General features: G+C 39.9%; 3 protein-coding genes across 3 annotated transcripts; all 3 read left to right on the top strand.

The window, feature by feature from the left end:
- The first annotated feature begins 308 nt into the window (after positions 1–308).
- Positions 309–14,692, top strand: LOC111230923 (excitatory amino acid transporter 1-like). Its single transcript, XM_022757817.1, has 10 exons — positions 309–496; positions 1,026–1,364; positions 2,322–2,459; positions 8,646–8,850; positions 9,080–9,122; positions 9,792–10,060; positions 10,162–10,395; positions 10,669–10,863; positions 11,353–11,487; positions 12,714–14,692. Exons 2-10 carry the CDS (start codon positions 1,181–1,183, stop codon positions 12,919–12,921), a joined length of 1,611 nt encoding a protein of 536 aa, XP_022613538.1. The 5' UTR covers positions 309–496; positions 1,026–1,180; the 3' UTR covers positions 12,922–14,692.
- Positions 14,693–19,813: 5,121 nt separating this feature from the next.
- On the top strand, positions 19,814–45,213 carry nipbl (NIPBL, cohesin loading factor). Its single transcript, XM_022757815.1, has 47 exons — positions 19,814–19,877; positions 20,168–20,333; positions 21,351–21,451; positions 21,558–21,669; positions 21,964–22,127; positions 23,680–23,828; positions 24,675–24,765; positions 25,081–25,302; positions 25,511–25,768; positions 25,884–26,635; positions 28,583–28,796; positions 28,949–29,125; positions 29,307–29,480; positions 29,803–29,964; positions 30,091–30,194; positions 30,295–30,381; positions 30,637–30,868; positions 32,077–32,228; positions 32,343–32,423; positions 32,648–32,748; positions 32,947–33,076; positions 33,191–33,273; positions 33,822–33,954; positions 34,412–34,555; positions 34,750–34,836; positions 35,207–35,427; positions 35,634–35,736; positions 35,933–36,031; positions 36,263–36,409; positions 37,458–37,592; positions 37,769–37,867; positions 38,001–38,054; positions 38,150–38,258; positions 38,428–38,558; positions 38,845–38,985; positions 39,110–39,203; positions 39,474–39,628; positions 39,910–40,000; positions 40,278–40,451; positions 40,721–40,911; positions 41,279–41,386; positions 41,664–41,864; positions 42,160–42,306; positions 42,453–42,838; positions 42,992–43,166; positions 43,631–43,828; positions 43,926–45,213. Exons 1-47 carry the CDS (start codon positions 19,814–19,816, stop codon positions 44,286–44,288), a joined length of 7,662 nt encoding a protein of 2,553 aa, XP_022613536.1. The 3' UTR covers positions 44,289–45,213.
- Positions 45,214–46,018: 805 nt separating this feature from the next.
- ndc80 (NDC80, kinetochore complex component) lies at positions 46,019–54,470 on the top strand. Its single transcript, XM_022757778.1, has 17 exons — positions 46,019–46,089; positions 46,574–46,666; positions 47,332–47,412; positions 47,990–48,116; positions 48,512–48,684; positions 49,053–49,155; positions 49,344–49,433; positions 49,720–49,813; positions 49,998–50,098; positions 50,322–50,466; positions 50,731–50,936; positions 51,240–51,389; positions 51,609–51,698; positions 52,281–52,373; positions 52,951–53,081; positions 53,339–53,441; positions 53,941–54,470. The coding sequence occupies exons 1-17, from the start codon at positions 46,082–46,084 to the stop codon at positions 54,067–54,069; spliced, it is 1,917 nt and encodes a 638-aa protein (XP_022613499.1). The 5' UTR covers positions 46,019–46,081; the 3' UTR covers positions 54,070–54,470.
- Positions 54,471–60,678: the final 6,208 nt, after the last annotated feature.

The raw sequence follows: 60,678 nt of genomic DNA, 5'->3' as shown, positions 1-60,678 counted from the left end.
GGCTGAACTTATCAAGCGTGGAAATCCATTTGAAAGGAAGGCTGAGAGAGACAGAAGAAAACAAGAAGGTCCTTTCTCTTTTTCCTGCTTGGAAAGCTCATTATTCCTCAAGCTCCCCTCTGTCTGAAAAGCACCCCCACCCCCGCCCCTCTCTCCTACCTTACTTCACTTTTTTAGTCTCCGCCTCACCTCCCCACAAGCCCACACTGTTTGAGTGACTAACACTAGTTTTTCTTCTACTATAGCACCGCCTCCATTCTCTCACTGGCTCTTTTATTCCCTCATCCCCGTCGCAGCTCCTTCCTTTCCTTTCTCCTCCCCTCTCCTCTTTTCCTACGCTTTCTCTTCATTGCTGGTTGCTCACACCAACCAGCTCACACCCAAAGAGCTCCTCTGTCCCTCTCACACCGAACGTGTTTTAAACCAGAGCTTTCCCCAGAAAAAAAAAAAAAGAGAGAGACATTACTCCAAAGGAAGTTATTGCTCAAGTCTGAAGGTACAGGAACAACTTCTTTCTTAGTATTTTACCATTTATCATGTCTACCATTTGAGTGTTTCTACATGTGTCTGCATGTGTGTGAGTGTATCAGTATCAGTATTGCCATTAGATCCAAACTGTACACGTGTGTTGTAGTTACTCAAGTGTATGTTTGAGGAAATCTGCATGCATTCACAGTTGTGGGTGCAACACATGTGTTCTTCACTCACTGAATGCAGCATGTCTTTGACAGAAAACCTATTCATTAAGTATTTTAGTTCTTGTAATGCACGTTTGGATGAATTTGCATGATTATTACTGTATATCTTCTACATATGAGGGACGATATCTGCCTAAGAGGTTGCAGTAAGACATTTATGATTTAATCCACTTTGTTTGTGCTGTGTATTTTTACAGCGGTTATAGGTGATAGTTCAGTGTAGCAGAGTAATGACACAGCGTTTAGCAGAGGTGGTTGTCTACCTCTCAAATATTGTTTTCAGTGCTCAGACGTCTAATGTTAGCTTTTACTGTATGTCTCAATCAGGCAACTTGTAAGCCTCAAACCAAAGGAGAGGTGTTACAGAGAGGAAGAAGGACAACAGGTAACAAGTGATTTAGCAGGACCATTGAAGCGTCTCCATCACAGTTTAGTGGAGTTCCTGCACATTTACAACAGATCTGAAGATTCCAGCGGCAGCTATGACTCAGAGCAACGGGGAGAACCCACAGAGGACCCGCGGTGGTCTCCACCAGATCCGGGCTGGGATCCAGTCCCGATCACTGCTGGCTAAGAAGAGAGTGGAGAACATCACAAAGGATGATGTGAAGGGATTCTTCATCAGAAATGCCTTTGTGATCTTAACCGTCGCAGCTGTCATTATTGGTAAGTAAGAAAATTATTATAGAGGGTTGTTTTTTACTGTAGACACTGTTTAGACACTGCACTCTGTTGGTAATTTAGCTGGTAGTTTAGTTAGTTTAGCTGACTTAAAACTGGATATAACAGGAAGAGACCATCTCTCACCACATTACCCCTCCTCTATTCAAACTTGTAAAGAAGAAGGCAACAGATTTTCTGCTTCACCCCAATAATCCATCAATCTGCCATGACAAACACCCCTGTAGCAGGACGGAAGAGGGAAAAGAATAGAAAGAAACTCACCAGATGAGAGAATAGGGGGAACTCAGATGAACCTAGTGGGCTGGCCTTTATCCGACCCTGCATCCGACCTTTGCCCTGTTGCCATTAACCTCTGAGTCTTGCTCAGTAGGAAGTGAGCCAGGCTGACACAGAGCCAGCACATCTGCAGCACTGCTAGAATTACACCGTGCCATGGCAAGCTCATTTGATGGATTGTTAAATTCAGGATATCCTTCACTTCAGGCTTAAGGGTCAGCCACCTGGGCCTGTTGGTGGTTTAGTGCTGATCTGAAGTCCGAAGTCTCTAAACTGCTGATTTAAAGTCTGAAGTCTACGCACTGCACCTATGTCTTTCTTCTGTCAAAATGTTGACAAATGTGTTTTGTCAACATTTTGAGAAATGAAAAAGTGTTTCCAGCAATGATCATGACTTAATTGTATTTTATTTGTGTAACTTTAAGTGAAAACTACACATTTTCTTACTTAGGAAGCTGCAAGGTCCAGAGTTATTTTAAAAACAGATTGGTATTACTGTAGTATTTATATTCACTCATAAACATGCTACGTTTGCTTTAATATGATTAGATTCAACAGCAGGAGTCAAATCTGGGGCTCTTTTGAGGTTCTAGTCATGACATAAAATTTTGAAACATTCTAATAAAGTTTTGACTTTTCTTCCACACCTGATCCTCACTGCAGGTATAATCCTGGGATTTGCTCTGCGGCCTTATAAAATGTCGTACCGTGAAGTGAAGTTCTTCTCTTTCCCTGGAGAGCTGCTGATGAGAATGCTTCAGATGCTGGTGCTGCCCCTGCTGGTTTCCAGTCTCATCACTGGTATGGACACTAAAAATGTACAGCCCTGTACTCTTTCATTTAGCTGAAGATTCTTCAAGTTACAAATGTTATTTTTGTATCAACTTTTTGTTAAATGTGTGTAATTTGCAAGAATCTAATAGAGATTTATTTATTTATTACTTGTATCACCTAATTACAGTGACAATGTTGTACACACAAGGTGGTAAACGTACGGTAAATGAAGTGTTCAGTTGTCACTAGCTTTTTTTCTGAGTCAAAATGAACCTTAGATATCTAAAATTAGCGCACTTACAGTTCAAGCCTGTGTGACATTGGTTTGTTCTAAATTTATATCAAATGCCTCAGTCATCGCACACACAGCACGGCAATGTGTCTCCTGAAGTCACAAAAACTCACTTGCGTTTTCTCTTGTGCGCCTGTGTGCTCAGCATGACTCCACAGAGTTTTTACATATGGCAGCCACTGTAGACACAGCCCCCAACCAGACAAAAACCCATCCACCCTTTAATCCCTCATACTGTATCTATACCAGCCTGAAGTGAAGGTACAGCACAACATCAGTTTTCACGTGTGGAAAAAGTGGGACCTGATTCTGTTTGTACGAAATTTAAGTAACATGTTTTGCAGGTAGCGTGTATAAGGTTTATATCAGTGACAGGGCTGTTTGTTGTTTTGTGGCTCCACTGACCAACATGTACCTCATGAGTGGCAGAGTGAGCCAGTTGTTTGTTCAGCCGATGCTTTGTTGGTTTTGGGCCGAGTGGTGGACGGGGGTTAGGATGACCTCATGAGCGAGAGAAAGGCAAAGAGAGAATGAGAGAGATATGTTTTGAACTTACACTACTGGTCTCAATCAAATGCTTGGACCATGTTGATACAACATGACCAAAGCAGTTTTAACTTCATGTGTTTTAATTAAACAAGCATTTCAGGGTTTGAGGCCTTGATTACTTTATGGTAACAGTACATTTTGTACCCTCTGTAACTCGCATGTATTTGGGCCTGTGCTTCAGAAAAACACAGACATATGACACTGAGGTTTTCAGTTCTAATCCAGGGATGTAGCGAGTTCATTCGTCACTGGTGACACGGTTCATAAACCCGGTTAGACACACAGGGATGTTCACTTCCAGATGCAAAGGCCTGTGGGTTTGTTATTGAGCAGGGCCTCTTCTTGTTATGGAAGTAAAGCTACAGATTTATAGAGTCATAAAACACTATCCAAAAACACTGGAGCAGTGACTGACAAATATAAGCGGCACATAGTGAGGCCAAAATGTCCAGTCGCTGAGCAGTGATTGACAGGGCAAGAGCCCGGACTCCTGAGGGGATGATAGAGACTCATTGTACGATAATAACCTGCTTTGTGCTGCAGCGGGGCGTAACATCAGCATCCTCTGACATCATGTCACATGACCGCAGCTACATGTGGAAATCAACAAAGAGATTCTGTAGCCAAGCCGTCCAGCACACAGCTCCTCTCTCGTGTGTGTACGTGTGTGTGTATGTGCGCGTGCCCTTATCCAAGTCATCAGAAGCAATGTTGCCAGCTACGAAGTTATCATTATTATCATTATCATTATCACTACAACTAGAAAAAGTCTCATGATATTCATCTATAAAGCTTTAACATCTCACAATGAGACTTCTTCTTAAATAAATGATAATAATAAAGTATGTGCCAGTTCAGTATCTGGATTTTGCTGATTTGGCAGATGAAACCAATCAATAACACTATGCAGGTCAATAGTAAAGCGTTATAATGTTATATACTAATAAGGTTTGACTCCTGCCAGTTTCACAGCTTGTGCTGGTGGTTAGACATGATCTGGTTACACCCTGCAAAAATGTACTGAATGCAACATCTCATCTCATACATGATATGAGATGATAGAATTATTGCAACACTGAAATTACAAATTATTGCAGAGTTCCCACTGAGCTGTCATCAGTAGTTTGTTGGAAATTTAGTGGAGTAGATTGAAGTCAGAAGTCAACAAAAAAACACACACACATACACGAACCTGCACATTGTCTGGACAATACACACACGCGCGCACACACACACACACACACACACACACACACACACACACACACACACACACACACACACACACACACACACTGACACGCTACAGCTCACTGTCTTAAAGGAATTTTGACTTCCAAAACAACAAAACAGGAGAATCAGAAAATCATTAGATTATTAGGTTTATCTGTTTTTTTTTACTCACATGGGAAAGACAGTTAAAAGTTTTTGGGCCAATTTGTCACCTGACATCATTTTTGAACATATCCAACGCAGCTGTAGTCCTCTAGTTTATGAAAAGTTTGACATTTCTTATGTTTTTGAAAATTCCTTTTTTTTCTTTCACAGTTTTTCAGATTTCTGCTGAAACTATGACCTCAGTTGAAAAGTAATAAAACTGACCTGAGGTTACTTTGGACTGAAGAGAACTCCTTCTCCTGATCTCGAGTGTTTTGACAGACTTGGGTGTATGTTTGTCTGTGTTTCTACCCCATAGCGTAGGCTTGATTTACCAGCTTTCCTAGAAGAACCAGCCTAGATGTAACTGCACTAAGCTCTATTTTAGAGAAGTGATTGCTTACATGGATTTGAGAATAACATATTTTAGAGGATATGAGAATCAGAGTTAAACTCCTATGACTTCTTTTCAGCAAACACTTGGCCACTGTGCAAACTGACTGTCACAGTCCCAGGACTGAATTGTGCCACTGTGTGAAATGGGTTGTCCCAGCTGAAAGGAAGAGTGAGGCTGAATCTGGAATCAAAAAAGTTTGTGCAGAGTCCAGAGGGGCCCTGGAAGGTAGGAAATGAAGGAAAGCCATGCAGACAGGCAGGAGAACTGAAGATCAAGGACTATGAGAAATGGTCTTGTGTGTTTCAACGGGAGAGTGAGAAAGAGAAAGAGCAGTTAATTGCAGGGTTCTCATTTATCTTTTTCAGAACCACATCCCTTTCATATGTACTCATTCACTCACCCACTTCAAACATGTGTTTTCAGAAGAATCCACATTGTCTTCAGGCATTTCTTTATTAGAGTCCACCACAGAGTATTTATAGAAGCCAAGAAGGGGCTTGACAGGGAGAGGGGATGAGGGTAGTAAGAAGAGGAAAAGGAGGATGATTACAGTGGAGGTCATTGGAAGGGGAGGTTGAATGTAGGAGGGGGAGGGAGTTAAGGGGAAGACCAGGAACACAGAGTAAAACATGTAAAGGAGGATGAAGGCGGTGTTATAGTAAATAACTGGACATATTCCTGTGTATATCCCTAAATGTCATGAATTCAAAATTTTACTGACAAGATGTAAAAGTGTGTAAGATCCTGGTAGTAAAATGTAAAGAACAAGTTCTCCTTCAGTAGAATGGCGCTAAATTACTGCACAAGTCACATTATTAATGGAGGTGGTCCAGGTGGCATGGGGTGCTGTGCACCATCAGGACAACAATATATATCACCAAGTGAAAAAGGATGATTGCATTTGTTGAGCTGTTGTCATGTGTCACTGTGATTGGCACAGCTGTTTCAGAGCTATGATGTAACTGGCTGAGAGACGTATATTACAGGCCAGCCCTTTTGCACTTTGCATTGCTGCACTTAAATGAACCAAAACAACAGGTGTGAAATGTAAAATGTCAGAAAACCATACAAACAAATGCAGATCACAGCATCTTGGACCCCAAAAGTGAGATATTCAAATTGGTTGTCTGGTCCAACCAGCACTCCAAAATCCAATGACATGTAGTTTAATGTATACAACAAAGGAAATCAGTAAAATGAGCACATTTGAGAGGCTGTAACCAATGAAAATGAATTATCAAAATACATTCATTTTCTGTAAAATTGTTTAAAGTCCATAAACTGGCGTGTGGAGATATTTTCTGGCTGTAGGCCGTCAGGTAATGTCTTGCAGACATGTGGGTCAATCTTTGCCCAGCGTCAGTTAATTGCCCTCGGGACTGACCTCTTGCAGTTGCTACTATGTCCTGCGCTTCAACTCCCCCCTAAAGTAGGCCTACTTTTGTGTTTGATGAACATTCCCCATATGAGAGAGAAAGTCATTCTTCCTGCTCTCCTTTCTTTCATTCTTTTGAAAGGATGGAATTGGTGAGGCTGCGTCCGTTGTTGCCTGGACAACAGGCTTCGGATCATTGTGTGCGTGTGTACGGGGCTGACTAAGTCAACAAGTTTTCCCAGGGCTGTCAAAAAGGGAATAGGAGGAGAGCAGGAGAAAGGGGGGTTGGGAGGAAAAGGGTGGCAATGAATGAAGATTGCAGCAATAAGATCAGCGTGCAAGAAAGAGAGTGCAGGGAGGCAAGATGTGGGGGTGGGAGAGGAGGAAGAGCAGGGCAGGGATAATAGAGGGCACCCTGAAACAAGAGGCAGTAGAGAGAGGAGGTGAAGAATTTGGGGGAGGAGAATGAGGGAGGGAAGGATGGGGAGGGTGAAGAGGATAAAGAAAAACAGGATAAAAGTCCTGGGCTTGTTGAGACAAGAGGAACAGAAAGAGGGGCAAAAGCTGGGCCAGTAGGTACACCCACACACACACCCACACACACACACACACAAACCCACACACACACACACACAAACCCACACACACACGTAGTGTCAAAGTGTCATACAGCTCCCATCACACAAAGCCTGCTTTGCCTTGTACAGCGCTGAATGAAGAAAATAGCCATAACAGGACCTGACACTGTGAAAATACAGCGCCACTGTCATGCCTATTGAGGCAACTTGTCTGTTTCCAAATCCAAAATGGCTTTTTTTCCCTTTTTACCACCATTACCCCTGCAAAGTCTGTTTAATGCTATTATAGCTGTCGAGGACAGTTCCAGGCTCCCTCAAACTTCTTTCTGGTTCATAACAATCTTTTGTCTTTCTCCCCCTTTCAGTCAACTATTCAACTATTTCTCATGCAACATGAATTTGATTTGCGGCTTCTGAGGGGGACTGTCAAATTCAAACTATTTTAGGATATGTATAATATGATGGCATCTAGTCTTCCTTGCAGGAAGGCAAAGGTTACCAGCCATAGCAGGAACCAAAGAATTTATTTGTAATTTGATCGTGATCTGTTTTTTCTGAATCGTGCTTCATCACATTTTTTCTGTGTAAAACATCGCTCTCTGTTGTATTTTCTCAGCTACTTTGGCCTTGGCTTGATATACATTGCAGCGCATATAGTTTTCATATCAGACGACAGATACTGTGCATCTTTCTTGTGTCTTCTTCTCTGTGACAGAGATACTCATTTGAGGTCAGGCTGTTAATCTGTAACTGACATCTCTACTTGCTCTCTGTGTTCACAACAAACTAATGTCACACTTGGGAACATATGGTTCTGTTGTATGATCAAATAAAAAAAGACAGTTGATTTGAAGGATGGAAAAGCACAAAATCGCCACCAGGTTTCACAGCATTTCTCTGCAGCTGTAATTTAGAATATATTACCTATATATGACTGGACGGTATATGTAAACAGATTTTGTATATGAGATCTGCCCCTGGGTGCTGTACAGTAGGTGTTGCTTTTCCACCAGTAAATGTCAGAGTCAGATTATGTTTCTCGCCGCTTTTTGTTGTCACAGATAGTGAGTCAGATAATACCAAATGGGTGTATTCCACCTGTAATTGCAACACGTTTTCACAGGCTGGCTGTACGCTCACTGGGACAAGAGTTAGTGACATATTTATGCAAACTTTAAGGTCATGGGGCAACATGGCTGAAGAAGATTTTTTCCATATCCAGAAACAACAACACAAATAGATACACATTTTTTGATTAACTTTGTCATTCCCTCACTCTCTAGATGTTATAAGGCAACATTTGAGTTTTTGATTATTTTCTTTCTAACACATGTCAGTAAAAACATGTGTAACTGTAAAGCAAATATATACAATTATTAATATGAAATTAATGACTGAAAGAAAGAATTAAAGAATTAATACATCCATAGGCTACCCAGTGACTGGTAATGTGGCCAATTTACATGTTGCCACATGGAGCTGCTTATGGCACTACTGTCTTATAGTACTGTTGCTGCACTGCTGCTCCCTCTGCAGGAACTGTTGAAAGGTTGCCTATGGTGATATGAGGAAGAATGCAAGTACAAATTGGTAAACATACTGATATACTGATATACATTGGTTTATATGATATGTTCTTTTCCAGGTATGGCTGCTCTGGACAGCCGTGCCTCTGGTAAAATGGGTATGAGGGCAGTGGTCTACTACACCACCACCACCGTCATTGCTGTGTTCATCGGTATCGTCATGGTGCTCATTATTCACCCTGGAAAAGGCTCAAAGGATGAGTTCACCAAGCAGCAGCAGATAGAGCAGGTCAGCCCTGCTGATGCCTTCCTGGACCTTATCAGGTGCCCACACACACACATTTATGCACCTTGAATGATCAAACAAACTCACACAAACGCTCCAGTCCAATTTTGCCAAAAAAAGGCTGTAGAATGCAAATCAATATCAGACTATAGCACTTACATTTTATACATTGCATGTTTGTCTTTGTTTTTTTGTGCAGTGCATTTGTAATTTGTAAGAAATGTATTAACCCTAACAAAAATGTAACTCTTTTGTTTGGTTTTCCAGAAACATGTTCCCTCCTAACCTTGTGGAAGCTTGCACCACACAGGTGACTCTCTCTCTCCACATCCTCTCTCTTCCCTTTTCCTGTAGTTACATAAAATGCTTTATTCCTTAACTGTCTCACTTCAGCATTTCACCATCAGTGCTTGAATGCTTGTTTAGCATCGCTCAAAGCTTCTCCAATACAGGCTTTCTATTTAATGTCTGTATATCTATACTGCCATCGTCATTCCTGTGGACTTTCAGCTACTTATTAGAGATCTCTGTTCCACTCGAAATTAATTTCATATTATAAACATAAAAATTGCAAAAAGCAGGTTTACAGTCATCATTTCAGACAGGGATGGGACCTTTTTCATGGGAACCTAACGATCTGACCTTTCTGCCCATGCTTACACCTGACACATCTGTGTTGTTCACTGACGCCCTTGTTTCAGTGCCACTTCCTCATTCCAACACAATTTAGGCATATAGTGGTATTCTGGTGGGAGTGTGATATTTTGTGTGCCATATGGGAAAGCACAAACAAATAACTGCATTTATTGAGGTTTTTTTATTATAAAGAATACACATTTAACATGTTCATATTTTCATATTCAACAGGCCAAATACATTTGTTAGAATGACCATGAATCTCAAATAGAATCCTTGAATAAAAGCATTTATAAAATGCTATCCTCCCAGTGATTAATCACTATTTAACCCCTCCATCCAGTTCAAGACACAGTATGCCAAGAGAGTTGTCCATGTGAAGATGACAGTGAATGACACAATATTCACACTAAATGGCAGCCAGGGTATAGCCCGGGAGGAGATGATCCCAGTACCAGGGGCGGTTAATGGAATCAATGCTCTCGGCCTGGTGGTGTTCTCCATGTGCTTCGGTCTGATCATTGGGAGCATGAGGGAACAGGGACAGCCCCTCAAGGACTTCTTCGACTGTCTCAATGAAGCCATCATGAGGCTGGTTGCTATAATCATGTGGTAAGTGCGAGGAGGGATGGATGTGTGCGTGAATAGAGATAATGCTGAATGAATTATTGGATGAATTGCATAAATTCACAATAACACCCATAAATCCCCAGGTACGCCCCCATTGGTATCTTGTTCCTGATTGCCGGTAAAATCGTGGAGATGGATGACATTTCAGCCATGGGTGGCCAGCTGGGAATGTACACAGTGACAGTCATTTGTGGGCTGCTAATCCACGCCATCTTTGTCCTGCCAACACTCTACTTCGTCATCACCCGGAAGAACCCCTTCGTTTTCATCGCTGGGCTGTTGCAGGCACTCATCACTGCCCTGGGAACATCCTCCAGGTATGTGATTGGGCCAAAAGTTATACAGTTCAACTCAGAATCAGACTGACAAGAAAGGTCAAGGTCAAGGAAGAATTTATTGATTTTATTTATTCTCTCATATACAATAGTCAGTGTACAGGGGAACAAAAATGATGTTGGTATGTCAGATGGTCAGGCTTGATAAGCATGATTTATATTTGCTTTCTCTAATTGATTGGTCAGTATTTCCTCATGTTTCTCACTCACACACTTTCTGTCCGTCATTCTCCTTCTCCCTCTCTCCTTTCACAGTTCTGCCACTTTGCCCATCACTTTTAAATGCCTTGAGGAAAACAACAAAGTGGACAAGCGTGTAACCCGTTTCGTGCTCCCTGTCGGCGCCACAATAAACATGGATGGCACAGCTCTATATGAAGCCCTGGCAGCCATCTTCATTGCGCAGGTCAATGATTATGACCTCAACTTCGGACAGATTCTCACCATCAGGTATGAGACGTGAAAAGCATTCACCCTACAAGTTTTGCTCTTTAACCATTCAATAATAATGCCAAACATTCAGCAGTGTATATAATATCATTAAACATGTTCCCCGACAGGATTTGAGTCAGTAAATGTTGCCTGTTCTGAGAGTTTTTGGATATTTCTATGACATTTGTCTTTCATTATGGCATGAAATACTACTTAACTCAAGTGAAGTATCTCCAAGTCTCAAAACCACAAGTTCCAGCTTTATAAAAGACTTTCTAACCAACGGTCTGGCTTTTTGACTATAGGGATAGATGAGGGATAGTATTTCAGTCAAGGGAATAAATTTAAGTGACCCTCTTCAATGCTGTAACAAAGGATGATCGGGCGGTCAGATCTGTGTAACGTCCGCCTTTTTTTCAGTTGCACTGCAATGAGTGATTTTTTTTTTCTTTACACAGCTGAAATACCTTCAAATTTCTATCTGTTTTTTGCACTTTTTCCCATCAGTATCACAGCCACAGCGGCCAGTATTGGAGCAGCCGGAATCCCGCAGGCAGGACTGGTTACCATGGTGATAGTGCTAACCTCTGTAGGCCTGCCCACTGATGACATCACACTCATCATTGCCGTTGATTGGTTTCTGTAAGTATTGGTTTAGGACATCTAAGAAAAACTTCACATTAAATGGGAAAGTTGAAAAAACGAGTTTTGAACCATCGCACTTTGAACAAACTAATTGTTGTAATTGTCAGTAATGAAGATGGTTTAATTGTGAGTAAATCAAATTCAGTGTGGTATGAATTCAATTAAGTCACACCCAAGGGAAATTGAAGGGGTTAATGGATCAAATTTGTGCACTCTACATTCTTGAGTGGATTAAGGGACAGCTTCCCCTGGACTCTCCCTTCACATTCCATGTCCCTCAATCCATCTGGTTTTTATTCAGTCTGCATCCAATCCCGATGCAAAGCCCTACTTCCTCCTATCTACTGGCTGAGTTTCATGTGGTTGGAGGAATGCCTGGAGCCATAAAAGACTGCCTCCAGTTTTCTAATGATAGTTTTTATGTGCAGACATTTACAAACACACCACATGGATTTAATCTGCAATATCTTCAATGCAATTGTTTAATATTTCACAATCTTATCTTCTCTAGTTGTTTTGTCTTCTCTTAATTTGTTTTGTCTTCTATTTTCTCTTGTCTTGTTTGGTCTTCTTGATTCTTCTCCTGTTTTGTCCTCTCTTGTTTTGTCTTCTCTTGTTTTGTCTTCTCTTGGCTTATTTTGTCCTCTCTTCTCGCTTTGTCTTGTTTTGATTTCTCTTCACTTGTTTTGTCCCATCTTGTCATCTAATGTCCCATCTAATTTGTCCTGTCTTGAACTGTCTTGCCTTCTCTTATCTTGTTTGTCTTCTCTTGTTTTGTCCTCTCTTGTTTTGTCTTCTCTTGTTTTGTCTTCTCTTCTCTTGTTTTTGTCCTCTCTTCACTTGTTTTGTCCAATCCTATCTAATTTGTCCTGTCTTCTCCTGTCTTGCCTTCTCTTATCTTGTTTTGTCTTCTCTTGTTTTGTCCTCTCTTGTTTTGTTTTCTCTTGTCTTGTCTTCTCGTCTCTTCTCCTGTTTTGTCTTGTCTTGCTTGGTCTTCTCTTGTTTTGTCTTCTCCTCTCATTTTATCTTTATTTTCTCTTGTCTTGTCTTCTCTCATCTTGTCTTATTTTTTCTGTCACTTTGTCTTCTCTTGTTTTGTCTCTTGTTTCATTGTCTTGTTTTTTTTCCTCTCTTCTCTTTTTTTTTTATCTTATCGTGTATTATCTTTTCTTCTCTTGACACTCCCTACATCCTGTTCTCATCTGTTCCCTGTCTTTCCTCAGGGACCGATTGCGCACCACCACCAATGTCCTTGGAGACTCTATTGGTGCAGGTATAGTGGAACACCTGTCTCGCCACGAGTTGCAGAACAAGGACCCCGAGGTGGGCAACTCAGTGGTGGAGGAGGCAGACAAGAAGCCGTACCAGCTCATCTGCCAGGAGAATGAGTATGAGAACGAGAGGCCTGCTGACAGCGAGACCAAGATGTAGGGGCAAGCTTTTTGTCCGAGGTTGCATACTCTTAGAAAAACCATTGAACTGCATTGAACCACACTCTCAACTAACCTCTTTTTAAATTGCAAACCTTCCTCTCACATATGTGGGAGGTCTGTTGTGGGCTTTTCTGACACACTGTAGACTTGAAATGGTTCACTGTTGCATTGTTTTTTCTAAGGGTTTGAACTGTGATGCTTCCTACGAGTACTATATGTATCAGCCATAGGGTGGCAGCTGTTTACTTTTAAACATGAACCACTCTAGAGCCTGGTGGTCCGTGGCCTGCATGCCATATCCAACTTCTCTCAGAACTGTGATGACTAATCTCACCCACTAGAGGCCAGTATGGCTGTGAGTCTTAGCACCACAACAGATTACAACCCATACCTGCACAGACTTTGTCTGGCTTTATAGTTGTTGTTTTTTTATTTTGTTTGAGTGGTGTGAAAAAAGCAAATGAAATGGCAATGGAAATCTTTCTGAAGACTGATGTGAAAAGTGTTGGATATCATGCACATACACTGGGATGACCAGGTCAGCATCTCTGGGGGAAAAGGGCTGTTTATTTACAAACTTCTGTACAGACAATAGTGGCTTTATTTTCTATAATTTGCTGTATAGAGTTCAGCAGGATGAATTATGTCACTTTACTTGAGGCACACATACTTTTGCCCCTTAAATGTCCAAACCAGTAAGTGTTTTTAGGCAAACAGGGTTGTCAATGTCTTGGCAGCTATATCCAGCCTTATTTTTTGTTATACATGTTCCTTAAATCAATCATTACAATCATTAGGACTGACAAACCAAAATCACTAAGCAGTGCTTTACCTGTTAATTTGCTCAGCTGAGAATTTGAACTTTCATCATATCAGAATTTTAAGCCATTACCATTTATTTCAACCAAAAAAAAGCACCAAAAATATTATCTAAATTTCTGTACAATTTAATTAAATTATACCCACCCATACACAAACAAATGCACAAACACTAATCCACAAATGCAGTACTGTTTCAATAGGAAGATAGTAACAATTGCATGATATGTTGATCAATTCTAACGATGACAGCGAGTGATTTCCTTACCTAGGCCCTCTAACATGGGAATGAAACTAAAAATTATTTGGTTGAAACATTCACGTCAGTATGAAATATTTGTTTTATATTAAACCTCAGTTTCCTGTAGATAGTAAACTCTAACACTTATTTCATTTGATTTAATACGGATGCATGTTGTAAAGTAATGGATTTCACGTCCAATTCCCATCTTTTATTTTAGCTAGCTTGAATTTGAAAGTGCTGTTTTGTATTTGCATAATTCAGTATATATAACAAATGTAACATTTACATAGAAGTTGCTTTGTATAGGAGGTTCTTCTGAATATACTGTGCTTGTATAGAGAAATGTAGATAAAAGTGTACATTAATTGTAGATTTAAATTGTAAAAGGTTACTTGAGGGTTGCATATGTAAAGATGCTGTAACCATACTCTTATCAAACCTAATGACCAAACTAACTATCCCTCTAGTTCCTTTCACAAATGCAAAAATGGATGATTTAAAGGACCAAATGTTTTCTTCTACACACTTGAGGAAATGGAATAGTTCCTTTGTTTACAGTTGCTGGTGTCTCTCTGGATATGACTGTTTCTCTCATAAATTCACATTGGAGTGCACATACACAGAACACACGCAACACACACACACGACTGAATAATAGTTGTAGTTTTATCTTGCACAGATTTTTTGGAATAAAAAAGTGAAATCAGTGGTTGTGTGTTTAAGATTTTATCAGTGAATTCAAAGCTGAGCACCTAGGATAGACGTGTGCTAATGAGTAGATGTCTTTAAATGTTTTAAGTACTTGTTCAATGAGTTTGCACACAACTGTTTGCAGTCATTAGGGAGTAGCTGCCAGCTCTACACATTATACCTAAGAGCTGTCCAGAGGGATGTGATGTACAGATACTGAACAGCTTTGGGAGCATAGGTGGAGGCGGTATATCTCGCTTGAGGTAAAACTAATGGTTGTTGGTCCCGGAGGGGAGGGCAGTTCTCCTTTTTCTCCATCAGCCTTGATTGTTTGTGCTGGAATTGATGCTTGAAACCAGGAGCTCTTATCTACAGTCCAGCTTCCTTCAGCTGTTGCCTCTCTAACAAACACAGACGTTTTGCTCAGAATACCCATTGTCAAATACTGATGCTGACACCTTGAGGGCAAACAGGGATTTGATCACCTGTAACATTTAGATTTTCACTGCCTGAAAACAACACTGTAAATTTGGCAAATGCACCTACCTTTTGCAACATCCCATAATCCTGTACAGTTAGGATATCCCTTTGAAAAAAAAGCCCCTCTAAATGAGATATGCATATTAGAGTATAAAGCAACTCATATTGATGTCATATGAATCAATCAAAACAAAAAACACACACGCATACACACAGTGCTGGAAAGTATAACTAAGTACATTTACTCAAGAATTGTCCTGAATTACAATTTAAAGTACTTCACTTTACTTATTTTATACTTTACTTATCTTATACTTATTCTAATGATACTTTATGCTGTACTCCACTAAATTTACATGACAGTTAGTTTGCAGATGAGTTTATGAACAATATAGATTATGGGCCGTTAAAATACAATCCATTATTATAGCTTACACAGCAATACTAGTAGGTAGAGAGGTAGCTCCAACCTAACCTATCACAACATTAAAATGCTACTTGTTATTTTAATAATAATAACAATCCAAAAATACAGCAATTCTCTGAAAGGGGCCATTCTGCATAATGAGTACTGTTACCTTCCGTTAAATACATTGCATTGTTCAATTGCAAAACTAGCTAAACTTTTACTTGAAACCCCACTATATGTGGCAATCCCATGGCCTGTTTCATCACCAGAAAATCTAATGATGATTTGTTTATATGTGTGCATAATCTGTCTTTCCCTAAACCAGAATTTACAGTAGACTGTACAGTAAATGTGATAGACAAGACAAACTTGTGTTGCAGCGCCCTCCAGCGGCTCAAACACGAAACGTTGCATGGCATTTTGTTTGGCGCCGATGGAGGGAGTCACTCCTGAGATCTTTGGTCAGTCAGACGGCAGAACTTCCGGTCGGCATTTTGTTCTACGAGAGGAGAGCCTCTTGATGATCGCAACAATCGTCATATTTCTCATTTACTGTCGAAATTGGCTGCACTCCTTGTTTATGTCGGCGCAGACCGACTGAAACTCCGAAGAACGAATGTTTCCCCATGAATGTACGTTGAAACATTCACCCTTGAGTGACGGAAGAAGAACGAATCAGTCCGACCCGGATTATTGTTGATAGCTAGCAAGCTAGCTCACCAGCTAGCTGGCAAGCCAGTCGAGTTCCTTCTGGAGGAGCTGCGAGAGAGAAGAAAGGGGGAGCTAGAGATACGGACACGGACTCAAACCAAGCTAAAACATTCCCCTCCCTTTGAACGCAACATCCGAAGGTAAATATAATCACATATCTCTATTCGTTAACCAAACTTTTAAAATTGCGATTATTATCTATCACATTAATAATTGCTCTGCTGCAAGACCACCTACGGCGTCGTTAATCGTTGACCGGGAGGTAACGGAAGCTAGCGAACTAGCCAGCCAAGCTAGCTAGGTGTGTTTTTGCTCTGCCGAGGCGCACGGCCTCAACTGGATGTCATTTGTCGAGCCCGAGGATTGGGCCGTTGCCACGGAATTAGAAACCGTGCCATTGCCTTTACATCTACTCACTGAAACCAGTCACCTTTTCCGAGCTCAAGAGAAATCGGCTAGCATTTATTTACCCCGGCTAGCGCTTCCTTGTATGATTTGAATTGCCTTCCCTTTATTTCAACGGGGAACAGCGTTAGAAGCTAACTAACAACAGTTCGAGCTAGTTAGCATAACTAGCTAGCTATTAAAACACGACTATTGTTGTTAGCGAATGTTAGGCAGCTAGCGTTAGTTATCTTAGCTGCTATCGTAAGTGGTAATACTAGCTTCGCGGTTAGCTCGGAAGACTCTTGAAGTCAACTTCTTCAGTGTAACGTTGGTGGTTTTGTTCGCAAGTAGCGGGCTGCAGATAGCAATTCAGCAAACTAAGATAAACAGTTAAATGGATGCTAATGGAAACTACACGTTAAGTAATTGTTGGGTAGTCATTATTTTGTGTTATTTGAATCCCAATGTTGTGTTTTGTTTTGCTGGAGCCTTTGGCAGGGCTAATGTTGGTTTTGGTTGCTACCCTGTTTTGAAATGTTTTGATTGAGCACAGGCTACGTTTCCTCAGCTATAGCTACTTTACTATCTGAGTTTCGTAGACATGTTGGGGATCGCAGATGTTTTTTCTTGATCACAACAGACACAGTTTGGTGGCTTTCTGCAATTACCAGTTTACAGAATGCGCACGGTGGATGTTGGCTACTGGAGGATGCAGCCCCCCACTACTGCCGCCACCATCACAGTGCATCTGTTCCTTTGTGCTGCCTCCTGCCTGTCAGTCTCACAGCTGTCAGCCAAGCCTCTGCGTACCGAGGGAAACCACATAGACCGAGCTTGCTAACAGCACAGCTAGCTAAAGTAATGTTTACAATATCCATCTGTTGATCCCGCGTTACAGTTATGACGTGCAGAATCTGTTTCACGTATTTACCGTTTGACCTCAATGATCGGCTTGCACTCAGGTCTGGTTGCAACATTGTGTTAACAGATTTAAGTTGCATCAATGTTGTGTAGAAGTTGCCGAAAAAGTAGCTGGATTTCCGTAGAAGTTATTAATAAAGATTTCACATAAGAGAAACAGTACCGCATACTGTAACGTTCATTGCAAATATGAAATGTGTTTGTGACGATTAATATTTTGATGCTCTATCTGGCATTGTTTTGCTGTTTTGGGTTAGTGTCTTAGTCAAACTCCTGCGCACACATCTTCTGACAATTTTCCAAAGAGCAATAAAATACAGTTTTATGTCTCAAAGTCTGATGCAGAGCCATGTTCTCTTTCAACAGACTGAAGGAGTAGGACTTTTTATCTGAAATGTCAGTGAGTCCACCCGAGACTGCACAGAATTCTTCAAAAAGGTATTATCATAATGGTTTCAGTCATTTTTCATTTCACTGATTTGTCATTATTAATTACAACAATTGAGACAACTAAGAATGTTGATAACACGTTTAGATGAGGCAAGTGCGTGTAATAATGTCTAATTTTGATGTCAACAACGTGTAAACACTTTATTTTTAATTTTGTGTAATGGAGAATAATGTAGATAACAAGCGATCCCTGCACTGGCCTGCTTTTGGCCTGTTGTAGCAACCAGGTTTATCTATGAAGCGTGGGCTGCGTTTAGATATTCTGAAAATTGCAGCTGGCTTTTCCCTCTGTTTTTCTTCGACCTCTTGTACAGTCTTTCTCGAGAGGTCAAGGACATCTAACAAGCAAAGGGATTTAAGACAGATTAAGTGCAACACAGGGCCCTAATTTGTGCAGATTTATCATAATAAATTGTAAGTGAAGAGCCCTCTGGTTTGAAATTAATGAAGGGACTTATATGGTAGTAACACAAAGATTCACCTCACCTGACTTATTCATGTTTATTTAGTTTCTGGCGACATTAAATATGTATAATTTGTAAAATCAATTCAGACAAGAATTGGAGAGAAAATAGATGAAAGACATGGTATAGTACCTACCACAGCGGTCAGAATTTGGAGCACATTATCACTGTGCATTATTCAAAACATTTTTATACTCGTGGCTGTGTCATACATGAGTATAAACATGCTTATCTCAAAACCCCTCTCTGTTAACCTAATGAACCAAACTAAAAAATGCAGTAATGTTAGTATTGTGTTGTTGTGTGTACAATTTTTTCGCAGTACATTTTCTATTAAAAGAATGCTTTAGTGCTTTAGTTGCCATGATGTATGTGTATTGCACATCTGCCACTTGGGGAAATGAGAGACATGTGATAAGAAATTTAAGTAACTCATAATGAGCATCAGGTAGTATAATGAGGCTGAACTATGACTTACTCCTCAGGGAGTCGAAAAAAATCACAAGCATTTAAAGATTTTATTTATCAATACATTGGTCTCAGATAATTCATTGTTGATTTGTTGCTGCCGATGGTTTGTACCAATATAATAACATAGCAAGATTGAACAGCAGGATGGTCTAATAGTTAGTGACCTTGTTCTCTAACCGTAAGGCCTAGATTCAATCCTCTGTGCATTTGTTTCTGTCAAACATTTCATAAGACTGCAATCTTGCTAGTGGCATGATATTCCTGAACCTGTGTCCCTTTATCCCACTCAGAGAGTACTGATAACACCCTTTTTATGGAACAGTAGCATACATAAACAATAATAGTACTAATAGATAATAATATACTAGATATATGTCTGAAAAGGTTGGCACTCTACTTAAATGTAAAGTATAGACCATAGCAATTTATGTTGATTGACAAGGTCTAATAAGACATATTTATTTGTGGCTTACAGATGATGCAGCAGGCACATTTTCTCCTTTACAAAACATGAGTTCAGCATCAGAGCAGACATAGTGTTTATATACTGTAGCGAATATGTTGTCATCCACTATGCATTTGATGTTTCTGAATAATATCGGTTATTTTATAATTTTTACTATTTCTCCTGTCTTGCTTATCCCCTCTTTTCTCTGCCTCTTTTACTCCTTTTTACATCTCTGTAATCATCATCTTCTGCTGTCTGTCACTTATGCTTTTTCCATCTTTTCCCTCCTTACTAACCTCCCTCTCTCATAGGTGTCAGGAGATGTGAGGACGGGTGTCGTCCATCGACCCCCTGATCTACCTGTGTATCAACACACTCCCCACCCTCACCTTCAGCATGAATGGGGATATGCCTCATGTTCCCATCACCACTCTTGCTGGGATCGCTAGCTTAACAGATTGTAAGTAACAGAGCTGTCTTCCAAACACACTGTCATAGTTTTCCTTCTGTCTCCTCTTCCAGTGTAAATTGCCAAGTAGTCTGAACAATATTCTGTGTGAACAGATGTAAATTTGCAATTGTGATTGCATATCCTGACTCTTGCCTTGTCTACCTTCTCTCTACTTTTCTACGGCCACCTGTCTTATATTGTATTGCATTACTGGTTTCTCATCCGGTCTCTTTTTCTCATTTGTATTTATTTACCTCCCCACCTCTGTTCTTTCCAACATTTCTTTCTTATCATCTCAGTGTTAAACCAGCTACCCCTCCCTTCCCCTCTCCCGGCCACCACCACTAAGAGCCTCCTATACAATGGGAGGATCGCAGAGGAAGTTACCTGCCTACTGGGCTGTCGGGATGAGAATTTGGCCTCCCAGCTAGCCCATGGCCTCAACCAGGTCTCCACAGAGCACATGTGAGTATATTAGTGGAAGTGTCTATTTGACAAAATTGTGTCTTGATTCCTCACAGAAAGACAGGCCCCACTTGACGATCTGAGGCAACACAATTCCCTAAAAACAGTTGGACTGTGTTACTGCTTGGGGTCACACATAACTTGGCTTTAAGATTGATGAGTAGAAACAGATGACAACAGAAGAGATGTCACTGTTGACTTGTGAAGATGGAATGATGAGTAGTTTTTTACCAGTTAAAGTGCAAAAAGATGAATTTTTAATGAGATGACACATGAAAGACTTAACACTTATGCCATACATGCTAATGCTTTACCTGTGGGCAAATTTCCTAAATGCAAATACTACATACTGTATTAGAGAGTCAAGAACTCTGCAAAATCATAGCTTATTAAAAAAAGTTTTTCGAATGCTATGTAACTTTAAAGGTATGTCTTTTTAGGATACAGTAGTGTCAATTTCAGACAATGAAGCTAAAATATACAGTGGGGTCCAAAGGTCTGAGACCAGTTTCCTATTCACTGGTGTCAGACTTTTTGACTGCACTGTATGTTATTTTTATTTTTGTCGCAGTATTGCTATACAGTATATTGACTTAAATCCACTGAAATGCGTACCCGACTAATCAGGATCAGGTGTTGCATTGATGCAAAAGTTCTGTAAATCCAACTTCACTATAGAGCAGTTCTGATGAATGATTTGCAACATTGCCCATAAAGGTCTTTAAGAACCAGATAGTAGAGAGGTATGTTTGTACATTAGCAAAATCTCTACAGCTTGACAAAGGTCCATCTTATTGTAGAATACTATATTTTGTTAAATGTTCCAACCTAGGCGTCATACCTATCGAATCAGTCATATGTATGTTTATTTACATACATGCAATGCAGTGTTTTGCATTAATGTACATTATAATATACTGTCTATTTCTACTTATTACTATTAATTGGGCAACCTACTTGTGTTGTCCCCACTATTATATAATGTGACCGAACCTGTTTGTTACGCATGTTTTTCAGAGAGCTGAAGGACAACCTGGGTAGCGATGAGCCAGAGGGAGATGCACCACTGTTGCTGCAGACCATGCTGGCCAGGAACCCTGGCATCTTCAGGGAGAAAAGTATGGAAACACATATCTGTTGCACGTTACGATGTGAAAGCATACAATCATATAGACAAGCTTCATTTTGATATTTATTTATGAATCTGTTTTCATTTCTAAACAGATGTTATGCAGCAACCAATGGTACCACCCTTCAAGATTACACAGAATTCCATGCATAGCCCAGCCCAGTCTGCAAACTTCCAGCCAGCTGCAATTTCTCCCAGTCCATCCAGGTGGGTCAAACTACAGGATTGAGAAGACTGTAATACATCATAATATAAAAAATAGTAACCATTTTATTTGATTATTTGTCTATTTTTTTAATTAGTACATCCCAGTCATATCAGAACATGTGGTATTATTTTGTAGTTTCATACAGGGTGTGTATTATATATGATATCATCAAACAACTGAAAGATACTGTCATTAAGTCAAAAAATGTTATTTATTTCAACGTTAATCATGCAACTTCCTTATGCCTGCTTGCTTACACTCTCCCTCCCTGTTCTGTCCTCCACTTTGTCCAGCCGGTTTGTTGCGCCCCAGACTGGGTCCAGTAGCCGGTATATGGGCCAGCAGAACAGTCCAGTACCCAGCCCCTACACTCCCCAGAGCCCTGCCACTGGTTACATACAGCAGTATCCCCACCAACAACCACCCAGCTATAACCAACACCAACAAATACAACAAGGTGAGTGTGTATATGTGTGTGTTTCATGTTTGTGCGAATGCATGAAAGGATAGAGGTCTTGAAATATGGTTCCATAACCCTTGCCTGTGTGTGTCTGGGTGTGCACCTGTGCATCTGTTTGAGTTGTTGAAAGACATCAGCACAGTTTCAGACTTGCATGTGAGTTTAATATGTGGTTGAGGTTGACATGCTGACATCATTAGACAATAAGAGTGTACTTTTAAAATTTTAGGTTTGTAGGTGTCTTGTTTCAATATCGCCTAAAAGATGTACATATACGGTGAAAGAGCCCTGTTCAGTAAGGCGTTATGTAACGACTCCATCTGTAGAGATCTGTCCTTTGATATGATTTCATGGGTTCTATGGTTTTACTACAGTTTTTTTTATTTACAGTTTCTTATATGATAGCACAACTGGTAGCTATACATAAATAATAATGGAAAGTGCATTTAAATCTGTCAGGTGGCCATTTTGAAAACAAAATTCTTGACTTTGTATTGTAAATGCGCTGTTTTTGCTTGGGGTGTACTGTTTGTTGCATGTGATCAGTGGCTGTGGTTTAGTGGACAGTTCCGTGGTCAAAATTCTGTTACGCCTCTGGGAATGCAAATTTATCAACTTCCGTTGCTTCACTGTATCTCATGTGTTGCCTCAGTCCTTCATTGCATTAATTGATTTTATTCAGATTTCCAACAGTAATTTTGTCACATTTATTTATTTTAGATGTTTAACCAGGGATTTCCTGAATGTTTTGTCAAATTAGCACAATTGAAAATATTAAGAATAACTTTTTTTTATGAAAGGCTTAATTCTGAATTCAGGTATAAAACAGAACAATGTTCTATACTACAAAACAGAAAAGCTATGAACAATCAAAGGCTCTTTAAGTAAGAATTGGATAAAATAGGGAAGATATAAAATAAAATAGAATAATTCAATAGTAAATAATCAGATTTAATAGGCCTGGTTTCATGACGTTAGCCATGTCTAGTAGGGCCTATATCAGTTAGTACTGGCTTGTCACCATATCATCCTTGTTGTATATGATGGCAGCTATGCACAAAAGTGCTATGTTATGTATTTACACAATGGGCACCATTTTGGGTAGAAAATCCATGCCCTCTGGACATGAATAGATTACACAATTAATATTATAATGACACTGACAATTGTGGCTCTTACCCTTTAAATGTAATTAGTTAAAAATCTTTGTATTAAGTGTGTCTTTGCTTGTGCATTAAATTGTACACTCCTAGTTCAAAAGTAAAGTATGACAAACATCAGGAGGTTGTGGTACAGTGGTTGAACTTTTAGTTGATCACTTACCATTTTGCTGGGTCTCATGAAGTCTCTCAGGGACAGCAGGGAGAACTGATGCCCTGTTTAAGCAGTTGAACCAAAAACATTTCTTATCATTTTCTTATCATCAATTTTTTGACTCATCTCTAATATATGAGAGTATGTTATTTTTTCTGTCATGATCATTTGTGTTATGATTACCACACTAATAGATCATTTAAAGGAATGACTTCTTTTGTCTTTTATCTGGCAGTGTCTGTGGCCAGTCCCATGGTTCCAGGTGGCATAAGAAATATCCATGAGGGCAAAGTGTCGGGTCAGATTGCCAATGCTGCCAACCATCACTCAGACAGACACGGCACTGAGGACTACCTTAACATTGTACACCGACTGGGCAATGAGGTACGAATGAGACTAGAATGAACATATTCTAAGTTTACATCCCAACTGAGGCAAAAAGTTATGAGCGAACAAAAAAGTCATGCTGATAATAATGCTGTTTTTGGTGAAGTGTCTTTGCTTAGGGTTTGGAAGATTTGTATTGTGAACGAAAAAGACATTTTCTGTGATGTCTGTTATGTGATGTCACTGTACATGGAAGTCCCCACTATCATTTCTCACATAGCAAACAAGCAACAGTCAGCATTTGCCGATGAGCGTTCACATGAAGGAAAAAATAGGAAATACTGCTACAATGATAAATATCTCTTGCGCAATAGACCACACAAACAGGTTGAGAGAGAATCCAGGGGCAGGATTTTACAAACTGCTCAAGGCTAAAGAGAAGAAAAGTAATGTCAAGCGATACCTTTGTTGGGGTGGTTATGTAACATTAAATTTTAACATATTAACATTTTGAACAAAACCTGTTGAGTAGGTATATTTGTGTGTGTGTATTGTGTTTAGTTGTGTTTAGGTTTTTATAAGTTGATCTTTTTATAACTTGTGCACACAGCAGGTAGGTTCTGCTGATTTTAAATCAAGACTATGGTTCTGAGTTGTGGGAGAGCATCTATGCCGATTTCCAATTATTTTGGTCTCGCCATTAATTATTTATTTATAATTGAGAAGTACCTGTACACTAAACTCAGTGCTCTCACATATGGGAAGCTTTATTGGTGACAGTTGGGTAAAAATTGGACTTTCACTTAACCATGTTGAGAATTTTTAAAGCTAACTTTTGTTAGAAAGTCCATTGTAAAGCTCATACCTGGTAGCTTACATCTGTCTTGTCCATGTGTTGTCCAGGAGGGGGACTCTACCATGAGGAATCCTTCTTTCCCTCTGAGGTCTCCACAGTCTGGCTGCTCCCCAGCAGGGAGTGAAGGAACGCCCAAACGTAAGGCCACTGGAAGAGGAAAGGAGACACTACACTGCATACACCCTGCCCTCCTTTTTTGCATTTAAGGAATAGTAATAATAATAATAGTAAGAAGAAGAATTTAATTTCACAGCAGCAGAATAGTTCACGGCCATTATCCCTCAAAAGTGATAAAAGGCCACGGTGATTTTCATTTCAGTGTTAGCAGCCGTCTTGGTATATTGTATTGCACATCATTACAGTGGAATACCTGTTGTAGACAGGTATGTGTCCTTCCTTTTACATAGAGTTGAAGGATAACTTTCTTGTCTATTTGGTGTTGCTCCCTCACAGCGGGTTCTCGCCCCCCACTGATTCTACAGTCACCACCTCCCTATGCACCCTCACCAAGGGAGGGAGGACCTGACCAGAAACAGCAGCCCCAACAAAGGAAGAAAGCCCCAGCGGTGAAAGAGGAGAAAGACATGTACGACATTGTTAGCTCTCCAAACAAGGACTCTACAAAACTCACCCTCAAACTGTCAAGGGTCAAGTCAAATGAGTCCGATCCTCCAGGTAAGAGAAGATTTGTAACTCAGCTCAGTGTTAGTTGGATCCCCATCTTTTTGGTTATACTGTTTCCCACACCCCTTAGCAGTACTAAGAAGAGGTATGCTGCGCTCACATCTTTTAAGTACAAAAAATACATCTTGTAAACTAGAACCCTTGTAGTGCTGGAAACCATCAGCCCTTTATAATACAATAATTTTTGTTCATATCACAGGTGAGGTCTTGCCAGGTATGGACCAGAACTCGGACAATATGGAGCCAGAACTGGGCTTTCAACAGGTCCCTGTACTTCAGCATAATCGAGGAGCCCGGCTGCAACAGCAGCAAGTGTCCCAGCAAGCAGGTGGTGCCAGTGGTCTCCAGCCTCCTAGTTCCCCTTACGATGAGGCAGAGCTAGATGCCCTTGCTGAAATTGAAAGGATAGAACGAGAGGCGGCCAGTGAGAAGTGCTCCAAGGAAGTGCAAGATAAAGGTGTGTAGGATATCTATAAGTATGACTATATGAATACAAACTGAGTTGTTGTGAATGTATATCTTTTGATGTTTTTTGAGTATGTAGTTTTATTTTCATTTCTTTCGCTTTACAGACAAACCACTGAAGAAGAGAAAACAGGACTCTTTTCCCCTGGAGCCAGGTGCGGGGGGACCAGGTGGCCCCACAGGTGCCCCAGGGAGTGGATCAACAGGAGGGGGCAATGCTGGCAAACTGACGCCACAAGAGGCCACTGCAGCTGGGAACGGTGCCAGCCGCCCTCCCCTCATGGTGAGCATCGACCTCCAGCAGGCAGGTCGAGCTGATGGCCAGCTCGACCCCTGTCTGGCTGCCCCTATTCCAGCCCTAGAGGCCCAACGCTGGCCTGAAGAACCAGCTAGTGGGCCGGCTGCAGTGGAGGGTTCTGATACGGCTTTGCGGTTGAAACCAGATGGACGACCGGAAGTCATCAAGAACCGGACCGATAAACATGACAGCAGGAGAGAAGGCCGGGAATCATCAAAGCACCGGCATGATGAGAAATCCTCAGAGAGACGGGGAGAGATGCCAAAGTCATCAAACCGAGGGGAACATGGACGAGACAGGGACAGAGAATCTGACAGAGATAGGAGGCATCGGAGTGAAACTGGTGGTCGAGACCGGCGCTCCCCTGACTCTCGCTGCCGAAGTGATCGAGATAGGTCTGGCTTCCGGGCTTCTTCCACTGGAGAGCCTGGTCGGAGCAGCAGTAGGCAAGATGGTTCCAAACCAGCCTCATCTGCTTCTGGTGTTAAACTTCCAGATTCTTTCCCTGCTCAGCTCCTGGGAGGGCATAGTGGCGCACTGAAGAACTTCCAGATCCCCAAGGTGATCTGGGCTGACCTAAAAAAAAAAAAAAAAAAAAAAAAAAATCTACTCATCTTCCAATCATTCAACTGTCACTGCCTGCAATTTCACAAAACCAAATCACACCACTGCTCACTCTTTTTCGTTTTTTGTTTTTCCATTCATAAGCCTTTTGTTTATTCCCGGGCATAGGTCTCAAAATTCTGTTAACACATTAACTTACACCTAACCATCTGTTAAAAGTAGAAATTGTTTTGTTTTATTTATTAATTTGCAAGTCCGGTGTGTAAACAAAAGGAAGTACCTTAAAGAAATGCTCCACTGCTGTTTTTCAGATCTTGCACATGGGTGAATGTCTACTGAAAGCACTCACTGTTGGTATCGTGCAGCCCGAATACTTGGACTGCAAAAGGCTAATTTTCCCTGCACAGTCAAGCTTCTTACTATATCTAGTGTCAACTAAGTCTTAAGAGATGCAAGCCCCAGTCACATGTCATGGCACACAGTTACATGCCCCACCTCAGTAAAGTGTGCTGAGTTAATATTTTAATATGGTAGCTTTTGTGTGTTTGCTTACAAAAAACAGGCACACTTGTATATGTATTGTGTACAATAGCTTCTTTCGCAGCTACTGTATGGAAGCCATATTTATCACCAGGCAAACAAGATTACACTGCCAGTCGTTTAATGTTGCAGTCAGTCTAATCATACAGCACACCTGCCCTCAGTGGCTTGTCTACTGAAAATGTGGCTATTTACCTGAAAAGTCCTACAAGTGCATTGTAGTTGTAATAGAAACATTTAAGAGTTGTACTGCCAGGACTAAACTAGCTTTGCAGTCTCTGGAAGGATAGTTTTTGTCTCTTGTTATGAGAACTACACTCTATTCTCAGTGGGACTAAGCAATGTTGTGATTAAATTGTGAATAGACAATCTATGTCAATCATCGGTTGTCTGCAGGGCATCGCAGTGGGAAAACTTGGCATTGGAGAAGGAGTTATGACTTCCCTGTGCTGGAATTTATTTAACTAAAACACATTCTATTTTAGATTTTGTCCACAATTTTTCAAGATATCATGGAAAAAGGTAGTTTGCTTATGAGTAGTGTTGAAATGACTTCAATTGAAGGGATTGTCAGTCAACAGAATGATCTAAATCGCTTTTTATAGAAGTAAAAACACCTTTGCTATCATTTGCTAGCAGGTTAGTCAAACCCCTTTTAATAATTGATTTTTCAACCTGTTAGGAATAATTTCATATTGTACACCACTTCTCAATCAGCACCTTTAGCAGAATAAATTTGCAGTATTGCACAGTCAGCTACCAGTCTATGCTGAACTGCCGACAAGCCTTTATCATTTTTATCAGGTGGTGATGACTAGCCACCTTAGCCAATGTTTCTAACTCAGTGGTAAACCAATAGGAAGCCATGCCAATAACAGTCAAAGGAGAGGGTTAGTGTAACTGTTGTTTATGCGTTTGCTTTATTTATTTTATATTTGTTAGGGGTGCACAACTCAGACACAAACTTTGGTATTATAATATTATGGCAAAAATTCTTTGTTGACAAAACATCCACAATTGCTATCTCTAGATTTTTCCCGTCATCCCTAGTGGCAAGGGGTAGTTGCTACCTTGGAACTGCAGTGTTGACAATGTACTATGACAATGTATTCACTGTTAATCCTTAAATTTAAGATAATGTTGGAAAAACAGTGGAGTATTCCTCTAAGACTTTGTTATCAGAACTGTACTGGAAACTAACATCAAAATCACTAATCTCATGTCAATCAGTTTGAACCATTGTTTACATTTTATTATCTTATCTTGATTTTCTTTTGTGTATACGCAGCTCAAATTTTTTCTGTCCAAAATTGTGTGAAAGTGAGATTCACTGAAGTTTGAACTTCAAACAATCTCAGTGGGCTTTCCTGACAACTTTTTCTTTTCTTTTTCTTTTTTTTTCAGATCAAGCGTGATAAGGATACCAGTGGGTCAAATGAAGGTCAAATGTGGGGCCAGCCCAAGGTTAAACTGGAGAGGCTGGGTTTGGTGCAGGACTTTGAGAAGAGGCCCAAGCCTGTAGTGGTTCTGAAAAAGCTCTCCATCGACCAGATCCAGAGGATCATCCGGCACAGCAAGTCTGGAAAGAACAGGATCTCGTCAGGAAAATCTGGCAAAAGTAAGAAAAACAAACTGTGGAACTGCAAGCAGTTCATTCAACTTACTATACAGGATTTTTTCACGCTGTCTGTAATGTATTTTCCATGTACTCAAAGACAAAAAGATTGACCTCTTTGTTGATAACTTGAAAAGGTTATTGTCAAATTTTAGGTGGTATGGACCCAGCAGTTCTAAAGGAGCTGCCCCCAGAGCTGCTTGCAGAGATTGAGTCAACCATGCCCTTGTGTGAAAGAGTAAAGATGAACAAGAGGAAACGAAGCACTGTAAATGAGAGGCCCAAATATGCCGAAGTCAGCTCGGATGAAGACTTTGACGCAAACGGAGAGTGTGAGTCAAATCATTTGATACATGTCTGGTACTCTTTGCACAAGGGTTGACCTTTTGCTTGTAGAAATGTTCTTAAAATGTATTCAACCAAAAGACATGATTGATATTTTTTATATGTAAATCTTAGTTTTGGATGACAATTTGTTTTATGTTTTATGGCCTTTATGTTTAATCTCCACAGCTGCAAGGAAGCGGCAACGCCGAGATAAAGACAGGTCATGGGAGTTTGAAGAAAGAGAGCGTCGGGGTTCAGGGGATCATCGGAAAAGTGGGCACCGGGACAGCCGACGAGGCTCAGGCAGCCGCTACCGAGACTCCTCAGAGGAAGATTCACCGCCACCCAGCATGAGTGAAAGTCTGTATTCAAGTCATGTGCCACAGCATTATACATCTCTTTCTTTTGTGTGGGACAGTCATAGAACTTCATGTAGTGTCTTATTGGGTTAAATTTAATGCTACATTAGACTGGGGAGTAATGTTCTTATATACAGGCAATAAATAAATATATGCTATCACAGACTAGAATGCATTAAAAGAAATGAATCCATATTTTAGTGACAAGTTGACCCCTAGAAAACAGAGATAGTTTGTTAAAATAATGAACTTGTAAAGAGACAAATTGGTATCTGCCACAAATAAAAAAGCTAAAATAATTAACATGAAAATTATCTCATCAGTTGCCAGAAAAATGAAGATGAAGGAGAAGCAGAAGAAACGGAAAGCATATGAACCCAAGCTGACCCAAGAAGAGTTGATGGACTCGTCCACATTCAAGCGGTTCTTAGCGAGCATTGATAACATACTGGAGAATCTGGAGGATGTGGATTTCACTACCATGGGTACGTTCGGTGCTTATTGGCTTTCAAACTGCCACTGTGGTCCATTTTGAAAACCCAAATACATCAACTCCTTTATAATTTATTGTGACTCTGTAAGGTATAATAGTGTTTTGTGTTTTCCAGCAGCAGATGATGATGAGATACCTCAGGAACTGCTGCTTGGTAAACACCAGTTGAATGAGCTGGGCAGCGAGTCCGCCAAGATTAAGGCCATGGGCATCTCCAGCAGGGTATTGTATAGAATATTAATATAAATACTTAAAATATACTGTTGTGGATTCATGATGCCGCTTCAGATGTAGGTCTAAATAATGGTCTCTGTTTTTGTAGATCCCATCAGACAAGCTGGTCAAGCTGTTGAACATACTGGAAAAGAATATCCAGGATGGGTCCAAGCTTACCACCATGATGAACCATGTAAGCTCCCTTCCCATCTCTTTCTGTGTTAAATATTCTTTGTAGTGGTACTTAATTAACAAGGATTTTTGGTGATATACTGCAGACATTCATACAGTATTCATTTAAAACATACTGTCACTGGCAGCAAAAGTAGAAATTGAATTGTTAAAATTGTACCAAAGGTTCTTTGATAGAATAATTAAAACTATTGGCCACCAGATAGTGATTCATTTCTGTAAAATGCATTCTCATTCTTTGCCTTTCTAACCTCAGGACCATGATGCTGAAGATGAGGAGAGACTTTGGAGAGACCTGATAATGGAGAGAGTCACAAAGTCAGCAGATGCCTGTCTGACAGCTCTTAACATCATGACCTCAGCGCACATGCCGAAGGCTGTCTATATAGAGGACGTCATAGAGCGGGTGCTACAATACACCAAGTTCCATCTTCAGAACACACTGTATCCACAGTATGACCCAGTCTACAGGGTGGACCCACATGGAGGTGAGGATTAAGAAAAAGAGCTTTCCTTCATTTGATTATATGATTTTTATATGAGCCTGGGCCTTGTACTTTTGTGAACTGAGTGACACTAAATTAATGAGTTTGTGATGAATATATGAGTGTTCATTAAACAATTGATCCCAGTCATCTGGGAATTACAGAGTTATCACTTGAAGTTCCAATTTTCTGTTTAACTGACTTCATACACTCATTCATACATTCGTGAGCTGTATGAGCTGTAGCAGAAATTAAAGCTGCAATGACCTGATGTCAGTGAGCAGAATTGTTTGCATTTTAGGTAGAGATTAATTTTTTAGAACGTCCTAAATGACTACCTGAAGTACATTTATGAAATGTGTTTATAAAGGGGGCGTCGTGTGGTGTAGTGGTCTAAGCAGGCGCCCCATGTGTAGAGGCTACAGTCCTCACTGCAGTTGGCCCCGGTTCGAGTCCCACATCAGACGGCCTTTGCTGCATGTCATTCCCCCTCTCTCTGCCTCCCCATTTCCTGTCTCTCTCTACTGCACTATCAATAAAGGCAGAAAAAAGCCCCAAAAATATACTTTAAGAAATGTGTTTATAAAGCTGTCAGGTCTGTCATGATGTAGAGATGGGTCAGGGATCTTATGGCTCCGTTCACTGCTGACAGCCAGCTCATCATTCTTGTCTGTCATGTCTGTCTCTGACTGACTGACTGAGCGATGACGTTACACCATTGCTGTGTTGTTAAATGGCAGTGAAGTTTGTTTGCTGACCCTACTTTAAATGATATTGTTGAGTAGCTATCTTATTGTTGCTTTTGCTGCTGAAGTGCATCCAAAGGCTGTGGCGTTTTGGAGTTTGGCTCTTTTTTTCCAAACACGTCTATCTCTTGTGACTGGCTGGTTTTCACTGTTCACAAAATGGTTAGTGGAGTACGCACAATGATAAAAAGAACAGTTTTGAAGTACGACTTGTTTCCCTGCGTTCATACCAAAGAGGTGTGGAAAACATCGGACCCTTTGCAAACGTAACATCATTATTATGATGCATAACAATGTCCTTGCAACTGAGGGGAAGTTTAACTCAGCGCAGTATCTGCAAAATGTTGTGTGATATGTTTTATTTAAATTTCAGAAACAGAAGGCGTTTATTAGGATGTCAAATTATTGGTGCAGGATCACTAGAACATAGAAAAGTATTTCATGGCATTACTCTTGTCTGTTTAGGTGGCATGTTGAGCTCCAAGGCAAAGCGTGCGAAATGCTCCACACATAAGCAACGTGTGATTGTCATGTTGTACAACAAAGTGTGCGACATTGTCAGCAACATTTCTGAGCTCCTAGAGATCCAACTACTGACAGACACCACCATCCTCCAGGTAAAACTCAAAATACCTGAAAAACAATGTTACACTCAAGTTATCAGTTTATCAAGTCAAAAAAGTGCATTGCAAATCAGATGATGATTCATGCTATTCTCCCTTTTATTCCAGGTTTCTTCCATGGGAATCACTCCGTTCTTTGTGGAGAATGTCAGTGAGCTGCAGCTGTGTGCCATTAAACTAGTTACAGCAGTAAGTCTTTGTCTTGTTTTTTTTTTTTTTTCTTCTCAGAAATGTTCAGAAATTCAGAGTTTATCTAAAGACATGGCTTATGACCATCTTTTCTGGTCACTTTATGCTGAGTACTACATTGCAATCTTATGTATACAACCCTTGGTGTACATACCTTATGTGTATTTTTACTCTTCTACAAAACTATGAATGTAGAGACTAACTGACTTATTTCCTGTGTCCAGGTGTTCTCACGTTATGAGAAGCATCGGCAGCTGATCTTGGAGGAGATCTTTACCTCTTTGGCCAGACTGCCCACCAGCAAACGCTCCCTCAGGAATTTCAGGTAATTTGTTTTATGTGAATTCACATTGATTTATGGCAATTAGGCGTTGCAAGTATAAAGCATCAAATGGGAAGATTGATTATTGTCAGGCCATTGGTGTAGCAAAATAATAGTTGAGCTGAAGATTTCCCAATGAGAAAGTGTGTTCCCCACTTACAAAATCATTTTACTGTAACTTATCATTTATCCTGTTCTTAGGCTGAACAGCTCAGACCAGGATGGAGAGCCGATGTACATCCAAATGGTGACGGCTCTGGTGCTGCAGCTGATCCAGTGTGTGGTCCACCTCCCCAGTGACAAGGACACTTTCGAAGAGTACGACAGTAAGGTAGGAGCAAGTCGCCACAAAAAAAAAAAAAATACAATTGATATAAATACAAACACACCTTAAGACACATCATTTGCTCATTCCTTTTTCTTTCCTTTTTCTTTTCTTTTATAGGTGGATCAAGATTTGTTGATAACCAACTCGTATGAGACGGCAATGAGAACAGCACAAAACTTCCTCTCAGTCTTCCTCAAAAAGTAATTACCATTCTATTCTGAACTATCTTGAAATATGCTTTTTACTTTTTGCTTAGTTAGTTGCATTGCACTGAAGCTGTAACCTGAAGTATTTATTAACAGGCATACAATGCAGACTAATGCTGAAGAACTAATACTTATTCTGTTTTGAGCTGTTGCTACCAGTCATGTGCATTGCTGCCACCATTTGGTATGCCCTCTGTAGAGAGTAGAAATAAGAATCAAACCACCACCATCCTTATGGACTGCAGGTTTCCATATGTGTATGCTGGTATTGTACGAGATACAAACTATACAGGGACTTGTCAAAACATGGCTCGGTGCATGTCAAATAGTCAAACACTTTACAGGGTTTGGTTGATTTGAATTGCCGGGTTGTTAAGCCTTACATACTTTGATTTTCAGTGTGAATTTTCTTGTTGCTTCATGGCCCAGGGCCCCTGATTATAATTGCTACCACCAATTTTTTCTCATTATACTTTTGGTTTGTTCTTTTTATTTCCCTATGATTCTCCTCCCCTGACACTATCCTCTTTCCCCTCCTTTAGGTGTGGCAGCAAGCAGGGAGAAGAAGATTACCGGCCATTGTTTGAGAACTTTGTCCAGGATCTACTCTCAACAGTAAACAAACCAGAGTGGCCTGCTGCTGAGCTGCTGCTCAGTCTGCTTGGCAGACTACTGGTTAGTATGACAGAGCTCTTTTTTTTTAAACTGGAAATGCACCTATTTGTACTTAAGTGTTTCCGAGAATAGACTATCTACATTAATAGCAGTGGACAGCTTTACGGCCCTTTTGACAAAAGGGAAACTTTTAACACTGAAACATGGACTTAAAAGGTTGCAACTTATTATATGGAAGACATCCTCCAATCGTGTGTATCCTTTGCATTTTAAGCACTGATGTTGTAGTTCTTTAAGACATTTTTATAATGCTAGCTTTGTACTCTGTACTCGATCAGATGTCTGTTATCAAGAGTTACTTTTTATTTGTAGCAGTGAAGTATTTAAACATTTGAAAACAATTAATCATAAGTGTAATATGGTGACTTACAACAATGCATTTCTTGGTGACATCTTCTGTTCTTTTGACATTCTTATGTTCTTTTGCTCTTTATTTATCTGGCTCTGCTCCCATCAGGTACACCAGTTCAGTAATAAGCAGACCGAGATGGCTCTGAGAGTAGCATCTCTAGACTACCTGGGCACAGTGGCTGCCCGTCTGAGGAAGGATGCAGTCACCAGCAAGATGGACCAGAGATCAATTGATCGTATTCTACAACAGGTAGAAGAACAACTTCATATTTGATGTCACTTTCTCTTGAAGTTGACATTTATAGTGAGAAAAATAAGCTAAATGGTACAAGCAGAAAATGTATGTTACAAGTTTGTTTCTCTTTTGCTTGACGATTTGCATCCCAACCTTTTTGCTGAATATGGCTTGAGGTGAGTAACACTTGTTTCTCTCTAATTATATAGTCTCCAGGTAACGATGAGACCCAGCAGCTGCAGAAGGCTCTACTGGACTACTTGGAAGAGAATGCTGAGACAGATGCCTCACTGGTGGTGGGTTTACATTAGACTGACTGTGCAAGAGGCTACTTTAAGCACTGTTGGAGCTTTAGATATCTGAAATCTGTGGGCATGTTGTAAGTGTCACGTTGGCTTTTCATTTATTACTTCAAATGAGCTAGTTAATTTCATATGGAAGCACCTTTCTATAGGTAACTGCCACTGCATAACACTGAAAAACATCCATTAAAATTGTTAAAAATGCTGTAATTAGCTTGAATTAGTCGACAATACAGCTGACCATTTTCTTTAGAAGTAAAAGGCTACATTAAAGGCAAAAAACAACAATATTTCCTACTCTAAAGAGATAGTTATATTCTTTGAATCATCTACCTCTGATACTGAGACCCTCTTTGTCCTTTAGTTTGCTAGAAAGTTCTACATTGCCCAGTGGTTCCGGGACGCCACCACAGAGGCTGAGAAGTCCATGCGGAACCAGAATCCGAAGGATGAGGACTCATCGGACGGACCACAACATGCCAAGGAGTTGGAGAGCACCGGTGAAATTATGCAGCGTGCTGAGAAGCGCAAGAAGTTCCTGCGCAACATCATCAAAACCACGCCAGCTCATTTCACTACACTGAAGTAAGGATGTGTGAATGTCTCGGCAGAGTAATCTGCATCACTCGTACAACAGAGATTTATTTGATTACTCCTACTTTTTATGATTGCACTGTCCCATCTCTTTCCCTGTTTCTTTTTTGGTGTCACACTCGTCGGTTACAGTCTCACTGCCTGTTGTATGACTGTATAATCCTCTAACATTCTTTGTTTTTGCCCTTCTATTACAGAATGAACTCTGACACTGTGGACTATGAAGACTCCTGTCTGATCGTGCGTTATTTGGCCTCCATGAGGCCGTTCGCCCAGAGCTTTGATATTTATTTAACACAGGTAAGATTTGAATGTTGTTACCACAAGTATAGTAGTAGCACAACAGCTACATAAAATAATGCATAAATAGTTCACACGGTATAATACAGGTGATATTAGGGCTCACTAGTTTGACTTTGTTTTGTAAACTGTTGAACTGACAGAAGATCAATTTGTGTAATAATAGATTTGTGTTTTGTTTGTTTGTTTTAAATAGATCTTGCGAGTCCTTGGGGAAAGTGCCATCGCTGTAAGGACTAAAGCCATGAAATGTCTATCTGAGGTTGTGGCTGTGGACCCCAGCATACTGGCAAGGGTGTGTGAGGATATGTGTTTGAAAAGACAGTTTGTCATACCTGATTTGTACATTAATTTCACAAATTGTACATTATGTGAGCTGTCTTAAATTCTATTCTTGTCATATTCTTACCCTGTTAAAATTGATTTCTTTAATTCAGTTTAATGCTATTCTGTTGTTTATACAAATGATCTTGTAGTATATTTTTCCCCATGCTGTGTAGTGACACTCTCTTTTCCGCTTCTCCAGTCCGACATGCAGCGTGGCGTCCATGGTCGTCTGATGGATAACTCCACCAGTGTGAGGGAGGCAGCTGTTGAGCTGCTTGGCAGATTTGTCCTCAGCCGACCCCAACTCACTGAACAGTACTATGACATGCTCATAGAGAGGATACTGGTGAGTTACCCTCTCAGACTCGTTTGAGACACATTAATATAATCCCCATTGAGTACTCGCCATCAATGGATAAAACTTGTTTTCAATGATGTTATGGTATGCTGTGTCATCATAATGTTTATCTATAGGTATCAATGTGTCAGTGCTCCTCAAACAACTACATGCCCCCACTATCCTGCACAGTGTATGCATGTTGGATCTAGTGTTTCATGCTGTTTACGCCACACCCTGAGTCTGCCATTGTGATTCTGCAGTTGGAATGATGATTTATCAGACTGGAAAACATTTTTCAAGTCATTGTTAGTGCAATGATAAGAACGTACCCTGCTGTTCCCCCATACCAGCTATAGTGGTGACAAATTTTTCAAGAACCTCTTACTAACCAAGCTTTTTGAGCTTTATTTGAGTTGTGGTCTGTTCATCGTGCACTTCGGAGATTGTCACCTGTAGAAAAACAGTTGAATATGCTTATTTTTGAAGTTTTACACTTTAAGATCTTTTAAAGCACACTCTTTGTAAAGTGATCACATGAAATTCTAGTGTGGAAATGGAGCCGCTCTTTCTTACACCTTTCACCGAGTTTACATGGAAAAGCATCTGCAGTGATTGAACTTGAAGAAAAGTTGGTTGATTTTGGTTGTTTCAAGTTCGCTTTTACATGATACGAATAATTAAATAGGGAGCCAGTTTAAAAGCAGGATGCGATCTAGGATTAAAACAGATCATTGTAAAGTGCCATTATAATATAAGTTATCGATACTGAGATCCAGTCAAACACAAAAGCCTAGTACTTATTCTTTGTATTCAGCATCTGAGAAGTGAATGCATTGAAATTGTTGTGCCTGTCGTCATGGAAATGTTCAGGAGGGTTCATGAGAAGTTCACTTGTCATTACAGTATTTTACTGCCACCTATTGGCAGAAAGATGCTATTGCACCCCATGCAGATGTTTCTGTTATAAATGAAAGCAAGAGCCTTGTTTTTGATCGATCTATACCTGCAGAATATTAAAAAGCTTTTTATTAAATTAATTTCTTTCGGTGCACAGGACACTGGTATCAGCGTAAGAAAACGGGTGATCAAGATCCTCAGAGACATCTGTCTGGAGCAGCCAACCTTCAGTAAGATCACTGAGATGTGTGTGAGGATGATCCGCAGAGTCAATGATGAGGAAGGCATCAAGGTATGGATCAACTGCACCTTTGTTTCTTGACAATTTTAGTTGTTTGGAGATGACCTCCATTTTTTTTTTTTTTTTTTTTAATCTTTTCAGATATATTGATCACAAAATTTGAGTTTAAAAGATTTGTACAAAGTGTAGACCCAAACTAATGGCACACAAACTTGTGTTCTTTATAGAAATTGGTGAATGAGACATTCCAGAAGTTGTGGTTTACTCCAACTCCAGCCCATGACAAAGAGACCATGACCAGAAAGATCCTGAACATCACTGATGTGGTAAGCTTTACTGACTTACCAGTTTGTTGTGTTGAGTAATAAATGTAATGAACCTCAACAAAAAGGCAAAATCTCTCATCAACCCTGACTTAGTGTTTTGGTGAAGTTTAATTGTCATGTCTGATTTCCTCAGGTTGCAGCGTGTCGAGACACCGGCTATGACTGGTTTGAGCAACTTCTCCAGAATGTAAGTATTTAATTTTCTGTCAGAGCTTTACCTGTTGGGGAATATATCACTGTTCAGAATCTTTTTAAATTAAGACATTGTCTCTCTTTCTCTAGCTTCTCAAGTCTGAAGAGGATGCGTCATATAAACCAGCCAAAAAGGCCTGTGTTCAGCTAGTTGACAATCTGGTAGAACACATCCTCAAATATGAGGAATCTCTTGCAGGTATGCAACTTTCTGTTTCTCATCTGACAACAGCAGTTGATTTTCATTTAAACCATAGTCTATACTTCTAAATGAGTCCATCAATCTTATATAGTGAGTTTGATAGAATGATGCAGAGAGTATCTGTGAATGTCAGAGGTAACAACTATTTTTTTTCTTTCCTCTGCAGAGAACAAGGGTGTAAACTCAACACGGCTAGTGGCATGTATCACCACCTTGTACTTGTTCAGCAAGATCAGGGCCCAACTCATGGTCAAACATGCCATGACCATGCAACCCTACCTGACCACAAAGTGTAACGTAAGTTTTGTTTACTAAATCCATTTTGTTATTGCTTTATTATTTACAAAAAAAACTTTCTTCATAATTATTGATCCTTAACATCAGGGTAGAGAAATTAACATGAAGAATTCACTGCCTAATCCACAGATTGGATTCTGCAGTGAAAACACAATTTTTATATGTTTAATTTTTTTTGCCATGATATTTCTGATGGGTGAATTTAAGGACCACCAATTGGTTTATTATTGGTGCCTAATCTGTCAGAGCTTCTCCAGTAATTGCTGTCATATTGTTTCCCCCGCAGACTGCCAATGACTTCATGGTCATCTGTAATGTGGCAAAGATCTTGGAACTTGTGGTACCGCTGATGGAGCACCCCAGTGAAACTTTCCTTGCCACCATCGAAGAAGACCTCATGAAGCTCATCATCAAATATGGCATGACTGTACGTGGCAGTGACTTTTCTGAACTCAATATAGGATGCACCACTGTAGAACTAGGTCTGTGTAATGTAAAGTGCTATCAGTGTTGCTATTGAGATGACATGATGTTCTCCTTCTTTTGTCTAGGTGGTCCAGCACTGTGTGAGCTGTCTTGGAGCTGTTGTCAACAAAGTGACGCACAACTACAAGTTCGTCTGGGCTTGCTTCAACAGATTCTACGGTGAGATATCCAGTTACTTTGATCTTGTTTTTGCAAGGATAACAGCAGTCTGCAGTGTTGAGCTTTGAAGTGTCATCTTTACCAAAGTTCAAAAGAAGGAACTACAACTTAAATTTCAACTTTACCATCAGGTCCACAAGTTGAGTGTATCGCCATATCCCTTCAGAAGAGTGACTGTAGAGTTTGACCTGGCAACCACCAATACTAGAGAAAAAAGGACACATAATCTAGGTCTTAAAAGAACTTACCATTCTTTTCCTTTTTTTCTAGGTGCACTTAACAAACTCAAGATTCAGCATCAGGAGGATCCTAACAGCGCAACGTTGGTAGCAAACAAGCCTTTTCTGCTGCGATCACTCTTCACTGTGGGGGCCCTGGCCCGACACTTTGATTTTGATCTGGAGGAGTTTAAGGGCACCAACAAGGTAGGATAGCAGTAGATTTTTTTTTAATGATATCTAACATTTAAAATTGGGGAAAACCTGGGGAAAGCTATACATTTCAAATTTCAGTCCAATTATTAATGTTTGGGCTAGTTCTAATATTCTCTCTAGCCACTGTTAGAGAAAATTCCATCAGCTTATGTTAGAGCCTAAGCCAAAAGAAAAGTGAAACCAAAGCCACTGCTCAGCCACCCTCGCTGATGATATAACAAATGCTTGAATGTATGCTTTCTCACAATGGTGTCTATATATCTTGTTTACAGGTTGTTATCAAGGAGAAAGTTCTCGAGCTGCTGCTATACTTCACCAAACATGAAGATGAGGAGGTCAAGACTAAAGCCATCATCGGCTTAGGCAAGAGCAACATTATTAAATATCATTAGGTTTGACAAATGTAAAGTTCAAATTTATTGTGTACAAAAAATATTAGCCAGTGTGTTCAGAAAGATTGAAGGCATGGGTTGTTCTGTTGCTTGATGACCGATCTACAGTTTCATGTTAGCAAGGCACAGGACTGCAATAGGAAGCCAGAGATGTTCTAGAAGCTGCCGCAGCAGGTGGAGGTTATATAGAATGAGTGTTGTCAACTTGTTCTGACATGCCTTTGCTGTTGGTTATTCTCTTCCCTCAGGCTTCCTTGTGATCATGCATCCCAGCCAAATGTTCGTGCCTGAGGTGAAGACCTTGTACAACGGCATCCTGGCTGACGCTTCCTCCTCCATCAACCTCAAAATCCAGATCCTCAAAAACCTCCAGACATACCTTCAGGAGGAGGACACACGGATGCAGGAGGCGGACAGAGAATGTAAGTAAAGCTGTGGTTGTTGCTGTAGTTTAACAACTTTTTAATTCAGAACTCTAGTATTACATCGTATGATTGGAAACATATTTTATTGGTAGCACCCTCAACAATGCACAGTGATTTATGAATTGTGGATTTAAACAGGTTGCCTTTTAGAAGTTGGTGTGCCAAAAATACTTTATTGTGTTACCTCTATATATATATATATATATATATATTTATTTATTGTAATAGAACGGACAGTCAACACATCATATTTTGTGTCCTTGCAGGGAAGAAACTGTCCAAACAGGAGGATCTGAAGGAGATGGGAGACATCTCTTCAGGGATGAGCAGCTCCATCATGCAGCTTTATCTGAAACAGGTGTTGGAGGCGTTCTTCCACACCCAGTCCAGTGTACGGCACTTTGCTCTCAATGTCATAGCTCTCACACTCAACCAGGGTCTCATCCATCCTGTACAGGTAAGAAGTGATTGCCAGAACCTGTCACCCCTCTCCACCTCCAGTAATTGATAGACAAGTCCCAATTTCATGACACATCTTTGTCTTAGAATTGGGATTTATAGAATTGGGCTCATAGATTCAGGTGAAAATATCAACATGATATCAACCAATACATTTTTCTATCATATCCACACTATCAGTGATTTTCTTTCTGGAAATATTATTGTGTCTATGCAACTTAAAGCCTAATAATAACTCTAAAAATAACCAAAATCCATTATTTCATGTTCTGTAGTATAGTGAAACCCTCAGTTATTTCCATTTAAACAGAATTATATTAATATATGCATGTGAACATAACTTTGTTTTCATTCCATCTCTGCAGTGTGTACCCTACCTCATTGCAATGGGAACAGACCCAGAGCCCAGCATGAGGAACAAAGCTGACCAGCAGCTGGTGGAGATTGACAAGAAGTACACAGGATTCATCCATGTGAGTTGGTGTTCACTGTTGTCAAGTCTCAAAGGTATAACTTGTGTTGTTACTCAGTGACTTAGATGACCGTTATGTTGTTGTGATTTTGAAATAAATTAAAGTGATAATAGTTTTTTTCATTTTGACTTTTGAAGTTTTGTAGTGCTGGAGAAATACTGTCACATGAATTTTAATCTCACTATTTCATTGGCACATTCCCATTGCAACAGCTGTTTCAACAGTTGTCTGAAATGCTAGGTTTGTAACACATCGCTTTCAACATATTCTCTCACAGATGAAGGCAGTTGCTGGGATGAAGATGTCATACAATTTGCAGCAGGCCATCGATTTGTCTCATAAAAGCATCATAAGAGGTTTCAGACAGGACGAGACGCACTCAGCACTCTGCTCCCACCTCTTCACTATGATCCGGGGCAACCGCCAGCACCGCAGGGCTTTCCTCATCTCACTGCTGAACCTATTTGATGACAGTGCTGTGAGTGAACCTGTACTCATCTTAACACATACTCGGTGTAAAGTGGTATTTCCTCATTTCCTACATGCCAAGTCAAAACAAACTTTGTGTTTGTTACACATTTGCCAGCAGTGTGTATTTGCAAGAAATATCTTAAGTGTTTAATACAACAACATAAAGAATACAGACGACAATAATTTTAAAGCAGTGCTTTTTTTATATAGACACAACAAACACTATAGAGTTTAATATGTTCATATTGATTTACTGTCAGACATTTACTCTTAACCTTCCCCTGTTTTCTTTCTTTCTGCAGAAGACAGAAGTGAACATGCTGCTGTTTATCGCAGACAACCTCGCGTGTTTCCCATACCAGAGTCAGGAGGAGCCTCTCTTCATCATGCATCACATAGACATCACCCTGTCTGTTTCTGGCAGCAACTTGTTGCAAACCTTCAAAGAGGTAGGGTGAAATTTTTTGAAAGTAGCTTGCCTCTGTAATGCTTATTTGTGTTGTGTTCTGCCTCAAAAAATGGGGCTGAAAATAAATATTTTTTTAAGGTTTTAAATATTATGGATGTAATTTGATTTTTTTTTCCATCTGCACAGCTTCTGTTAAAGGAGCCCAGGCGTAAGGAGAAGAAGGTAAAGAAGGAATGGAAACACACATCAGATGGGGAGGACGAAGAGCAAAAGATGAACTGCGATTCTCCCAGAAGTGACGGCGAAGAAAACAGCAACAGTGATGACGACAATAATGATGATGACGATGTGGTACGTCGGCCTAAAAAGGCCAGAAAACCTATTGTGGCTGCAGAGAGCTCAGAGTCGGACTCTGATCTGGAGGATTTGGATGTGGAGGATGCGGAAAAAGTAATGAGGCTCCTCCCAGACAATCCCACAGGTCTCTTGGACTTTGCCAATGCTGTTCAGGGCATCCTGTTGCTGCTGGTGCTCAAACAGCATCTGAAGAACCAGTATGGATTCTCTGACAGGTAAGATCTACATAACCTTTGTTTCTGTACAGCCTGTATCCTAATGAATATATTTTACTTTTCAGTGTGGATTATTTGAACCACTTCAGATATTCAGCCACGTTGGAAAGTCCATGTCGACTCTAATTGAAACATTATTTTATCTTCCAACAGTAAAATTCAGAAGTACTCTCCAACGGAGTCAGCCAAGGTGTACGATAAGGCAGTGAACAGAAAAAGCAACGTTCACTTCCACCCACGACAAACCATTGACTTCATCTCCAACAACATAGCTCATGCCACGCTGACAGATGATATCAAGAAGCGGATAGTCAAACAGTACCTAGATGTAAGTAATGAAGCTAGTGTCAGTGTCTATCAGACTTCATTGCCAATGTTTTCTTTGCATCACAGATTCTAAGTTAATCTTTCTTTCTTTCTTCTACCTTCTGTCTTCACACAGTTACATGAGGTTTTAAATCCAAAACAAATTCCAAAAAGCTTCATTTACACATGAACTTTGATTTTAAATTAATAAGATATGAGGTATGAGATGTGGCAGCCTGATACAAATCTAGTGGCAGACTTGACATTTGGTTTTTATACTGTACATGACCTTTATTCCTCTGGCATCTGTGAGCTTCATGTGCCTTTGATTCTCATGAAGAGTTCTGCCCTTCAAATCATTCAATACTTTTTACTAGTTTGCCGTGGTTACTCCAACCCCGCTCTGTTCTTGGATATCGACGTCTGACTACTGAGGAGTGCAGAACTTGTCTCAAAGCTAGTTTCTTGTCTTTTCACACTACACAGTTCAAGATGCTGATGGAACATTTGGACCCAGACGAGGAGGATGAAGAAGGAGAAGCGTCTGCCAGTGCTAACATCAGAAACAAAGCCATAAACGCCCTACTGGGAGGCTCCGGCCCCATGTCAGGACCCAGTCCGCGGAATCAGGCAGGACCAGAGACAGATGACGATGATAGTGATGGCGACGAAAGGACCCCAGGGGTGAGATAGAGGCATACACACAAACTATTTATAAAATACAATTTAAAAATGTTGGGGAAATATTGCAACCTTTTTTTTCCTTCTGTCATCCCTACAGTCCTCTCGAAGGTCAAGGCGAGCGGGTGACTCCTCGGACCCCGGCCGTATGAGTGAGACAGTGGAGGCTATGGATGTGATTGCCCTTTGCTGCCCCAAATACAAGGACCGGCCGCAAATAGCTCGAGTCATCAACAAGACCTCCAGTGGATACAGCATCCACTGGATGGCCGGCTCCTACTCGGGGCCCTGGGCGGAGGCCAAGAAACGTGATGGCCGCAAACTGGTGCCTTGGGTGGACACTATTAAGGAGTCGGACATCATTTACAAGAAGATTGCCTTGACCAGCAACCACAAACTGAGCAACAAAGTAGTACAGACTTTACGCTCACTGTATGCAGCGCGGGAAGGAGGGGCTAGCTAATGGCTCCTGTGTGGTGGTGTTTTTTTTTTTTTTGTTTTTTTGTTTTTGTTTTTTTTTTTTTGATCCCCCTGCTCCATTTCTACTTTATCAGAATCTTCGTTTTCCCTGCTCCTGCGCCTCCTCCTCAACCTGCCACCTCCAACGACACAGCCAAACTTCACTGGATTCCTACCCTCCTCCTCTCCTTCCTCATTTTTGTAAGAAAACACAAGAGGGCAAGAATATTTGACACTACATACTTTTACATGAGTTATTCTTGCAAAAATGACACAAAACATAAGACTTATTATATTAGAGGGACTGCTCATGTTTTGTTTGTGTACAAGTTCAGAGGATAGAATCCAGAAGGCATTAAAGGAATAATTCACCCAAATTATCCCTTAAAAAGGCTATCAGAAAAGAGACCTGGAGGGAAATGTTTTGTCAACATTGTTGTGGGAGCTCCTTCGCTGTTGTGCAGCAGATTCTAGTCGCTCATTTCTACTCCCACTGTATCATAGTTTAACACGACAAAAAACTAAAATGTTTATATCTCTGAAGACAAAAAAGCTGTAAAAAAAGAATAAAACCTTAAGTGAATGTTGGAAATTAGTCTTTTTGATGTTCTTATTAAAGTGTTTTTGGAGTTTATTATACTACTAGCACCCTGATGGTTTTTCCTTTTAGCTTTTAGATATTTGAAAGAAAAAGAAGAAAAAAGAAAAAAAAAACAAGAATTTTTATTTTTGTTCACTTTTATTTGTCCATGCTGTACAATGGCAGAGTCCTCTGAATATAATTTATTCTATTTCGAACTACGCATGCAGTATATGTGGCCTATTGCAGGAGGATATTTTGTAAATGTAGATTTTGTTGTATTAGGTCACCCTAGTAATAAGAGGAAAGGGGATTCATACCCTTTTGGTGGAACAAATACTGCAATAAATTTTCTACTTCTCTTTGTCACTTGTCTGCTCAAGTGTTAATCTGATCTTTTCATTTTGCAAATGAAGAAAAGTATAGGACCTGGACATTGCTAAAAACACAGACAGGCCTGAAAGGAGGGTTGATCACACGAGCAAGAGTGCTTACAGAATGACACCAGACGACCCTTCTATCATATTTATACACATAGATGTCAAAAGAAACAAACCACAAGAATGAAATTAATTTGTAGTTTTAATTGGTGCTCTGTTATTTGAAAATACCACTGTGTAATTCTGTTTTGCACCCTTTGGTGAATCAGGCTACACAACTACATTAGTAACTGCATACATGATGTTGCTCTGTTATTTCATTAGATATTTTTATACTGGCTGTATATGGTCCATAAAACAGTATGATCACTTAGGACGAATCTGTCGCACACATTCAGGATTATTACAATCATAGTTAAAACATCAGAAAATACTGTACTTTTGTCAGAGGATTTACTCAACGTTTTAAATCTTCTATTTGTGCAACTGGCTGGCTGGTGTATTAAACCTGTTTTTCCCCTCATAGCTATTTAGAACACATACAAAATTACAAATGACTCAAGAGGTTTTATTTGCTAAATAGAAGTGTAATCTTGGATCATTTTCTTCCAGTTGGTCCTTTTATAAAGACAATGTGTGTATGTATATTTTGAATGTGGGAAAATTAGACCGCTTGTACACAGCGATACGAAGCCTTCTTGGACCACACGGCTCTCCGTACTTTGGTGACGTCACCGCCATCCGCTATTTTGGTATTTTGTATTGTTTTGGCGGGTTCGCGGCTTCGTCCGTTCCTCGGTTGTTCGATATATTTCAGTAGCTTTCTACCGAAGAAAAATGGAGCGGTACGTCTCAAACTCACTAGAAAACCACTTAAAAGTTATTATGTATCACTGAAAATAACCAGCAAATAACCTTCTGACAAAATGTGATGGTCTTATTAACTTGGCTAAGATATTGCCAGCCCGTCGTTCTAACGCTAACGCTAGCAACCGATACCAACCGTAACAGTTACTTTACCTGCTAACAACATCTTAGATATAGCTACAATTCAACTAATTCGGCTATTTCAGTTCTATCTGCTTTGCTCACCAAACGACTACGATTGCTACAGCGCTATTTAGCTAAGATACTGCGTAACGTACGCAGATTCTGACAGACTACGTTAACTGCCATTATCCATATCTACTGACATTCATTAAAAAATGTAGCGAACATTATCGCCCCAGTATGCAGTTTAATATATTTTGGTGGTTGGAGGGGTTTCGTGAAACAGTAGATTAACGTAAATAAATAAACTGATTCTTTTTTGTAATAACTTGTGTCCAGTGGGAGGATGAGTCGAGCAGGCAGACAATCGGAGCTGCCAATGCGAGTTCAAGACAGTAACAGGATGAGCAATGTCTACACAACGCCCCAGAGGTTGGTTTAAAGTTACTTATGTTAACCTATTTTATAAAGGAAATATAATACATTTAGACATTACAGATAGTCAGCTAAGATACTGCTTTTCTATACCATGTACTAAGTGCATTCTTGTATCAAACAAATCTGTGGTTAGTATAACCTGATGTGAATCACACCCACAAAAGAATTATACACTTAACTACTAGTAAGAGAATGTATCGAAAATATATTAAGATTGATTAGTTGGGACTACACTTGTTGGGTACAGTTGCACATTATTTTCTCGATTAATTGTTTGGCCTGTGTAATTTGAGAAAATACTGAAAAATTATCACGTAAAATCAGGAAGACCTGTAGAAATGTGTGGCATTTTTGTTTGAAAGATGACTTGAACAATTAATTGATTATCAAAATACTTGCAGATGAATTTATTTTCACTAATGTTGCAGTTCTAATTTCTTTTAAGTGTAGTGACAAACTTGGACAAAAACAAAGGGCATTATTTAATTAGAGGCTTCATAGCTCAGACTTTTAATTACTATGGCACAGGGTAACATGTAGAAACATCATTTGTGAACATGTGAAGACTCCAGGAAGAATGATGAAGGACGGATTAGTGGCAGCTCGTTCAGTCCACAAATGGAACACATCCATTTGTTCACAGTTTTGTTTCTTTACAGTAAGCCTTCGTTTGGAAAGCTCAGTATACCCAAACCACAGTCTGTGACCTCTGAAAGGCGGACCAGCTTCTTTGGTGCACGGTATGTGAATAATATTTCAGAAATGTACAAAATTGCATTACAATATAATGATAATGACAAATACAGAAATACAGTGAATATACAGTATATGTACATCAATAAAGTGTGACTAACACAGATTTTACCAGTACAAGTACAGTAGTAGTAAGATGAAATAATGTAAGTCATGAAAATGTAATCTTTACCATACACAGTGTAGAAGGAAACTTCTGTACATGAATATCCTGTGAATATGACCCCAGACAGAGTAATAGTGTACCCCTGGAAACCTCAGCTGTCAGAGCCTTGGGTTACTTAAACCAGTGTTACAGACACAGTCACAAATTAGACAACAGAATAAATGTGGTAAAATGTATTGAAATGAGTAAATGAGAAGACAGGTACCTACTCAAGGTAAATTTGGTCAGATTCATTGCAAATTATTATACTTATGAGTGGGTCTTTTGCTTTTTCATCAATACATGTCCACATTGCAATTATTTAGATGCAAATGAAATGAAGCTGTTCATTTTTCTTTAATGCCAATTAGCAGAATTGATATTTGATATTTCGGTGTATGTTGATATTTTGGTTGCAGAACTAGTGGTGCCAGTATGCCTCGCAACAGCACTATGTCAGGATTTGGAGGAACTGAGAAGATCAAAGATGCTAGACCTCTACATGATAAATCCTATGTTCAGCAATGTATCAGACAGCTGCATGAGGTAAATACACTTTATTTCACTGTTTAATGTGTATACATATAAAAAAGGTTTGTCTGTTTTAACATTGCTACACCTTTAAGACATTAAACCATCTGTGTGCGATATCAAAGTGTTTGACTTTGGTGCCCCAAAGCGGGTAGCAACATACACCTCATTTCATTGACCTGCTAAGGACTAATGCAACATTGCAACACCCGATTGTCTGAGTTTGTGTGATGGACACATTTACCACTCAACGACAACATTTACTACTCAGGCTCAACATACCCAATCCTGTATTATGTGTGTGTGTATATGTGTGTGTGTATACAGTGGGGACCAAAAGTCTGAGACAAATTTTAGTGGTCACAAACCTTTTGGACCCCAGCCTGATATTCTGTCTTACATCTTTCTAGTTCTTGACAGAGCAAGGTTACCCAGGCACTTTGTCAGCCAAGACTCTCCAATCTCCCTCTACCAAGGAGTTTGTGAAGATGTTTGAGTTTATCTACCGACAGCTAGACCCGACCTTTGAGATGCCAAACTCAAAAGTTGAGGAGGAGGTTCCAGCTATGCTAAAATCCCTGAGGTGAAATGTGTTCAGTTTTAAGTATTATATACATTATTATACAGTATTACTTTGTTTTTTTAATCATATAATGCACTTGGCCTAGTTCTGTGTGTTCAAAAGTTAGTTTAGTACCAGTGAAATTAAAAGCTGGTGCTAGATAAAATGATGCAATAAACATTCATAAAAAGAAAAATATAAAAAAAACTTAGATATCACAGAAAATGCAAAGAATGATAGAGAGAAAATCTTTTAAAGAAAAAATAACATCGTACAACACTACATTGTATAAAAGTTAGTACCTTCCATTTGTTATGAACTCCTGTTCTGTAGTTTAAGAAACATTGCTCACTGTCTCTGTTTATTTCTCTCCCTGTTTATGGTTTAAGGTATCCATTTGTTCTCTCCAAGTGTTCCATGTATTCTGTTGGAGCTCCCCATACCTGGCCTCAAGCCCTGGGTGCTCTCATGTGGCTAATTGATAATGTCAAGGTGAGAGGCAATCAGCGCTTTTTAATAAGAATTAGAGCAGGCCATTTTTATCTAAAAGTAGGTTCATTTACATTGGACGTAGAATGCAAAAACAAAAAGACCAATGTGATGTAATTTTTATTTAAAGAAATGAATTAAGACACATGTTTTATATTTGTGTGTGCTTATTCTGTGTGTCTGGGTGTCAGATCAATTGGAGTCTGAGTAAGCAGGAGCTGCTGTTCAGTGACTTCTGTGAAGATGGTGACAATATCGAGGAAGGGGCAGAGTATAACAAGGTACCCTCGCTTCTTTACACAGCATCATGAGGCATAAACACTCCACTACTAAAAAGCATATGTAAAGACATTTCAAGAGGATGTACTGTACATTTGTTGATGGAAACAAACATAACACTTATTGTGTTCTCTGACTGATACAATACATTACAAAGCTATTCCATTGTTGAGCCGGAATCAAAGCCGTCAACAGAATTAAATGTAACAGAAGTTTCTCTTATTTTGTGTAAACATTTGTGTATTTGTTTGTTTTTTAAATCTTCTCTTTCACTTTGTTCCTGTGGAGCTCTTCCTTGATTACACAGCTGAGACATACTCCAAGTTCATGCAGGGTGATGACACATTTGAGGATGAGGATGAAACATTCCTCACTAAACTAAGTACGCACAGCATCTTTCTATTAAATTTGTTTTCAGTATTGAATACGTTTCTTTGTATATTTAAGCATAATGTTCAATTGTTAGCTTCAATTTATATTTTGATATTCAACAAAAAATGAGTGTCCCTTTCAAAAATGTGATGTTGAAAAATCAACAAGAATTGTGTGTGCTGTGTGTGTCACAGAGAAGCTTTACAACGTTGACGAAGCCCTGCTGGCCTCGATGGAGGAGAAGCACAGAATACTCACTGATGAGGTTGAAAGATTGGAGAAGGAGAACCAGACGGTCAGAGGCATTTTATATTCACCAGTTCCCATGTTTGCAGATTAGATTATGACTTCAAATCTTGGTATGTCAATTAACATTTATTATAGACAGCAAGGTGTATCTTAATTTTTTTCAGCATTTGGGCTGTAATAGGTTGTGCATATCAGTGCGCCAAGTTCAATCAGTAATATGAAACATCTGTAGGTTGAGCAGCATTTTTCTGTCTCCTTCTCCTGGATAGGACCGTCTAATGACCAAGAGGATGGAAAAGGTGAAGCTGCAGGCAGATCTCAAGAAACTCCAGAGTTATCGAAGCAGCCTGGAGTCCTTTAAAGCCAACCTGGAGAACAAAGCCTCAGAACTGAATGATGAGCTGGAGACCTCTGGTAAGCACAGGGAATAAAACGGCTCCATCTGACTATGTTAGTCAGTCAGTTCAATGGCAGGATGCACTGGATCCTGTGGGCAGCCGATGATGTCTGAATCTAAAGATTCAGTCTCCATGAAGATGTCTTTGCTAATTTATGTGGTCTAAATCACTGGAATTACACATTTCCTACACATAGCTTTGAACGTTTCTTTCCAATCAGAACTGAGGATTGGATCTGATTTCCTATACACCATGTTTCTCCTTCTCTGTCATTTTGCAGTCAGTCATCTGGAGTCTCTAAAACATGAGCGGGATGAACTGCAGCACCTCCTGCAGAACCAGAAGTTTACTCCAGCTGATGTAGAGAGGATCAACAGAGAGAAGAGAGAACTCCAACAGACCATCTCCAGTCTCAGCAAGTCTCTTGAAGATGCTGAACAGCATAAGTGGAATGAAGAGATCACTCTGGCCAAAGTGAAAGAGAAGGTACTGTATGTACATGTATGTAAGCAAAGAGGCGCAGGCATAGACCCATTTGGTGACAAAGTGCATGACACAAGGATCTCTTTCTCAATATCAGTCTCTGTCTGAATACCAAATGTATGAAAACACCAAATTTTGTGATTTTTAGGAAATTATCATACTATGTGTCTGTGCTTTTGTTCTTACGTGGTTTACAGTCATTGTAGATGGGCAAGATCAGATGTTTTTCATCCATTGACCCATGATTTTACTTGTTTCTTTGCCCATCCTCTGTCTGTTCTGTCCTCTTAATTCCCTCAATTCTAGGCAGAGTTGAAGGTAGCGGAGTACCACAAGCTGGCACGTAAACTCAAGCTGATACCACTGTCTGCAGAGAACGCCTGTGGTCATGATTTTGAGATCAGGCCTTTTGAATGTGGATCCAACAGCATGGTTCAGCATAAAACGCAGATACAGGTACTTCCAGCTAATGATCCAGTATACACAACTGTTTGAATCTATATAAGAGCAGACTTTCCTATTTTAATTCAGTTCAATATGAACAAGACTGGTTTGCCAGCAGCTATTTGTGGTCCTAGGCATACATCTTTTTATATTATATGAAAGTTAACTCCATCGTAGATAATTGATTGTGGGATTCTGTGTACTTGTTGTGATTTGTGCTGTGTGGTGTAGATGCTCCTGAGAAAGCTGATCAGTGATGTGGAGGAGGAGAACAGTCGATTAGCCAACATGAACCTCAGTCTGGAGGAGTCTTGTGAACAGGTAACAAAACTGTTAAACTGTTGCATATGTGTTCAGAAATAATGCAGAAGGCAGCAACAGCCACATCTTATGTCATGCACACACTCCATGACTTTCAAAGTCATCAGATTGCTGTACTAGTGTCACACTACACAACTTGTCTTGTATTGGGAATCTTGGGAGTCGTTGTGGTTTGCACACTACATGACTGATCAGTGACAGTGGGTCACAAATTACAAGATCTTTCTCTCCAATCTCCAGTGAGTCTGTCTGGTCTCTAAACTACATTTTCTCATGAAAAAACATATCAGAAGTGAAACAGGAAATGACGCAATGCAATGTGCTAAACTGCATTTTTTCAAAAACAAATAGTCTGTGAGAAACAAACAATGAAGTTGTTTGTGCACTAATCTTCAGCGAAGAAACAAAGACTCCCAAACCAGTCCAGATATTTGTTTGTTTTTTTTTTGGGGTCATCTGTGGGCCTCTAATAGTTCACAATAGCGATCAAGCGCCAATTTGCCATGTCAGGGCTAAAATTGTGTGTCTGATGGGGTTTTGACATTAACGTTGTGCCTCTGGTTGTGTGTTTGTGTCTTCTAGTTGAATTCAAACATCTTGGACAAGTCCAACGATCTGAAGCAGCTAAGAGAGCAGATTCGCAAGCTGGATGAACGGCTGGATTGTGACATGCAGGTATAGTCCATCTTCTGCTTCATGATGGTAAAAATGCCATTTAGTGTCTGTCTGACAATCGTTCAAATAGTGACACCATTGACACTGATTTACACACATGGAGCAAACAGTCTTTTATCAGTTACACCAAATAAAGAAAAAGTACAATGTATAGAAGCCTATAAAAAGAGAAAGATAATTTGTGTGTTAGTATCCAGTACAATGAGATTCAGTGCAGCGTAGCTTTGCTGGTCTAGTCAGAATTTTTCACCACCAATATACTTTGTCGAAAATAAAACTACTCCCGAAGTTTCTATAATATTTTAGCGGAACTTTTGAAAATGGCATAAACATGACAAATAACACAAACTCAATAGTTTCAACCATTAGACCATTTTAAAGAACTATGACCTTTGACAAGTCTGCTAAAATATATTAACAAGAGATCTTTATCTGTACTCCATAAAGAATGGAATGTTGTTTTCTAAGATAAAACACAGACAGGAATTAATTAATTTTTGACATGTTTGTGACACAAAATGCACATTGCTTCATACATGTAATAAATATGATTTTCTGTGTGTCTGTGTCTGTATAGGAACTGGCCCGAGAGGAGCAGGAATGGGCAGCAGAGATGGAGTCGGTGGAAAACCATCGTAAACTTCTGGAGAAGAAAGTAAATTATGGTTACGATGATGCAGTGCAACAGCTGAAGGCAGCACAGCAACAGTAAGTAACTATCAATGCTATATATTTATCAACAGTATTTATGTCATAAGGACTACTTCCTCATACTGCCGGTCATGTAAGGCCACTACAGAACAAAGCATTGACAAATGGCAAAATCAAATCATTCTGCCTAATTTATTCACAAATTTGTGAGAGGGGCCTCGGTGTGTGAGCTTAAACATCCTTGGAGTCTCCATTTCTGTCAGTCTTAGTTTTTTTGTTTCGGAATAAAAGATTTGTGGACGTTTCTTCTTAAGGTATCACCTGGTGCTGCAGGAGACCAATGAGGAGAGGCGAACGGTGGCCAACAACCTGGCATCTGTATTTACCACAGCTGCTAACCACTTGTCGATTACAGAGGTAACTTTCCTGCAACACTGCGTCTGTCTCAATTAGAAAGAAGAATCTGTATGTAGCTTAAATTTAACTAACTTAAATTTACAGGGTGTAGGCATCTACACACTTCTCTAAACACAAAGTATTTATTGTATAAGAAAGTAAAAAGACGTGTGCTATAAAGATTAGTGGATCAAGCTTTTTCCCCAACACATAGTGTTAAGAGAACATTTGAAGTATTTCACTGTGGTTTAGATGTGACTGTAGCCATCACTGACTAAATATCTTAAAGCTTTTCATGCAGAGAGGACTGGATTGTTTGTAATATGGGAAATAAATGACAGCAAAATAGTACTATAATCAAAAGGGGAAAATCAATTATTATAAAAATCCTAAAGCACAATAAGCACTATCTGAATCTATAACCTGTATTCATATTCTAATATTTTAATGTGTAAATGTGATGAGGTTGTTCTCAGTTGATTATAGCTCACCATTGGCTCTTGTGGTTTGTGTACTACAGAAGTGCCTGGAGGATCTGCACAGCAGAGTGCAGCGTGTCTGCTCTAAGGCTGTTGAAGAGGATGCGGCTGCTATACAGAAGATGCGGGAAACTGTGAAAACCTTAAAGTCCAAGGCAAACAGTTCGTAAAGAAAGACATGAGGTCTCAGGGTCATTTCAGGGACTATGGAAGTGTGTGGGATTTTCCACCGTCAATTGTGCTTTCAGTTTGTTTTTATCTTGGAAAGAAGAAACTAATTACTTAATTACTCTGATTTTAGTTCATGTGTTCTTAACAAGTTTTGGAAATGTATTGTATCAGTCATAAACTTAGATAAACAAAATTACAGCGGTCTGTTTTTGCCATCATAGATACATTGTAAATACAAAGTGTTTGTACCAAGTTGGAGGCTTTTCATTTTGAATTGAGGCTTTTCATTTTAAATGGATGTCTGATCAGTAACAGACTCCAGATTTTTCATGTGTTCTTGTGCATGTTTTGTGTAATTCTCTATCAACACTTTTCTATTTTTCTTGTTATAATAAATATCCACATGCAAAAAAGAGTGACTTCAAATCTGTTTAGGTTTAATGTGTGCCAACAACACAGGGGAAGAAGAAAGAAAAGTGTGTGAAATTGTTGTAATCCATACCTGAAAAAATAGTGTTGAAAGGTTTGGTCAGTGTATTGATTGTGTTTGTGGCTGCTCTGCAAGATACACCATCAGTCCCTCACTGGTCATTCTCTACATCATTATTTAGTTGTATTGAAACCACTAGAAGGCAGCGCACACCACGGGCTGCTGTAACTGTTCAGGTTGCTTGTTACCTAAAACAAAACAGATAAATATGACCTTTATGCTATGTTCTATTTTATATGTTAAGTTTTATATGTTAGGATTAGGACTTGATATTTGTACAAAAAAAAATGAATATGCCCCTGCCCTCAGTGTTCCTTCAGAAGCTCTGCCTCCCAAATTTATGGGCACGTATTACAAAACCACTGACAGCTGTGGAGTCCAGAGCATCATATATGGGGTAAATGTGCATATTCTTTCTCATAGCTGAAGCAAAAAATACCTTATAATGTAAAACATTTTCAAACAAATGTCATGCACACAAACACAGCGGAGTAAAGTCTAGAGAGACTTAGTGGTTTAGATTGTTTTTACAAAACTACAGTGACAGAAGAGAGGACCATAGAGTTGTAGCTAAGCTATCAAGGAAGGTAATGTTACCTGACACCTTGCACAAACAAAGAAATCCACAAGCGAGCCACTTTGTTCATTTCTCATTTACAAAGCCAGGGAAGAACACCAGATTTTTTTCAGCACACAGAATGGGCAGCTAGCAGATGAGATATTCACTGAATTTGATTTTTAAAAAAGTGTATTAGATTACAATCCTTTACCTTTCTTTTAGGCTGTTCAAATGAAGCACATCATCTGTGTCTCAGTATAGGCTGGAATGACAGAATAACAGCATCAACAACCTACACAGTCTTGTCAGCTGCTGAACACATTTGTCCTGAGCTGCTTTTATTTATCTAGTCCTGTTTTCCTCTGGGAACTCTTCCAAACTTCTGAACTGTTGATTAATGTTGCAAAATCAGCCCTGAAGTTTGTGCAGTGGTTCAACCTGGTTTGTTCAACATTTAAAAAATTATGTTTAACAAATAGTCAGCTTTTAGTTTGTATAAAAATTGCCTTGGCAAGCAAAGAGGAGGCACCAACTCCACTGGCTTTCAGTTGGTGTTGTAGGCTGTCTCTTGTTTGCTTGTCAAAGAAAAGTAAAGACGAAACAACAGTACTCCTGCAGCCCCACCACTGGGCCAGATTTAATCAGACTGTATTTAAATGACTACAAACTCGTAAGTTTGAGCCATTTAATTTACTGATAGTTTTCATTTTGTAACAAACACGTTTTGCTTCTTATATATTGTTGATCCACTCTTGATAATGTTCTTTCTGGTTTACAAAGAAACAACCGGCATAGTTTCCATTTGTGTCAGTCTCATTTGTCCTATTTTTACAGAGCACATTAGAGCGTTTAAGTTCCACATATCGGCCAAAACCCATGAAAATGACTGGCTCATTAGTAAATGAAGCGTTTTATTTTAGGATTGAATGTATTCTGCACTTTTGGCAGGAGCATTTATTGCAAATGATCTGGCTGAGGCAAAGTTGGCAGTGATGACACAAACAAGAAGTGGACCATATCTCTCCACAATGTTTTCTCCAGTCATGGTCAACATCGCTCATTGTACCTGTTTCCAATGAGCTCTGCAGGCTTGGCCTTCAGTATTAGTTTTTCTTTTTCTTTTTTTTTTTACATCTATATTCAGTCCAGAGAATCCTGTGGAAATCTGTATACAATTCCAACTGGAATTTCTGTTTTCAAAAAAATGTTTTGACAAGCTTTAAATCTTATTATATGCTGTTAAATCGGCCCTCATCCAGTGTCTGTCAAACTGTCTTATGAAACTTTAGGTTTCAGAGACACAATGGATCTTTTTTGAATAAAGATGTCTGCTTTCTAATTCAGCTGCTCTTGTTGGACACTGTGATGTCGACATACGATTTCACAGAAGTGCATCTTTTTTCCAGTTCTCTTGTTGTTCCACTTTAAACCCTAACACTGTTAAATTTGTACAGTAACATTCCACAATGTGCGTATCATTTTATTTTTGTATGGGTTCTTTGACAATTTGTAAAAGTGTACATGATGTGATGTGACAACATGGAGATAGTTTCATTGCAGCAAAACAAAGAAAAATGCCAAGTCTGTCCTTCAGTAAGTGTCAAAATGGTTTCACAGTGCTTTGATTCTTCACACTGCTGAGAAAAGTAAATGTATTTGCTGACATTAGCGCCCACCTTTCTACCTGGCCAAAGATTTGCTGTTCATTTAAGGGTCTGTAAATTAGATTTTAAACAATAATACAGGAGCAAACAACTATTTTCTATATAAAGATGTAATGGCGTCCTGGGCAGAGAATGAAGTCACACCACCTCTGAGCATGTCATAATCTGAGTTTCTCTGTTCTTTGGCATCAGGTCTGGCAAGCACGTGTATGTTAGTGCACGTACGTGTGCATGTCAATGCATGTGAGCCCTTCCTGTTAAAGCAATGGTCCTCCCCACATGAGGGACCGCCTACAGGCCAGATAGCACCATAACAGTGTGCAGCATCCAGCTAAATGTGGTCTTCCAGGATTTCCTCTACTGAAGAATCCTGGGTTTCTTTTAAAAAGGCCTCTGACAAAGAAAGAGACCAGAGCACAGGAGTGGCCTTTAGGCTACCAACTCAAATCCCAGCTGGCCAATTGTTTTTTAACGTTTCTACCAGCTCCACCTGTGTCATCAGCACAACCAGTCCCAGCAGATAAGTCTAAAGCTGAATTTCTTACCCAGACCGACTGTTGAGTCCATACCGGTCTGGCTTTACCAAGGAGAACCCTGTGAGCAGCTACAGAGCTCCAGCTTGACTCGGAAAATGACTTTTCTTCTCCTGGATGCGTAAGTAACTTGATGGCTACATAATGCTACATGTCTGTTTTCCTTAATGACTGGCTAAAATAGACATGATAATGTTAGCTAACCTGCTTTTACCTGTGTTTAACTGTCATGAATGTTAGCCAATTGTTGCTACAGCTAGCAGGCTTACTGTCAGCATTGCTGTGGAGCATATTACGGCAATGCTAGCGTGGGCTAATGGCCGTGGCAGGATAGTTTTTTGTTGGCTCTGGTGTATTCAGGGTTAATTTAATCGGGTTGGCTTCTTGTTGTGTTTGGTTGTTGGCGCTTTCACTGGGCTTTGCAACACCTTGCTGACTGAGAACGTGCAGGAGAGGCGGGGCTTGTGGGCAAACGGAGGCCAGGTATGTGGCGGATGACGCATTTGGTTTGTTTTTGTGGTGGTGTAGTACGACATCTAGTGGCAGTGACGATCACTTACAGAAACACATGAAGTAGAATGATGGCTAGTTTTTGCAACAGAACATTATAAGTACATCACTTTAGAGCTCGGTTAACTCATTAGACAGTATGCACAAATGGATGGTTAACCATCAATTGTCTGAGTCATTTTCCAAGCAAAAATGCCAAACATTTACTTGTTCTGGCCTCTCAAATGTGAGGATTTTTCTACCATTCTAAACTGAATATCTTTGGGTTTTGGACAGACAAAACAGGACACTGAGCTTCTCTCTGTGGGCCCTCTGAAATTGTCATTTCATAGACTAAACAATTCATCAATTCATCAGGGAAATAATCTGAAGATAAATCAGCAATGAAAACAACAGTTAGCTGCAATCCACAAAATGACTCTTAACACTGACCACCATAGATCTGCAGTATATTTAACAGTGAGGCATTTCCTTTTTCAAAGTGTTTCAAGCAAGGCTGAAGTGTCATCCTGGGATTTGGGGTGATGGCCAAACCTGAAAACTCAACATCATGTCAATATAGTAAAGTCTAAGAAGTTTTCACAGGGGGCACATTTGAAAACCGTCAGTGCTGCAAGCGTGAGAAAAAGGGTTTTGGCAGATGTGATGAGGAGAGATGAGGTGATTGTGAGGGGCTCCATGGAGAGAGGGAATGAAAATGTGATGGATAACTTCCACCACTAGCAGAGGCAACCCTGGACACTCTTGTTTGAGTGTGTGTGTGAGTATGTTTTTGGAGGGATGGCTTGGAAGAGAGGACAGGCTGTGCAGGAAGTGAAAGAGAGGAGGAAGTTTGGTGCCATGTGTTAACAGCCACAGAGACTTAATTCAACCAAACAAGACAGACCTTGGTGTGTTTATCACATCCCATATGGACAGGTGGCATCCATAAAAGCCATTTTACAAGACTTAAGACGGTGTGTCTTTGCATGAGTGAGAAAATCAATGTCATGATTTGTGTATCTTTGGGCCCCCAGAGACATGTACATGGTGGTCTAAGTGTGTGTGTCTGTGTGTAACTCCTTGTGCAGGAATTTGTGTACTTATTTCTGCATAAACTTGTGTTTGTATTTGTGGTTTTGCCTGTTGCCAAGCCGCTTTACATGTTATCTGATTATAACGTGTATGTGTGTGTGTGTTTTCTTTTGCTGCCTGTTGCCCTCGGCCTGTGTGGACCTATTTTATTATGGATCATTGCAGTCAAAGACATGCACCATGAATTTTTAATACACTGTATGTTTCTGCTCTCACACAGGGGAAGTCAATATGACCTGGCTAAGGGCAAAGTCTTAACTCTTCCAGAGGTTGTGTGTGTGTGTGTGTGTGTGTGTGTGTGTGTGTGTGTGTGTGTGTGTGTGTGTGTGTGAGTGTAACTCTCACGGGGCCTCTAACAGAAGGGAGATGTAAGGAGGAGGATATGTGATGGTGTGGATGTGTGGTGTGCATTTGAGACAGAGATTCAGGTGCCAAGAAAAAACTCAAGTTGTAAAAACAAAGCTAGAATTCAAAGGTTATCTTCTTCCCTGCTCCATGACCTGGAGAAGGTGTGTGTTGTTGCTTTGCCGTGTACCACAAGGCTTTCAGCAGCTCATCCGTCATATCAGAGACAGGCAGACACTACTAGAGCGGAGAGGTGCTAATGTGGAGTCTTATTAGGGGTTAATCTCACCCATCCGCCACTAGAATAATCTGTTTTACAGATGTGGGAAATGGGGGCAGAGAGAAAGAAGATAAAGAAAGAAAGCAAGCTCTGTCTCCTAATTCCATGCTCTCTCCTATTTTCTTTCTCCCAGCTACCTGTCAAAACACCATTGTGTTAGCTGAAATCCATCTTCCTTAGACCTACATGATTGCTAGCTTTGGCATTTTGATTTCTGTTCCAGCAGCTAATTGTGTCCAGATTTAGAAGACAAATCAACTTCTACTACAGCTGTGTGGCAAACATGCTCAGAAATGACGCAACTGTTGTAACAAGATTCAGATTTGAAAAACTGTCTGTCTTGTTGCACAGGATGGACAGATGTTGACATTTCAACTTCAGCACAGTCATTAACAACAATAGCACAAAGAATTACAGAAATAACAATGCATCATTCTTTGGCTGTCAAATATATGGTTTACTATGTGCAACATTTCCCCTTTGCAAAGTGCTAGTTGTTGCTGATCTGTAATGCGTTTTGTGCTGGGTTCACAGCAGCAGTCTTGGTTAAGGTCAGTTTATTCTTTGTGTCCTAGAGAAAGGGCAACATCTGCTTGTCTACACCGGGTTTCAAAAAAACTTATAAACGTACACTTACACTTATAAACAGACAGATTTTTTCAAGATCTTGACAACGGGCATCTGGTTGGTGATGTGAAAGATGAAAGACACAGAAAATAGATTCAGTGTCACAAAGAAGCTGAATAAAAGCCAAACAGAGAAAGCAGCCCTTCATCCAAGTCTTCTGTGGACTAAAGTAGCATAAAGTGTCTACTCCTGTCATCACAAGTGTGTGTGTGTGACAGATTTTTCCATGGGCTCCCCCACTGCTCCTCATGCATGTGAGGCCGTGCCTCCTCCTTGTTATGGATCCTTTGATGACAATGTGCTTTGTTGACATTATGGCAGCTTTCTGTGTGACTTCAGCGCATGTTGATAGTTTCCTGTGTGTTCAGCCTCAGTGTGTTCAGCCTCAGTGTGAAGCGCTGTAATCAGGGTATCTTTTGTTGAATAATAGATTCAGTGAGTGACTGGTTTACACACAGCAGGTTTTTCCATTTCAGCTCGCTCATAATTCAGCGAAGGCATGAAACATAACAGTTTCTCAAATGTT

This window comes from Seriola dumerili, unplaced genomic scaffold (assembly GCF_002260705.1).
Source record: "Seriola dumerili isolate Sdu_G_001 unplaced genomic scaffold, Sdu_1.0 BDQW01000290.1, whole genome shotgun sequence".
In the NCBI taxonomy this organism is placed as follows: domain Eukaryota; kingdom Metazoa; phylum Chordata; class Actinopteri; order Carangiformes; family Carangidae; genus Seriola; species Seriola dumerili.
The sequence above is the reverse complement of the archived record's forward strand: the minus strand, read 5'-3'. Positions and strand labels throughout refer to the sequence as shown.

Bases quoted from the DNA above. Each gene is read 5' to 3' on its own strand.
- LOC111230923 (XM_022757817.1), top strand. From the start codon at position 1,181: ATGACTCAGAGCAACGGGGAGAACCCACAGAGGACCCGCGGTGGTCTC. The intron at 2,460-8,645 runs GTATGGACACTA...GTTCTTTTCCAG, and splicing joins GGTTTCCAGTCTCATCACTG to GTATGGCTGCTCTGGACAGC. The intron at 10,864-11,352 runs GTATGAGACGTG...TTTTCCCATCAG, and splicing joins GGACAGATTCTCACCATCAG to TATCACAGCCACAGCGGCCA.
- nipbl (XM_022757815.1), top strand. From the start codon at position 19,814: ATGAATGGGGATATGCCTCATGTTCCCATCACCACTCTTGCTGGGATC. The intron at 40,001-40,277 runs GCAAGAGCAACA...CTCTTCCCTCAG, and splicing joins TAAAGCCATCATCGGCTTAG to GCTTCCTTGTGATCATGCAT. The intron at 43,167-43,630 runs GTAAGTAATGAA...CACACTACACAG, and splicing joins TAGTCAAACAGTACCTAGAT to TTCAAGATGCTGATGGAACA.
- ndc80 (XM_022757778.1), top strand. The intron at 48,117-48,511 runs GTAAATACACTT...ACATCTTTCTAG, and splicing joins GTATCAGACAGCTGCATGAG to TTCTTGACAGAGCAAGGTTA. The intron at 53,082-53,338 runs GTAAGTAACTAT...TTTCTTCTTAAG, and splicing joins CTGAAGGCAGCACAGCAACA to GTATCACCTGGTGCTGCAGG.